This window comes from Nilaparvata lugens, chromosome 13 (genome assembly GCF_014356525.2).
Source record: "Nilaparvata lugens isolate BPH chromosome 13, ASM1435652v1, whole genome shotgun sequence".
NCBI lineage: Eukaryota > Metazoa > Arthropoda > Insecta > Hemiptera > Delphacidae > Nilaparvata > Nilaparvata lugens.
In genome coordinates, this window is record NC_052516.1 from 1 (window position 1) to 64099 (window position 64099).

General features: G+C 34.2%; 1 protein-coding gene across 2 annotated transcripts; it reads left to right on the plus strand.

Moving 5' to 3' along the window:
• Positions 1 to 2459: 2459 nt before the first annotated feature.
• Positions 2460 to 28406, plus strand: LOC120354117 (glycerophosphodiester phosphodiesterase 1-like). Of its 2 annotated transcripts, XM_039440402.1 has the most exons (6): positions 2460 to 2564; positions 8973 to 9065; positions 13363 to 13575; positions 13717 to 13730; positions 17472 to 17618; positions 26643 to 26780. In XM_039440402.1, the coding sequence occupies exons 1-5, from the start codon at positions 2499 to 2501 to the stop codon at positions 17605 to 17607; spliced, it is 522 nt and encodes a 173-aa protein (XP_039296336.1). In that variant the 5' UTR covers positions 2460 to 2498; the 3' UTR covers positions 17608 to 17618; positions 26643 to 26780. The 2 variants fall into 2 exon arrangements, with proteins under 2 accessions (XP_039296336.1, XP_039296335.1); XM_039440401.1 differs by lacking the exon at positions 13717 to 13730 and having other exon boundaries at positions 13363 to 13589; positions 26643 to 28406.
• The last annotated feature ends 35693 nt before the right edge of the window (positions 28407 to 64099 follow it).

The window sequence follows — 64099 nt, forward strand, 5'->3', positions numbered from 1 at the left end:
AAAAAACGCTTAATGTGGTCGGGCCCTTAGTTTATTCATTCCATTATCATTTCTATAGTTGTACATGTTATTTTAAATTCTGCTGTATCTCTAGATATTCCTCTGAATTTTCATATTGCAGTGCAAAAATAAAGGGAGCAAATGCATTGAAATTGATCTATGGCTGACGGCAGACAATATTGCAGTGGTTTCCACGATTACACCCTGGAACGTATGACTAACGGATTTGGACCAATCAAAATCAAAACCTTTCAAGCACTTCAAGAGTTGAAACTTGCATTTCAACCGGAACCACATATCAGTGAGTATGATTTTCAATGCTAGGTGCCGTTGCACAAAAGCCGGTCAAGTTTTAATGTAATAATTTTCCGAGAACCAAATCTGAGAAGCCTTCTTTAAAAAAAAAAAACGTTCTCTGATTGGTTCTCGTGAAATTAATCATTATTAAATTTACCTAAGAGTGGTGCTAAGACTCTTATGAAAGCATCAATAAATCAATCATCTTTATTCACATATACATAAAAATGTACAAGAATGTGTCAATTGAAAAAATAATTTCTTGAAAATATAGCATGTCAGTCGTACAAATCTATTTTTCTTCTCCACCTACTGTCAAAACTACTTACTTTACTCCCTGAAACATGATACTAAAGTGTCACTTTTTCGCTCTCGGTACTAAAAAACAGAAAAACTCCCTAGGGAGTAAAACTCCATTTAAATAACATGGGAAGCATCTCTATTTTAAAAACGTACATTTGGAATAGGTCAGAAGGTCTAAGCTCAGATGAGGAGCATATAGAGTAGTCAGTCAATAACCAACTAAATTCAATACCTCAACCAGACATTTGATCGATATATAAAATTTATGTTTATATGCTGAAATTATTATTACAAACTTCATATCACTAAGTTACTAAAAAAAATGTATATATTTTCTTCTTTTATTCCATGTTATTCAAAATATCAGCCAACGAATATTACTTATTAACTAATCAAATTTGAAACGGGAACTTCATCATAGCTGTAGTTCTGGCTGTCATTGTTGTTACAACTTTAGCCGACAGATAGTGCTGTCGGAGGAGAACTGTGATTACAAGCCAGCTGTTTCTGTTTACTTTTTAGATTATGTTGTAACACATTGTTTGGTCACATACGTTTTTAAAAATTATTTTATTAGCAGTTTTTATAAAAATGTAGGTGGAGGAAAAATGTTGTGTATATCACGAGTGAAAAATGTTTTTTCTCCCTCAGGAAAATTGTTGCCCTCGGCTTCGCCTCGGGCTTCAAACTTTTCCCTCAGGGAGAAAAAACAGCACTTTTCACTCTAGATATACAAATAACTATTTTTTAGTCGCTGACAGAAAAAATACAGCTAAAGTAAGAACTGGAGGTACCAGTGATTGAGGCAGCAGTGTATTGTCTGGTTTGAGTAGATGCGGTAAAAGTCAAAACCTCCAGCTCTCTACTTTCTGGAATTAGCTGTATTCATTAGAAAAATTAGGATAAATTCCAGAGAAATCAGTTTTAGCATGATTACCGTACAAGGCATCGAGGAGCACTTGAATAACCATGTCACAGAACTAGGGCTTTGGAGAGGGAACCGCTCTTCAGTCAAATCAAATCAAAGTTCATTCATCAAAAACAATTACAATACAAATTTGAATACTATAACATTTAATTGACCGAGCGAAGTGAGGTCTAAGATTCAAGTCGACGGTTTGGCATTTCTCTTAATGTTTAAATGTTTATATGTTGCGCATTTACGGCGAAACGCGGTAATAGATTTTCATGAAATTTGACAGGTATGTTCCTTTTTAAATTTGCGCGTCGACGTATATACAAGGTTTTTGGAAATTTTGCATTTCAAGGATAATATAAAAGGAAAAAGGAGCCTCCTTCATACGTCAATATTAGAGTGAAAATCAGACTATAGAATTGTTCATCATAAATCAGCTGTCGAGTTGACTATAAATTGCATGCCATGACGCATGCAATTCAATATCTCAATGTAACTTGGTAAAAAATTAGCAGCTGTGTAGACTATAAATTGCATGCCTCATTGAATGCTATTTTTATGCACTATTAAATAGGATGCAAAGAACTTATAACAGCTCGTCTGGGTCCCTAGATGTCTTCTGGTTTTCTCGAGCTAAATTCCGGAAAGCGTTATATGATAATTAAATCTTGTGTAAGCATGATCTGATCAAATAAATAGTTAGTGTATCAGTTTGGATATGCTTTTGGTTTGGGACGTCGTTATAACTGCGCGAGGTCTACTGTTCACAGAACTACTAGTACACTTAGTATGTATTTTATACAGTGGATTGAAAGTGTTCGGGCTGAGGCAAAGAGCATAAATGACGTGAGAAGCGTGATTTTAGTATCATTTATTGATAAATAATAGCTAAATAACTTGGATATATATAATCGGAAGATTAACTGTATTTTTATTTTTCCAGACAAACTTTTGTTGAAGCGAAAATTCCAACTTTGGATGAATGCATAAAATTTTGTTGGAATCAGACATAAAACTCATCCTTGACGTGAAGGACACTAGTGATGAGGTAAGCTTTATTTATTATAACCAGCAGGTAACCCGTGCTCCGCAAGGATCTTTTTCAAAACTAAAAACTTGTCGTAATGAAATCTTGAAGAATTGAAAATAGGCCTATAACCATCCTCGGTTGATTGAGAATCTATATGCAAAGTTTCAAGTTAATCAGTCGAGTACATCAGTAGTACAGACGTGATGATGCGTCAGGCATAATTTTCCTATCTTGTACGTGTATAAGCCAGTTCTTTCCTTTATTATAGTATTATCGGGGCACCGAGCTTCGCTCGTTATTCTTATTTATTGATAAACAGAACACAATTCTCTAAAATGATCGTGTTTATATTTCACAGCTATATGTCATCTTATGAATTTTGGGGATGCGATATTTTGATTTTTCACATACTCACTCGCTCACTCACTTATCAGAAAAATTTAACCTGTGATGTTCAATGAACGGATTTCTACTACCACGTGTAAAATATTATGAACATCTGAATCTTTCTTAGGTACCAATTCTATCGCAGTGTAAAGTAAGACGCGATAGATATATATGGATTGTAGAGTGAGCAACCTAAGATCTCTAAAAGAGCTTCTGCATGGATAAATTATTCTAAATTTGCTAAAAATCTTACTGCACGCTTTGCAGAACAAATAATCTCTGAATGTTTTTTATACTTGTTGCACCCAAAGCTCAACACAATACACCAGATGAGTATTAATAAGCGAGAAGTAAACACTTTTAGCTATACTACTGGTTACAAGTCTTGCAATATATCTAATACAAAACTGCCTTTGCTCATTTTATTAGCCACCTTATCAACATGCTCGTTCCAAGATAATTTGTCATCCACTGTCAAACCAAGCAAATTGACCACACTTGCGATCTCAATCATGCTATCGCTATCATTTATTGTGATTGCTGGTTCAAAAGGATATTTCTTTTTTAAGTTGAATTGAATAGCTGGCTCTTATAGAATTAACAGATAGTGAGCAGTTATTGAAATACTGTACAACCTCATTAGGTGGATATGTTAGCAACTAACTCCAGCTGTTGAATACTGTTGTTGTAGAATAACAAGGTTGTGTCATCTGCATACAATGTTATATCAAAATTTTTTGCAATGAAAGCTGCCAATCGTTAAGATATAAAACGAAGAGAAGGGGACCCAGAATGGAACCTGAGGTACACCCCTAGTCACGTTTAATCTCCTTGATTCCCAAGTCGGCCATCAGTGCAAACACTCACATACTGCAATCTTTTTGTCATGTAAGAATCAATTAATTTCCCCATGAGACCTCTGATTCCAAGCAGATGCAGTTTTTCCAAGAGATCTTTTATCTACACTATCAAAAGCTTTAGAAAGGTCTAACAGCACCCCCATAGTGAAATTTCCTTTGTCAACCTCTGAATAACTCTTTCAATAAAAGTGACTGCGGCTTGTGATTGTTGACTTATTCTTTATGAACCCATTTGACATTCACTCAATAATTTGAATTTCTGCAGATAGTTTATGAAGGACATAGTCTGGAAGTGAATAATAGGAAAGTGTCTGAGCCGAAGGATATGCAGATGTTCTCAATAGATATTCATTTCCATTGCTCCCGTTCCAAAGTCTAGAGGTAGGCCTACACAACAAATAATACACAACCACCAACTGTGAAAAATAGATCAGCAAGCTTCTTTCTAAGTCCAACAAATGTAACAGAAGTTATGCAAGTGATAAAAAGCTTGAAGCAAAAAAATAGTGTTGGGTATGACAGCATTTCTGTTAAAGTCCTTAAGAAATGTTGTGATGTAATTGCTGAGCCTCTCGTTTTCATTGTGAATAGTGCTTTTCAAGCAGGAGTCTTCCCTGATTCTTTGAAAATCGCCAAGGTAATACCTATATTTAAGAAAGGTGATCAAGAAAATATGATTAATTACAGGCCTATATCTGTTTTGCCAGTCTTATCAAAGATTTTTGAAAAGATTATATATAACAGGATCATAAACTATCTGCAGAAATTCAAATTATTGAGTGAATGTCAAAATGGGTTCATAAAGAATAAGTCAACAATCACAGCCGCAGTCACTATTATTGAAAGAGTTATTCAGGAGGTTGACAAAGGAAATTTCACTATGGGGTGCTGTTAGACCTTTCTAAAGCTTTTGATAGTGTAGATAAAAAGATTCTCTTGGAAAAACTGCATCTGCTTGGAATCAGAGGTCTCATGGGGAAATTAATTGATTCTTACATGACAAAAAGATTGCAGTATGTGAGTGTTTGCACTGATGGCCGACTTGGGAATTCAAGAAGATTAAACGTGACTAGGGGTGTACCTCAGGGTTCCATTCTGGGTCCCCTTCTCTTCGTTTTATATATTAACGATTTGCAGCTTTCAGTTGCAAAAAATTTCGATATAACATTGTATGCAGACGACACAACCTTGTTATTCTACAACAACAGTATTCAACAGCTGGAGTTAGTTGCTAACATATCCACTAATGAGTTGTACAGTATTTCAATAACTGCTCACTATCTGTTAATTCTGATAAGAGCCAGGCTATTCAATTCAACTAAAAAAGAAATATCCCTTTGAACCAGCAATCACAATAAATGATAGCGATAGCATGATTGAGAGCGCAAGTGTGGTCAATTTGCTTGGTTTGACAGTGGATAACAAATTATCTTGGAACGAGCATGTTGATAAGGTGGCTAATAAAATGAGCAAAGGCATTTTTGTATTAAGATATATTGCAAGACTTGTAACCAGTAGTATAGCTAAAAGTGTTTACTTCTCGCTTATTAATACTCATCTGGTGTATTGTGTTGAGCTTTGGGGTGCAACAAGTATAAAAAACATTCAGAGATTATTTGTTCTGCAAAAGCGTGCAGTAAGATTTTTAGCAAATTTAGAAAATAATTATCCATGCAGAAGCACTTTTAGAGATCTTAGGTTGCTCACTCTACCATCCATATATATCTATCGCGTTTTACTTTACACTGCAGATAGAATTGGTACCTTAAGAAAGAATTCAGATGTTCATAAATATTTTACACGTGGTAGTAGAAATCCGTTCATTGAACATCACAGGTTAAAATTTTCTGATAAGAGTCCGATTGTTTATGGCTTGCAACTTTTCAGCAAGCTGCCTAAAAATTGTCAAAGTCAAGTAGGCCTATTTTAAGAGAGATTTGTATGCATTTCTGGTTGACAAGGCATATTATAGTGTTGAAGAGTTTTTAAATGATAGGGTGTTATAATTGTTCAACTGAAATTACAGTATTTTTTGTATGTAAAGTGTAGAAGAATGTTATAATTTATGTGACATGTAATATTTTTGTAAGCTTCTTTTATTCTATTTATTTATTCCATGTATTTTTCAATACCTGTTGACATGGCCAGTTGTAAAATGTTTTGGCTTAATAAAGTTGAATTTGAATTTGAATTTGAATTTAATGTCGTTCCGCGCGTTTTCCCAAGGATAAGACCTAGTGCAATCGAATTATTATATCATAAACCTACTATGCTCCAAATTTCGTTAAAATCGTTAGAGCCGTTTCAAGATCCGTTGAACATAAATAACCAGATATAAAAATAAAGAAATTGCTCGCTTAATATAATAGGATATAGGTGAAGTTTATAGTCATGTTTTATTGAAAGACATTTACAAAACTCTGACAGACAGTGTAGACTTATCCTTAATATTAAACATATTGTGATATTGTTGGCGATAGAACACAGCTTAGCGTTGCTATTTGTTAATTTGTGTGGCGTGTAAACATGTTACCAAATTCAGTTCCTTTACAGATCAGTCTTGGAAAATTATACCTATAAACTGTACTATTAGTATTCATTTTTTTGTTCTTATCAAATCTACTATAGTGAGGTCCACGTTGCCGTGCTACCATTTTCTCCTAATTCGGTTGGATAGCATTGTCTCACCTATTAACCTAAGGAAATTTATCGGCTCCAACGTAATAGATTCTTGATAAATAATGAATGGATCTATCGCCTATGAATGAGAAATCCAATTTTCAGAGCAAATGAACTTATAATCTTCAGATGAATTTTGGCAAAATACTACACAAATACACAAAGAACAATATCTTACAAGCCTAAGCATCTAGTCACTACGAGCTAATTACTTATCCAGATTATAGTTGAAAAACAGTGGCTATTGGCTTGTATACACAAATAACAATATATAGACAAAATAGAACACTATAAACTGTTTAAAACTCAATTTAAAACAATAAATCCACTTAAATAGAAAATTTAGAGAGCACAAAATTACAACACACACCAGCCAGCCATGTTTCAGAGAGAAGAACAGGAAAAGCCAAGCTACAAGGAAGCTTCGTCGTCATAACAAAAACCACATCTCAAAATCAGTGATGACTTCATGACACGTCAACAACAAAATTATAAATTACAAGTTTAGAATTCACATTTTATATTTGTTCTCAATAAAACTTTATTTTGAAACTATTATTTAAATTTTTATATATCATCTCGATTTAAATAAACCATTTATCTATTAATTCTGTCAACCCAGCCTCGGTGACACCATGGAACAATGCAACAATCATTTACGATAATAAATTCTCAGTCAAAAAGTTGTCCGTATCCGTTATAATTACTCTGATATTTACTATAAAGTTTTATAGATCTCGAATTGAAAATTCGATTCCAATCGAGAAAAAATGTAATATTACACAGTGTAGGCTTATCCTTAATGCTAAACCTATTATGATATTGTTGGCGATAGAACAAAGTTTAGCGTTGCTATTTGTTCATTTGTGTGGCGTGTAAACATGTTACCAAATTCAGTTCCTTTACGGATCAGTCTTGGAAAATTATACCTATAAACTGTACTACTAGTATTCATTTATTTGTTCTTATCAAATCTACTATAGTGAGGTCCCACGTTATATAATGGCAGTGGAGAAAGATAGAGAACAACGTTGCCGAACCTCTGTCTTGTCAATGCCTCTATAGACGGTAGCTGATACAGCTTTATTGATGTAATATTAACTGTTCATTCTCATTTAAAATAATCAATATATTTTATCAAGCAAGAATTATATTTTCCAATAATTTTATATGAATTTTATTGATTAAGATTTAAATATTGGGGGACCGAGCTTTGCTGTGGAGTGTAAAAGCATAGAAATTTGTAACGAAAGATTGATTTATAGTTTATATTTATTATTTCCATTTTCCAGTCGTACAATCAGTTTTACAGTATATTTGGAGGCACAACAGGCTTATGCCCAAACTGTCCCTTTTCAAATTTATACTACAGTCCGAATCAAAATCTAGGTTAAGCTATATCACTCATCAAATAACAATTTATTCACACTTCAAAAAAACAACACATCATCAATTACAAATAGATATACTATGAATTCGATTTAGAATGATATACTATTTTTTCTACAATATTTGTTAATATACTATGTACTATTCTACACTAGCAGCATCTAGTTACTATTTTGGACTTTCGAATAAACATCTTTCTAAATAAAAAGAGAAATAAACGAAAAAAAAAGTTTTTCTTGTTGAATTTTTCTTTTTGTGTGATCAGCTGAATGATCCCACACATGCACTCGTTCACTCAATTTTCCATTACGGTATCGACAGACGACCAAATTTCCAGCTGTTTTTCCAAGGACGTATTTATCCTTTTAATGTGCTTCAGCGAGTTATTCCAGGTTTGAGACCTAGTGCAATCGAATTTTCATATCATAAACCTACTTTGTTCCAAATTCGTGAGAATCGTTAGAGCCGTTTTCGAGATCCGGTCCACATACAGATATATAATATATAACATAAAAACATTAAAACATATAAACAGAAATTGCTTGTCTAATAGTATAAAGGATTTCTTTGTTAATTAATAATTCTACATGTTAAAAGACGATCTGGCAACAGAGCAAAGCGAGAAAGAGATAGTGCTATCCGCTTTGTTGAATGATAGACAAGGCTAGCAATACCATTGCTATCAAATACTGCCATGATAACGTGGACCTCACTATAGTATCGATCAGTACTCTCAGATAAAACAATTACTCACAAAACAACTACATTTTAGATTTATCATAAATATGATAAATAATAAATAAAATAATAATGATCATAATATTTTCTGGAAAATAGATCATTTTCAATTCCAAATTATTATAGACTTGCTTGTAATTTCTTTGTCAATTAATTCTTCCATATTATATCATTTTACAATGAAAACAAAAACATCGTTTTTTCAGTAGATAATTATGGAAATTGAACACTCTCAATTTAAATTAAAACAATGAGGAGAACTGCTCATTGTTAAAGCTGTAACATCTATAATAGAATGATTATTGTGATTCTATAATATGATTTGTTTAACATTAAACAAATGAATAATTTAGAAATTGAATTTGTTTTACAGATGGTGCATACTCTGCTTGCAATGTATAAGAGAAATCCTGTACTATATAGAAGGGTGATAGTGTCTGGTTTTGATCCATTATTCATATATAAAGTGAGTAACCTAATTCTATTATTACTGTATTAGTCAATATCAAAAATTAGAGATTCAATTGCTGAATAATCATTCGAATTACACAACTTTCAGAAGAGTACCACAGGCTTACGCCAAAACGGTTCCAATTCTAATTTATACAACAGTCCATATGTAATCCTTTGATTATCATTGGGGATTGAGATTGTCCCTCCCAAGTCAAGAACTGCAGCTGTAAATGTGTCCTTGGACCAACTAAATAGGTTCTTCTCCACTCCGTCGCCACCCTCTTCATTTTCTCACCATTTATTGAACTATGCCATGATAATCAAACCAATCACACACTTCCATGTGAAAAATTCTTCTTTGCTTACATCCTTCCTGAGAAAATCTCCTCAATTATCCTTTCAATTAGGAAAAATAATAAAGGTGTTGATGGCATTCCAATAACGTTCTATAAAATCATATTACCCATTATCCTTCCGGCAATTACACACATTTTCAACTTTTCCCTACAAATGGGAGTTTTTCCTTCACTTTGGAAGCATTATTTAATATGTCCCGTCCCTAAAGTAAGTAGTCCTTGCTCCCCTGAAAACTTCCGTCCTATCAGCATAGTTTGCACTATTTCTAAGGCGCTTGAGAGGGTGGTACATGAGCAGACGACATCATACCTGAATTCATTCAATTTCTTTGATCAAAATCAGTCTGGCTATCGCCCATCGCATAGTACATCTACAGCTCTTTTGAAAATAACAGATGACATTCGTAATGCCATGGACAACCGTAAGTTCTCTCTCCTTGTCACATTTGATTTCACTAAAGCTTTTGATAACGTTTGCCATTCAATTCTGCTACATAAACTTGCAAATCAATGTAATTTTTCTAGTTCATGTCTCTGCTGGTTTGAATCCTACCTAAGCAATAGGTATCAACGTGTGAGAGGAGCTGATGGCAAGACTTCAGAGTGGTTACCTGTTGTAGCAGGCGTTCCTCAGGGAACAATACTTGGTCCCCTCCTCTTCTCTATTTATATGAATAATCTCCCTCGAATTTTTCATGACATATCATACCATATTTATGCTGATGACCTTGTGTGTTACAATCACTTTCCTTCCGACAGTGCTGCTGACTCTATTGCCGCGATGAATGTTAACATTCAGAATTTGATTGTTTGGGCTAATGCGCACTGCTTGAGACTCAATGCAAATAAATGCAAAAGCATCATTATCGCTTATGGTCGGTTGTATAACCAAATAGATTTTAATACACTTCCTCGAGTAATGCTGGCCAATCATGCTCTGCACTTTGAAAGTTGTGTGAAAGTCTTGGGCATACAGCTTGATAAAAACATGAATTGGTCGAATCAGATTGGTGAACTGACAAAGCGAGTGTTTGCCACTATGCATCAATTGAAACGGTTGAAAAATTCCTTCCAACCCACCTTCGTGTTTCACTAGTACCGAGCTTGGTAATTCCCATCATTGATTACTGCAGCATCGTTTATAACGACATTACTGAGGAGCTGAATTTGAAATTACAACGATCGCTCAACTACGCAATTCGGTTATTTTTGATGCGAGAAGAGATGACCACATCACTCCATATTACAGGAGGTTAAATTGGATGAAGTTGAAGGAGAGGAGACAATACTTCATGTTGAGTCTTGTTTATCAGCTGATTGTCAAGGGGAGAGGTCCTCAGTATTTGAAGGAAAGATTCACACTCCTGGCTCATATTCACAGCAGGAACACGAGACAGCATGAATACTTCCTTCAAATACCTCGTCACCGCACAGTTATGTATAATAACTCATTTACGGTCACGGCCTCAAGACTTTGGAACGATCTGCCCAATGATGTTATTTTTGCGGCAACCTTGGGTACGTTCAGGTCCAGGCTTGTTGCTCTGTTGAATGGAATACATAGATATGTTTTTAGCCACAATCTTTTCGTAGATTTTATTGGAAATTTGCAATAATCGTTGTACAGTAACAATATTATTTTGCTTGTTTTGCTGGAGTATTGGAGCGTTTGATTGACACCTACTAATACCTGTAAATCATAATATCCAATGGCATTTTATTCTCGTTTATTGTATGTATTATTATGCATCTTACATTCTTTGTTAATTTTTTTTAGAGTTATATAGAATTATTATCTATGTATTATCATATCTCTTATTATTATGAGAATGTAATAGAATAATTTATGTTATGTAGCTGTGTTATCATTTAAGAATTTGTAATTTTTTTTTTGTAAGAATTTGTAAAACTGTAATTTTGTAACCATGTTACCATAGGCGACAAGCCTAGTAACAATTGTAAAATAAAATCTATCTATCTATCTATCTATCTATCTATCTATCTATCTATCTATCTAGGTAGGCTATCTATCTATCTATCTATCTATCTATTAGTCAATAATCAAAAATGAGAGATTCAATTGCTGAATAATCATTCAGAATCACACAACTTACAGGAAAGTACCACAGGCTTACGCCAAAAACGATACCAATTCTAATTTATACAACAGTCCAAATGTAATTCCTTTGATTTATCATTGGGGATTGAGACTTGTACTTAACCAGCAATCAGGTTCAATAAAGCGTACACAGGGATGTAGTTACATTCTACCTGCCTCAAGTAACTAGAAGTTTTATTAGAATTGTTAAAACCAGCCATAAAATAAATTCTTCAATGCCAGATAATTAACATATCCTTGTAGCGTAATGACTGATTTAAAAGCTGCCAGTTAGCTTTCAAGTCGCTGGTATCCAGTTACTGGACTGACGCCGTGTAAACAGACGTTGCCAGCCACTGGAGAGGTAAGTTGTGGTTGATTTACACGCTGTCAGTGGGTGTTCCAGTGCTGTTGCAATGTATTTAGGGCCGGTTTCCGAGATCAGGATTCAGCTAAGTTCTAGACTTTAAACAGTCAGAAAATTGACTTTTCAAAACGGGGCGTAGTCGTAGTCATAGTCAAAGTCACGTTTAAATTAAATTTCAAAAAACTAGAAAATTGAACACAAAATAAAATGAAGAGAAAATAGTGTAAAGTTTCAGCTATTTTGAATTATTTAGGAATGTCTAATTTCGTCAAGGAAAAACGTTTTCATTTATAGAAATGAGAAAATAGAAACTACGACTACTGTTATAAAAACTGCGACTACGCCCCGTTTTGGAAAGCTAATTTTTTGACTCCAGCTGTTTAAAGTCTAGAACTTAGCTGAATCCTGAGCTCGGAAACCGGCCCCAAGTGTTTTATACAATAAATGAAAATGAAATTTACAAGCAATACTACTAATCACGTGTTTAATGTTCCGGCCGGTGACTGGGACTGGCAGGCGACTGTTGCCGTTTACACAATGCCTGTAGACTGGCGCCACTGAGGTTACGCGGTAGAGGAAGAAGCTGGCGCGCCAGAAAAAAAAATATCTGTTATTTTGGAACTGCCAGCTGCCGGCGCGTCTTGACTTGCTGGCTTCTCCAGTTACTGGCGTGAGCCGTTTTACAGTGCCAGTAGTTGGCATCCAGTGACTGGCTACCTTAATTGGCAAGCCGACTGGCACCGTGTAAATCAGCCTTTACTGATATGTGGAAATCCAGCTTAAATATCGGGGACCGAGCTTCGCTCTCGAGTACAAAAGCATAAACAATTTATTACGAAAGAAGAAATTATAATAATATTCATAGTTCATACAGGAATGTTCTATCTAATCACAGTAAATTGAGATTAATTCGCAGATGAATGCAAAAAATTACCCTCACAAAGGCCCGGTTGCACAAAAGCCGGTTAAATTTTAATCCTGATTAATTTCACGTGAACCAAATTATAGAAGACCATTTCAAGAAATGGCTCTACTGGAGTTAATCAGGATTAAAAATAACCTGGCTTTTTTTGCAACCGGCATCAAGTACCTGATTGAATGATTACAAAAGTTCAACAGCTGAGTCATAATTTTGACACAGTCCCACACACATTAACTCGCTCACTTACTTCCATCATCAACAGACGACGAAATTATTATTATCATCAGCTGCTTTTCCAAGGATGAATAATAATTATCCTTTTAATGTCATTCAGCGAGTTTTCCCAGGAATAAGACCTAGTGCAATCGAATGTCTATATTATAAACTTTCTATGTTCTGAATTTCGGAGAATTTTTAGAGCCGTTTTCGAGATCCGGTGAAATACAAAGATATAAACATCTAAACATGTAAACAGAATTGCTCGTTTAATAGTATTTGATAGGATAAGGTATTTGATGATGATTTATTTTTTAACAAAAAGTCAATAACGTGTTTTTGTAATTTCAGATTCGATCAGCTGATCCGCAAATAGCGTGTTCAATGGCGTGGCGACCAGAGTACTTCACTTCTGTGAGCTTCGACGCAGTGCATGGCAGCAAAAGATGTTCGCAGCTGTTGCACCGCCATTACTTCTCATTAGTGATGGACTACATTTCTGCGTGGCTCTTCAACCACATCCTCTTCTATCTGCTTGGCCTTTCCGTTGTCTTGCTGCATAAGGATGTTTTGTCGGCGTGAGTCAGACATTCACTATTCACCTAAATAAAAATAGAGATAACACTACTTGTTATAGAGAGTTTCGTTTTATAAGGATGTTCTACTGTGTTATTGTTTTATGTTGAGATTCGTTTTATTCATAAGGATGTCCTGTCGGCGTGAGTGAGACATTCACCATTCACCTAAATAAAAATCTGGTGTGGCGCACTCACACAACTTTCCTTGCTCATTGAACTGTAAGCCCCATTCTTAAAGGAGAATAATTTAGGGGAATAACATAATAGTCCAGTCACTATATACATTGGTGCATGAAATTTATATTGTAGTTCTGATTTTTTAATATATTATTTGGGTACATAAGAGAAGTCCAGAACCAATTTCTTCATGCAAAATTTCCTTGTGCTAGATACAGATTGGCCCAAAAACCTCGTATTTTCGGCTCATTTTCCAGTTTTCAGCTATTTCTGCCAAATCCAGTAATCGGACAGAAAAATTTGCTCTCGCCTTTTTTCTAGATTATAAAATTCTGAATAAACTGAGATCATTCGGAACTCTCTATCTCCAATGAGTACTGACTTATAATTGTTCAATAATGAGTAAAACTTGAAAAAAAATCAATTCTGATGAATTTTAGTTTCTATCAACAATATCTTCCGATTATTGCCATTTCGATGTATAATTCAAAAGAATAGAATAGAATATTTGGAAATTAGGTGTTTTTCACAATACAAGGAGCATTGTTCTCAGGTGTACCTGGAAATCTATATGAGATAGAGCGCTCTACCTGATCTCAGATTGTAGAGCACAAAAATACGTCCAGAGGGATTTGTCATAGAATAAAAAATGTTATTCTAAAAAAATTTTAGTAATATAATATTCCCAGGAATAGCTCTGATTAAAGTAGCAGTGCCCAATCAATTTTTTATTCTATGACAAATCCCTCTGGACGTATTTTTGTGCTCTACAATCTGAGATCAGGTAGAGTGCTCTATCTCATATAGATTTCCAGGTACACCTGACAACAATGCTCCTTGTATTGTGAAAAACACCTAATTTTCAGCTTCAACCATCATCACCAAATACATTGTCCTTAAGAAAGAAAGAAAGAAATATTTATTGCCAAAATCATTAAACAAACTTTACAGATGTGAAAAATATAAAAATTTTCATATACAATACATTGCAAAAACTTAAAATTAAAATATTTTCCATTTAAAAATCGATTATAATATTATCATTGGCGTTACCAGCAAAACTAAGTAGTTTGAGCGATGGCAACGAGTAATCAGTCGGCTATAATTAGTGGCTTGAGATTCAGTCGAAAATAGAAAAAATATAATACAGAAAAAAGAAACATATGGAATGTATGAAAAACTAGATAAAAAAATAAAAATTTCAATCCGAAAAGAAGAAGTACTAAGAGTAAAATTACATTGATATTTCGCACAATGGCATAAGTTCATGAGACTATGTTCTATGAGAATCACCCGTTAGATGCACTTCATTTCAGTATTTCCTAGTGGAGAGGCGCGCATAAGGACACCTCAAGGTTCAAAATTTCAAACACTTATAACTTTTGACACAATGCTAAGATTTCATCGTACTACACGTCATTCTTTACGGCTCGTCAAGGCGGTCCCAAATCATGAATCAAAGTCAAATTCGGTTGAAAAATGGAAAGTACACTACTCAACAATAAATTTTTCATTTTTCGACCGAATTTGACTTACGATGCATGATTTTGGACACCCCCTTTTTTATGTTTATTGAGTGGACTAATTTATTCACCATTGAGCTAAATAAAGATGGAGATAACACTTTCTATAGAGAGATTCAAGATAAAAAGTCAGAAAACTGTTTATTCACCATTGAGCTAAATAAAGAAGGAAATAGCACATCCCAATTGATATTCACGTTATAAATTCAGAAAACTATTCACTATTGGCTAAATAAAGCTATAGTGAGGTCTACGCTATAATGGTAGTGGAGAAAGATAGGAGAACAACGTTGCCGATCCTCTGTCTTGTCAATGCCTATGGAGGGTAACTGATACCGGTTTATTGATGTAATATCAACTGTTCGTTCATTCTCGTTTAAAATAATCAATTATATTTTATTGAGCAAGAATTTATATTTTCCAATGGTTCCATAATGAATTTTTCATAATCAAGATTAAATATTTTGTTAATTAACTATATTCTGACATTGTTATAAAACGATCTGGGAACAGATCAAAGCGAGAAAGTGATAGCGCTATCTGCTTTGTTGAATGATAGACAAAGATAGCAATACAATTGGTAATCAAACACTGTCATTATAACGTGGACCTCACTATAGATGATAATCTCCCCATAATACAAGATTTAGAGGTTTTGTTTACCCAAATCATAGACTTAGCCTGCTGGAGTGTGGCCCGTTTTATATGGGTATGAAAATATTTCATTCAATCCCATCTCACATAAGAGAAATTGATGGCTTGCAGGAGTTCAAAAAAACACTCCCAGGAATACCTTATTATATTGTGTCCTTACAGATTAGCAGGCTTCCTTGTTGGTGATGTTTGATTAATGTATGTTATGTGAAATCTGTTGTGTTGAAATATGAAGGATGGTAGATATAGATTAAACTTTGACGTGTCATATACTGCGGGATCGTTGCTCACTTGATGCAGTTTTATAATTGTGACGAACAAGAAAAGTAAAGTAAGATACTTGCTATTGGCTATGATCATCTATTGATCTGCTCTCTTTCAGATAATCATCGGAATTTAATTCCATTGGGCCATAATTTAACACATAAATAATAGGGGCAGTGGCGGCTCGTCCTATGTGTTCAATGGTTCATTGAACCCCCACAATTGAACCTACTCCTATAGAATGATGAATTCTACTCATATAATTATATTTTTATTTTATACTCATGAAATTACATCACAAAATTTTTCATCTATGTAAACTCAATGTCGATGTTTTGCGGCCGGTGCCGGAGTGGCTTGCTTGAAACAGCACCGAATGGCATGACGAGACGGGTGGTGGTGGAAAGCAGTGTTCATTCCCCGATGTGAACCAAAAAGCATGGCTGGGTGAGTTAGTGGAACAGAGGAGGGGAATCGGTTTGCTAGCACGGATTTGGTTCACAATTCTGTCTGAACCACGTTTCCACGAGTTCATCCGAGAGTAGCCGAATCTAGCCGAGGCAAGTGAAGTGTTCGGTAAACCTCGGAATGAATCGTGAGTATTCGTGATACGGATTCAGTAGCAGTGCCATCTTGAACATAACCAATAAATTCAAATTTGGTGGCAGTAAACAAGAAGTAGAAAGCGTGACAGTTTTGAGGTTATACGGTACGGTTTCGGGTATACACTGTATACAGTTGTGATAGATTTCACTGCATTTTTGTTTTATAAATTTGTTTTGCGTGTTGAAGAATATAGACTAGTAATTTCTAGTGTGTTTTGTGTATTCGTGAGTATTTCTAGTATGTTTATTTTGTTTTAGTGAGATTGTGAATATAATTTATTGTGTTAGGTATCATAACAGCATTTTGATGAAGAAATATGAATAAGGTTCAGTATTTGTTAAAGACAAACATTATTAATATTGAGGATAGGTGTAAAATAAAACATGATGGTAGATTAACTCCCAAAGTAAAAATCAAACAAGAAAAATATGAACAGGACAAAAAATCTATATTTGTAGAAGATATGCTTAATCTTTGGGGGTAATTCCTTAAAATTATTATTGATTACCTTTACACTTGATTATGCTCAATACTCTATATCCTCTTGACCTTTCTCCCCAATAGATCATGAGGTTGAACCCCCAAGCTAAAAGATCACGAGCCGCTACTGAATAGGGGTGAAGTATATATTTCATAATTTTTAATTTTTTGTACACAGGAGAACAGTAGCGAGATGGCAGAATAGAGGCATTCGAGTGATGGCCTGGACTGTCAATAACAAAACTGAGAAGGACTATTTCGTCAATGTTCTCCACATACCTTATCTCACCGATACTCTCAGTTATACGCATTAGTTCACTATCAGGTAAGAAATTCTAATAAATATTTAGATTTAATTATTTCTTCATACTTCATTCTTTTAATTTCAATTCATTTAGTATCAAATTACCGGACGTTGAATGTAAGTTTAGTATTTTAGCCGAGATGACTAAAGCCAGTTCAGGGTGGGTGGCCACCTACCGGGAGAACCTTGAATTCCTCATGATTTACTAACCTGAAAAAATACCGTGAATTCCTCATGAATTTTTCCAATTACACATGCATTTTTCATAAATTTCTATTATTGAAAGAATAAGACGTTGATATTGTCAATACCACTTTAATTTATTCGAAAATCAATTCATAATACAGAACCAGGTTTCATGGCAATACCTACCACATCTTCAGCTGAATTTATTTATTTATTTATTTATTTATTTATTCCATTGTCATTACAGATCATAATTATAATAAATATAATATGATTGGGAGAAGACAACAGGCATAGCCCAAAACTGTCTTCTCCCAAATTTTTACAAATACAAGTGTCAAAAAGAATAAGGTTAATATGTTTGTTGTTGTTGGAGGAACAGGAAATTCAATTTTAGGTTATGTGTTGGGGTTGTAAAAGGGAAGCATAAAAATTGTTAGTGGGAATAGGTGGATTTTCCCAATTTTCATTCTCCTTCCCTTTTACAACCCCAAAACATAACCTAAAATTGAATTTCCTGTTCCTCCAACAACAACAAACATATTAGTTCAGCTGAAGATGTGGTAGGTATTGCCATGAAACCTGGTTCTGTATTATGAATTAATTTTCGAATAAATTAAAGTGGTATTGACAATATAACGTCTTATTCTTCCAATTATGGAGAAATATCACAACATCTCATACCATACAATCAAATTATAAAATTTCAATTAATTTAGTAAAGAAGTGTACAGTACCAATAAACTCAAATAAAAAAATACTTGATGGCTAGCAATAATAATTGCAATGTTTTTAAACTACCTAACCTAAAAAAATATCTAAAAACATGGATATTCTTGTCATGTCAAAAATTATCATTATGTTTGTAAATTTAAATATGCTATTCGCATTCGTCATGGAAGATCAAACTGAAAATTTCCATAATAAACACTTTACGAATGTATCTTGTTCCTCAAATACTACGGATACTCTACGTGAAAAAATTTAAATTTTACTATGGAAAACCGGGAATTTTTTATTTTATAGTGTGTGGCCACTCTGCAGTTACACACACAACAAATTTGGTCGTTGTTTTTTACCGTCCTTATGAAATCTACCAGATTAAACGGAACTTGGCAAACACATGGATATCTCTTTGTCAAGTTTTGTTTAATTCAATAGCATTTATAAGGACGGCAAAAAATTGTACGTACAAAAATCGATGTGTGTGTGTGTGACTAGACTAAGGCATTGCACGCCGCTCTTCAGTCTGCTAGCGCTACCCGGTCGTGGGTTCGAATCTCGCCGGTAGACATGGATGTTTGATAATCTCATTCAAATCACTCACGCAGGTTCAGGTTATAAAATCACCTTCTGATTAACATTTGTGTGATATACTACTTGTTTGTCATTAGAGAAAGCTTTATCAAACTACACAGCGTTGCCAAATTGTTTTTAGACTATGTACAAATATGATGAACAGATGAACTACCAAAATATTCAATCTATCATGTAATTTTATGATAAAATCATGGGAAGATATTTTTCCTTGATGAATAAAACATACTTCATATAGAATTGATTATCATTAACAATAATCAAAAGTTTATTTATTTATTTAATCATTCAGAATTACACACTTACAGAAAAGTACCACAGGCTTATAAGCCCAAAACAGTTCCAATTCTAATTTATACAACAGACCAAATGTTGCTAGGTTATGTGTCACTTAACATTCTTCAATTACACACTAAATTTACAATTCAAAACACAAAAATCATGTTTAAATTAAAAATACTTCTAAATTAAATTAAATCAATCACAATTAATAGAAAATTCCAAACTTTGAAAAAACTATAAAATTTTGAGACCGAAAAGACAAACACACTATTTAGACTGATAAAAGTTAATATTATATCAGATGACCCGGATGCATAACAGTTTGTACTTAAAGCAGTCGAAACGGAAAAGTGACTACAAGGCCTTCCTATCATTTCCATTGATTGTCTCGTTGGCGATGTTGTCTTGTTGGTGACCTTTGCTGTGTTGGTGACCTTGTTGTTATCTAATGAAATTACAAGTCCTGTGTTGGTGATGTCCAATCTAGATGAAAATAGTAATTCATGTGTTGGAGCTATGGACTGCTCAATTGATTGAGATTATGGTGGATATTTAATGGGTGGAGTTCAATTCTCCAATGGAAATTGCATTGTTTATTATTAATTAGACTTACGTAATGAGTGAAATTGTTATGTGTTGAAGATATAATTCAAATTAGGTATATTTTCATGAGGCTCACGCCAAAACAAATGTTAGGGTTCCATGTGTGCAGGATATATTTTGTTGAAAATGAAAAATAATTAGTCGGGAAGAAATTATTAAGAACAAAGTAATTGAATTATCCAGGTGAAGCAATCCATCGGCCTTTTGTAGGACGAGGTAGTTTCAAAAGCCATGGCTTTCAAACTGAACCGTTCAAAAGCTTCAGGATATTATAATCGACTAGCTTACCCGGCGAACTTCGTACCGCCAAAAAGTATCATGTCGCACTTGACTTTATTTGGTGAATCATGAAATTTATTTATTTACAATCAATATTTTCATTTACATCTCAATACGGACGTCCTATGTGCTTAAAACTACCGTTTTAATACCAGTAAACAATTTTATCTCAGAGTGATGTGTTTATTACAGCTGGCAAGTTTAGATGCTAAATCATATTATTATCAAAACATAATCTTGAATCATGATGATCTTCCCGTTCTACATTAGCCGCTCAGCCGACAATTTCGAAAACATAGGTCTGTGAAATGGATTAATTTATAATTATTATTAGCCCCCCTATTGAAATTTCTGGTCAGAAACCATCCCCAATATTCACACAACATATTCCCGAAGTTTCATGCCGTTCTGTCAAGTAGTTTTCGAGTCTATAGGGAACAAACTAACTAACACACGAACAGACATTCATTTTTATATATAGAGATTAACACTTGATTAAATGCTGTTCCATCAAACAGGATTAAAAACTCTGAAAAAAATAATACAATTATTGCCTTATTATTCCATCTACCAATTACATCAGTGTCATTTGTAAAATGAATAAATCAAATCGTGAGATTTCCATAAAAGTTGAATTTCTTTACAAGTGATTCGACCAAGACAACGGGATGGTCTGTCTCGTATTTGATGAAGATTGATTTTTAAACTAGATGATTGATTTAAAATAAATTAGTCCTGATGAAAAGTTCAAGGCTTGGGATATAATTAAAATTATTTTTAGGTTTTCCCACGATAGTGACTTCTTCATTTAATTCTAACTTCTTTCAAGTGAGGACGTTGTCTACGATTTGAAATTTCCCCCAGCTATCATTTGATTCTTATCAATGAATCCAACTAAATTAACGTGAATGATTATTACAAATATAGACTGGAAAACTTTTACTACAAGTTTCATTGATGAATACCGCCCGGTTTAGATTCATTCACTTTCACCACGCTTTTGTAATCTAGATGAGTAATCTTATAATTATTATGAGTTATTTGTGTACTTTTATTTATACTCAGTCAATTTCCACATCAAGATTCCGATCGTTATAGAATGTTCAACGCAATCGAGATATGTATCGCAGGATTTCACTTCTAGACTGTGGGAACTTTGATAATGTAATTTCAATATTATCTTCCGGTTGTGAGTAGGAAGCACTTGATTTGTTCCAGCTGTAGAAAGGAAACCCAAGACAGATTTGCTGTCGAACTATGTAAGGGTGAATTGGTTGTTTCCAAACAGGATGGACTAGGTTTGTCATTAATGTTTCATCAATTTATTGTGTCTAATGGAGTTGAATAGATAGGTGTTCTTAACTAGTTTTCTCGTTAATCCTCTTCTAGTTTTAAGTCGAATTTTTCATGAGGTATCAGTATTTCAGTTAATTATGAAAGAAGTGAGTAAAGTTGTTATAATCAATTATTAAATTTATATTTAGTTAATTTTACTATAATTATCAATCTCTTGCTATACCGTATCAAAGTTGATTTTCTTCACCTTCAAATTTAATTTGAATAATTCACAAATTCTATGTTAATTTGAAACTGATTTCCAGCATTATTAGAAAATCTAATAGTGCCTAAAATTTGTTAATTATAATATTATGTAAATTAAATAGAACTAAGTGGACTAGTGGAATTATTATGAAGACTGTAGAGAAGAGATTATTAAGAAGTTACCAGGAATAGTGTTAATCGCAAGACGTTTTGAATTTGAATTTTATCAGAAAAGATTTCTTGAATTTGAATTTTATCAGAAAAGATTTCTTGAACTTGAATAATTACTGGAGGATAATGGTAATCATAAATCAAACTTAATTATACTTTTCATAGTGAATTATTATTATTTATTTATTAGGTTAGCACAAACAATACAATGATCGGAAAAGATGCCCAAAACTTTTTCAATTTCCTAATTTAGTTTCAAATTGTCCAAATATTATAAATATCATTATAAATAATACTCTATTTTCAAATTATTATCATAACTGGTAGATGAATAATCATTGGATAGAATCTGTTCATCAGAATTTTCTTTCACATTTCAATTTGAACTCTCTCTCTCTTCACAATCAGTGAGGAAATATCAGTGCTGCTTTCAATTAAATAATTTAACAATTCGCAAAAAAAGGAAATTGTATCGTACTTTATTTTTGTTTCTACTAGTCCTAAGTAAAGCAACCTTGAATCCTTGGATTGATTTTTAAACTGTTTCCTTCTTAAAATCTTTGTAATTTGACTCTAAGGCTAGGCACACACCAGTTAGTCAAGAAAAGACAAGACACGTTTAGTCACAATACTTCACATAGTTGCTTATGAAGACATGTCTAATTGCAATGACTAATCAGTGTGTGTTGCGTCATAAGCAACTATGTGAAGTATTGTGACTAAACGTGACTAGTCTTGCCTTGACTAACTAGTGTGTGCCCACTCCAAAAATACCCAATTTAAAGGAAATCAAAAACTTATTTTTTCTCATCTAAATATAAAAAGAAAAACAGGCTATTGCCCAAAACTTTTTCAGTTTCCTAATTTAGTTTCAAATTGTCCAAATATTATAAATATAATTATAAATATTATTATCATTATATAATCATTGGATAGAATCTGAACATCAAAATTTTCTTTGACAATTCAATTTGAACTCTCTCTCTCTCTCTCTCTCTCTCTCTCTCTCTTCACAACCAATGAGGAAATATCAGTGCTGCTTACAATTAAATAATTTAACAATTCGCAAAAAAAGGAATTGTTTGTGCGAATCTTTGTAAATGTTATGTTTTTTTTTTTGTTTCTAAAATATTTTGTGGAAATATATTGATGCCGCAATTGAATCCAAATAACATGGTCAAGCTGAACTCTTTCTCATTTTTGAAATTATGTATAACATGGCCAATTATTTTATATACAAAAAATAATTCTAAGAGAGCATTCTTCCCAACTCGAAATCTTTATACAAGTAAATAAATGAGACACAGATGTTGTTAATACCACTTTGTTTCAACAAAGGACCATAGTTTCGGGGCTCCATCTGCCCCATCCTCAGCTAGACTGAAGAAATACCACAATATCTGTTCAAAAACAATCAATTTATTTTATCCAAGTCTCTACAATAGTCATGATGTGTAATCATGAACTCAGTTAATTATTTCATTATTATTTATTATTTATTCATCATTAATTATTTAATTAACTGAGTTGAGTTGTCGAAAACATTCATGATTCTTGAGCTGATATATTAGAGTAAAATTCTGTCAATATTATGTTTACAATTTTGAACCATTCTCATATTAATCTTGAAGTTAGCAGCCAAAACATTGCTTCCGAATAAAAATGTTCTTTCTTCTTCTAAATGTATTAAGGCTGTGCAAAGGCTGAAATTAAACTTTCCACTGGTGATATTTTTCAAAGTTTTTCGATTTGTATACTATCAAGCTATCAAAATTTAAAAGTTTTCCCAGGAAAACATTTTTTTCGATCATTACTTTTTGAGAAATGAGCGCCTAAAGTTTAAATTGTTGTGCCAGAACATTTCAAGTTCGGTGAAAGATAAAGCCATAAGATTTTAAGGATAGATTCTTCATGGTATTGTTGATCTAATAAAACAAAAATTTTCTGAAAATATCAATTTTTGAGAAAGTTATTCAATTTACTAAAAATAACTTTTAGTTGAGTTATTTTCGGTCATTTTTGCTAAATTGAATAACTTTCTCAAAAATTGATATTTTTAGAAAATTTTTGTTTTAATAGATCAACAATACCATGAAGAATCTATCCTTAAAATCTTAAAATCTTTATTCAAACTTGAAATGTTCTGGCACAACAATTTAAGCTTTAGGCGCTCATTTCTCAAAAAGTAATGATCGAAAAAAAAATGTTTTCCTGAGAAAACTTTTCAATTTTGATAGCTTGATAGTATACAAATCGAAAAACTTTGAAAAATATCACCAGTAGAAAGTTTATTTTTAGCCTTTGCACAGCCTTAAACATTATTGAACAGTGCTTTTGAATTAATTTTGTAGAAGATAACCAGCTTTTTGATATCAGTTCCAATTATTTCAATTTAATTACTTTGCCAATCACATCACAATGACCAATCTTCAAATTTGGTCAGTGTTCTCTATTTTCCTTGTTCTTTGACAGGTGATCAATCAATAGAGATACAGACATTATCTTAGTTTTGCTCATCGCTTATAGCTGTGGAAATCTTAATCTTTAAGCCTGTTTTCTAGAGAACGGGATTAATGTGTAAATACTGTATTATGGTTGTTAGATCTTTTATTATTCTATACTAGGAACATGATTATAATTAATCTGTAGTATACAATGATAGTTTGTAATGTTATAATATTTTCAAAAATCTTAATATAATTTATTTTGTATAAAAGCTTGTCTTGAACTGACTTCAAGATCCATTGGAATCAGGAAGTTTAAAAATGTGTCTTCGAAGAGTATTTATTTCAGTTGATATTATACGTGATGTGATAAATAATGTGAGATGATCACTCATCTAATTGTAGATAAACAATCTATTTGTGTTATGATTGATAATACTGTCATAGAGAAACAATAGCGTAAGTAGGTATCCCTTAGTATAGGGAGTTTATGTCGTAACTTTTACTGTTATCTCAAGCTGATTACTGTCGATTATTGTCGATTTTTACTGTTTTGACCGGGTGAGAGTGTATGAACGGCACAGTATGAGAGACTACCAGTGTCTTACAGCTTCAAGGGAAAGAACTACGTGGACTATCGGCTTGAGATAACAGTAAAAGCTACGACATAAACTCCCTATACCATGGGATATCTTCTTATGCTATCTTTTCTCTATGATATTGTTCTATTCTTTCAAAATGTATGAAACGTATAAGAAAATAATTAATAGAAATACTGTAGTATGGTTATAAACAATCATTGCCATCTTATTTGTCTTATGCATTATCAAACAAATTTTTAGAGTTGTTTGTATAGTGTAATTTAATACCAAATCATAACATCCGATTTTTTGAACTAAAAATGTATCATTTTATAATAAGTGAAGCCATAGTTTGATTCAATTTAAGAGCTTTTCAGATTATGTTTAAACTTATACAGTTCAAATGGCCCTGTTAAAAGTCTAGAAATTGTTTCTTCCCGGTTTCAATCAACTTTCTATCAAGTTTTTTCTATTATTAACTAGCTGGTAACCCATGCTCCGCTAGGGTCTAATTAAAAACTTGACAAACTGAAAACTTGACGTGATAAAATCATGATGAATTTAAAATAGGCCTGTAACCATCCTTGATAAATTAAGAATCTTTATGCAAAATTTAATAATTTGAGTTGATCAGTTTAGTAGTTCAGATTTGATGATGCGTCATTCGTGAATTTCCTATCCCCTACGTGTATAAGCCAATTCTTTCCTTTATTATAATAGATGATGAAGTAGCTTTGAAAAAGTAAATTCGTGTGGCTTTTGGAGTCCCTCGCTGGAAGGGAGTCACCTCGCCTGAATATATCATTTCAGCCGTCAATGGGCCTGACGACTTCCATTTTCCAGCCGGGACCGACCGTTTAAATTTGTCTAAGAAAAACAAGTCAAGCAAGCAAGTTGAAAATTATATTGAATCAAAATACAGTAGTTTTATCAGGTCAGGTCTGATATTAAAATTTGTTAATTGTTATGAATATTGAACTTAAATTCTTGAAAGTGAAATGTATTCTTGTGAAGTTGTGAATGTGAATATAAATTATTATAATTTGAATATGATCTGATACAGTTTTCGGTGTTATCATAGAGGAACAATGGCATAAGTAGATATCCCATGGTATAGGGCGTTTATGTCGCAACTTTTACTGTTATCTCAAGCTGATAGTCCACGTAGTTCTTTCCTGTGAAGCTTTATGACGCTGGTAGTCTCTCATATTGTGCCGTTCATACACTCTTACCCGGTCAAAACAGTAAAAATCGACAGTAATCGGCTTGAGATAACAGTAAAAGTTGCGACACAAACGCCCTATACCATGGGATATATACTTACGCTATTGTTTCTCTATGGTGTTATATAGTGATACTTATTAATGATTAAAACAAAAAGATATTGTGAAATATCACGAAATTTCGTCAATTTCTATCATCATTGTAAATAAAAATACAATTTGTCATTCTTTCTCTTGATTCGGTGTGTGTGAGATAATAATATTATTTTAGTAGGTACTTATCATATAGAATATTTATGACCTATTTGGTCGATGTCCGCTTTTTTATGTTACATAATTTAGTAAATTACGTGATATTTGGCAATATTTTTGTGTTTTAATGAAAAGATTGTTGAATAAGTGAACTTATTTGTTTAGGACAAACGTGTGACCCTGCTGCTGGCATTCTGCCTGCTGTTGGGCACTACATCCGCCACCAAGACAACCGAAACAGCCACCAAACCACCAGTTCCCCCTCCACCACCTCCAGAAATACTCTTCATCCACTTCTCACCAGATGTCACCGCTCGGCCTCCGATCAATGACGTCACAGCTATGCCTTCCCAGTATGACGTTACCACTAGTAGGCTGCGATCTGAGGATTATCTGCGCAGACGCGTTGTCTACGAAATTGAGCCGTATTTGGGGACGCTGCAAAATCAGAACCAGTACCAGAGTAGTCCCAACCAGTTGTCGCTGAATAATCCGGATTTTAATGTGCTCGCTAGCAGACCTATCAATTATCAGAGGCCACCTGGACAGTCGCAACCTCAACCTCAGAGACCTCAGTATCAGCAACCTCAGAGACCTCAATATCAACACCTCAGAGACCTCAATATCAACAACCTCAGAGACCTCAATATCAACAACCTCAGAGACCACAATACCAGCAACCTCAACGACCTCAATACCAGCAACCTCAACGACCTCAATACCAGCAACCTCAAAGGCCTCAATATCAGCATCCTCAGAGACCGGCTTACAATCCTCCACGTTTACCTTTTGCATCAGTTTTATCGAGTCCTTTGAATAGCAGGCCACGTGAAGAGGAGGTGATCAGTTGATTCGAATTTAATTGTTTTTGGATTTATACGCAAGACATTGTTTACTACACTTTGATGACTCATCAAAACTATACAATGGGAGGGAAATAAATTGACACTGTTATTAAGTTTGAACAATTTATTCATCGAAACTATACAATCGGAGTGAAATAAATTAACACTGTTATTAAGTTTGAACAATTATTCATCGAAAATATACAATGGGAGGGAAATAAATTGACACTGTTACTAAGTTTGAACAATATTTATTCATAGAAGCTATACAATGGGAGGGAAATAAATTGACACTGCTATTAAATTTGAACAATATTTATTCAGAAGAGTTGCAGTACATTGTTTACACTTCACTGGCTGAACAAGACTGTACAAAGGAAGGGAAACAAATCACCCCAAATTGAAAAATTTATCATGTAGCATTCACAGTTTTTTGAAATTTTGTGTTGAAGTTCTACTTATTTTTGAGTTGACAACAGAAAATTCAAATAACAATTAATCTGAATTAGATACAGCACAATTTGTAGAAAATCACCTGATCATATACAGCACAATGCACAAAAAATGATTTTATTAATCAAATGCAGCACAATATTCAGATGATGTATTTGCTGTTACAAGGAAGGACGTTAGTGACCAAAATTTGACCTAATATTCAGATAATATATGTGTTACCAAGGAAATGTTGACCAAAATTTGATCTTATTGATTGAATAAGTTCTGTTCCGTTGTTTTATTTTTCAATCGACAGTGTCGTTTGTTGTATTGTAGGTCATATAGATTATACTCTTTTGAAGTACTGAATATTAAAGACTGAGTAGTGCATATTGATAAATTACTTTTTGATTTCTCCACTTACGATTTTGGTAGCTAATATGTTTTATTTATCATTGATTTTTCAACAAAATCCTAGGTAGCCTACTTTTCTCCCAATTTTGAAAACTGTATTCACTAGTTGAGGAGCCATTCATTGAGTGGTAGGTTACTTAATAATTATTATTTAAGCAATAAATATAGCTTTTAGAACATACATTTATATATTGTACTGTATGGTTGAATAATCATTAAATTTGGAAATTATCTATTTTGTGTATCTTATTGTTTGTTGAGAAATATGTAGTTATGTAAACAAAAGTTTTTTTTTATATTTTCATAAACTACACGTCAAGAACTGTTAGGCTCAACTCACCTTACGCGACTCAGGTCGAGAAGAGACTCGACTCTAGTCGAGAGGAGACTCGACTCTAGTCGAGAGGAGACTCGACTCTAGTCGAGAGCATGTGTTTTCAAATGGTGACAGTCGCGGAGACTGGAATCGACTGGTCTAAGTGTCACCATTTGGAAACACATGCTCTCGACTATAGTGAGGTCCAGGTTATAATGGCAGTGTAGGAAGATAGGAGAAAAGGGTTGCCAGACCTCAGCCTTGCCACCCAAACAGCTGATACTGGTAAATCTGATGAATTTAACTGTTCATTATTGTTGAAAATAGTTAATCATATTTTATTTGTCAAGAAAATATATTTTTTAAAGATGTAATAATAAATTTTCATGATTGAGATTAAATATTTTGTCAATTAGTTGAACTTCTACATTGTTGATAAACGATGTGGCAACATTGCAAAGCTTGAAAGAGATAGCGCCATCTGCTTTGTTAGATAAAGATAGATAAATGATAGATAAAGATAGCAACACCATTGCAAATCACATACCATTATAACGTGGACCTCACTATAGAGTCGTGTCTCTTCTCGACCTGAGTCGCGTAAGTGTGAATTATTGAGCCTTTCAATTCAATCACAAGGTAGACCTAGATGATTGCATAAAGAATAAAATACTGTATTCATGTTTTTAGAATATTTTGGCCCGGTTGCACAAAAGAAAAGCCTGTTAAACTTTAATCGTGATTAATTTATTTTCAAAAATGCCTTCTCTGATTGATTCCGTGAAATTAATTACGATTAAAGTTTAATCGGCTATCCTGCAACCAGCACTTTAAATTTCAAATTAATATTTTGGGAGTGTCACAGATCTGCTAGATTTCAACTTATCCAAAGTCCGTGAGAAATTACATTTAAAACGGCTCTTACTCGAATACGGAGAGGTCCGATGCTCTATCCTTCACTAATCACTCCCACTACCTAGCAGCATTCTCCTTCTTTTGTGTCTGTGTGAGAGACAACACTCCCCTCCAGCTATTGCTGGCTATGTTCCAAGTCTGCATGTGAAGATGTCTTCAAGCTGCAAAAGAGGGCCATCCGCATTATTACCTTTAGTGGATTTCTGGATCATTTTCGACCTCTCTTCCAATCCACAGGTGTAATGACCATCTACAGTCATTACATTTACTTGTGTGCTGTGTATGTGCGAGCAAATATTGAAAAGTTCAACACAAGGAGTGACTTCCATGGTCAAGACACTAGAAGTCGAGGTCTCATAGATGTGCCATACCGTCGCTTGTCAAAGACTCGTGATGCATTTCCTGCATTGGCCTTGCGGATCTTCAATAGGCTGCCGGGGGATTTGAAGATGTTGAACACAGCAGCATTCAACCTGAGACTCAAGTGTTGGCTTAGGAGAAATCCGTTTTATTCCATTCAGGATTTTTTTCTTAACGACTTGGTAGGCCTTGTCTGACGTGTACTGCCATCTCGATAGTTGAAAATGTGAAAAGTTATATATTTTAAACTCTTGATGCAACCCATCCGGCATTGCTGGTATTGGAGAAGAGGAAGGTAATTCAGGTAAGTCGTTTACTGGTCAGCATGACCAACATGTTACGGAGATGTGTTCATCACAAGAACGTAAAGCAAAATGACACGTCCATCCAATTGTGCGCAGGATGTCCGTCTGTGTCTATGCTACAAACCGTGGAAGGAGAAATGGGTTTCTCCTCTTCATGTTGAAAGTAATATCTCACAGACTTTAGTGTATGAACATAACCTAAAATGCTCTTTTCAATTAAGAAAAGGTTAGGGACGTTGAGTTTTGGCTTTTAAATAGTAATATGTTAATATTATTCTTTTTAATTAGAAGTATAAAATCATCCTTTGTATGAAAAGTATGAAATCAAAAAGTCGAATGTGTTGATAATTAGATAATATAGTGAGGTCCACGTTATAATGACAGTATTTGATCACTTTTGGTTTTGCTATCCTTGTCTATCATTCGACAAAGCCGGTGGTACTATCCTTTTATAGGTCCACAACGATGCCAATTATGTTTTTCACAGTTTATAAATATAATTAATGCAGAGAATCAGCATCGCTATTCTTCTATCTTTATCCACTGCCATTATAACATGGACCTCACTATAATAATATAGTTAACCTAGAATTAATTCATCAACAGTCGTCAGTCTTGTTTGAAACAGATAACAGAGTTTTGAAAACTTGCAAAATATGTACATGACTATTATTTTATAAACCACTATAACTTAATTTTAATTTGTGTTTTTACTGTTGGTTATGGTATTAGTTATAAAATGAAGTAGCAATAATGTAGCATACCTAATAAAAAAATCTTTATTATAACAAGAAAGAAACTGACTTATATGTTGGTAAGTATTTCATTATTTAGGATTTGAATTTTCCTATTGAAATATTATGTTGCTATTTATCCATGATAACAATTAATGTTTATTTTTCAAGGTTGTTGGTCATTAACTTAGTTACATAGGTACAGTATTTCCTAATACATTTAGAGTTAAACAATAAGCAAGTTTCACTGTGAATCAATGAGATTGGTTGGTCAACATTGTTTCATTGTTTATCACTTTATTTTATAATCATGGGTATCACATAAAGTAATACAATAAGAAAGACAACTATATATTTTCAATGTTTTTAATTAAAAACATCAAACTTAAAACTAGAGTAGCATACCATATTTTATTGATTTGACTTATTTTGGCTATTTAGTTTTATTCTGATGATAATTCACTTAGCCTATATTTATTTAATTTATGCTAGGCCTAATTGGAAACTATTTTTCAGATAACAATAGCAATTGCTTTCCTGCGTATCATCATTACTACTGCCTATATCGTACCTATATTTTGAGTTTTCTGTGGAGAACGAATGGCTCAAGTTAATGAAGCTAATGAAATATCAAAAACCTACCAAGTAAGTTTTCTTTTAATATCAACCTATTAAAACTAGATGTAAGTTACTTAAGTTTTGTGAAATGGTTTATTTACTTCTTTATGATTTAACTTCTTCAGCCCTTGCGAGTAATGCCAGGTCTTCGGCAACATTAAAAACAAGAAACTTTATAAAAGCTATAAAATATAAGTTGATGTGTTCCAATAATCTAATGAAATTAATTAACATTTGCAATAAGTAAACGTAGGTAGGCTACTGAGGCACCCATACTTGATTTGCTATGTTTTCATATAGAAAATGAAGTTTTCCTGTACGGTAGCTGTTTTCCTATTATCACAGATAGCTTAGCCCCTTATCCTGTCTCGCTTTCTGTGTTTTATTGGGTGCACTACAAGCTTTTTAGTGAATCTATAGCAATGATTATTTTATTTGATATTTTTCCTATTAACTTATCATTAAGTTAATACAATAATAAAAAAGAACTCTACATAACCTCCTTTATTATAACTCTACTTATATTGTATCATTTTTCATCACCTAGGCTTCTAGAAAGTCGCCTTTGTAAAATACTGGGTGACTCGTCGACTCGGGGTGACTTTGACCCACGTCGCGGAAAAAGATTCAAATCATTTATCTCCGATATCTGTTATCCGAAATCGATGTTTAACATTTATATCCGTAGCCTTGATCATTTCTAGGTTTTACAATCAATATCTTGTCGAATCTCGATATATTACTTGAACTATCGACATAAAATCCAGCTTCTTGCTTCATCTTGTGATTTTGTTGTCTGAAAACTTCGTAGCCTATTAGAAAACTCATTTCTAAAAGACTTATAATATCGGCGAGTACATTTATTTTTGTTTTTCATTATATTTTAATTGTTATACATAGTGATCATTTAGAAAGTCATTTTAGGTTAAAATTATGGTGACTTTGTCCCAGTATAAAAATTGTGTTATTATGCAGGATATATTATGCAAATACAATTCAATGTATGATAAATATAATGTATTCTACCTAATAAAACATAATTATTCACCTTGCTTAAAATTAATATGCTCTCAATATTCATTTTTTGCTTATTCTGTAGCTGGAGCCAACATGCCCCGACGTTACAAAAAATTTTAGGCAGCAGAAACATAAATATTTTTCAATAAATAACTTGTAATTTTTTGAAGTGATTTTCATTTGTTTTTAGTTTAATTATCCATTTTAAAGGTTGACATTTGGTTTTACTTTGTATAAATCTTGAAAATTAACTTTTTTTCATATATTTTTCAAAGTCACCCAACCCCTGGTTGACATTTAGTCCAGGCAATGAATGCTCAAAAAAGGGTATAGAGGGAAATGTTTGGAAGACAATTTTTGACCCCGCAGATCTGTTGAGGTTAATAAGGAGGTAATATTAAAAGTCCCCATCCCTGTGCTAAGGGGGTGGGGGTGGTTTAAAGGTACCATTTTTTGGTTTCTCGCATAAAACTCAAAAACTATGTATCTTAAGGACTTAACTGTTATATAACAAACTAGCCGTCAGGCTCGCTTCGCTCGCCATATCCGTCTAGCCAGGGGGCTCCGCCCCCTGGACCCCCGACTGGATAGTCCAAAAATGAGATCAGCAGGCTCGCTTCGCTCGCCTGCATTTTTCATTTGAGCATTTTTATCATATTTTAGGACAATCCAGTCGGGGGTCCAGACTGAACGTCTGGCTAAACGGATATGGCGAGCGAAGCGAGCCTGACGGCTAGTAATATAATATTCCCAGGATTGAAAGTAGCAGTGCCCAGTCAATTTTTCCGCGATAAATGCATTTAAATCTTCAACTTGGTGCAAACCTAACAAAGTCAATTCAACTTAATGCCAACCTGACAAAATTATTAATTTAGTTGCCAGTTAACAACTGTTTCGAAGAGGTACTCTATCTAGATTATAGTTCTATAGTAACATATGATATGGAAATTTCAATTATAATTAAGAGATTGGGAGAAGAAGAATATACATGCTAAAAGACGAACTTCAAACCCTTAAAAACAACCCTTAGAGTTAAAATATTGCCAAAAGATTTCTTAGTGCGCCTCTAAAGGGCCAACTGAACATACCTACCAAATTTGAACGTTTTTGGTCCGGTAGATTTTTAGTTATGCGAGTGAGTGAGTGAGTCAGTCAGTCAGTGAGTGAGTGCCATTTCGCTTTTATATAATTATATAGATTAAAGCTTACATAATCTCCTACAATATTTATTCTACAACTTTTTTTATATCTCCTCTAGTTTTCGAGATATTCGCTCTTGAAGGTGTGACATTTAAAAAAAACACAATTGCCACAATTTTTTTTACTTTCCTTGCCCTATTACCATAGGTAAGGAAAGTATTGCTTTCCGAAAAATATAAGGTACCCCAATTTCTAAATTTCTATACGTTTCAAGGTCCCCTGAGTCTAAAAAAGTGTTTTTTACTTTCATTGCTATCCGAAAAAAATTAAGGTACCCCAATTTGTAAATTTCTATACGTTTCGAGGTCCCCTGAGTCCAAAAAAGAGGTTTTTGGGTATTGGTCTGTATGTGTGTGTGTAAGAGTGTATGTGCGTCTGTGTACACGATATCTCATCTCCCAATGAACGGAATGACTTGAAATTTGGAACTTAAGGTCCTTCCCCTATAAGGATCCGACACGAACAATTTCGATCAAATGCAATTCAAGATGGCGGCTAAAATGGCGAAAATGTTGTCAAAAACAGGGTTTTTCGCGATTTTCTCGAAAATGGCTCCAACGATTTTGATCAAATTTATACCTAAAATAGTCATTGTTAAGCTTTATCAACTGTCACAAGTCCCATATCTGTAGAAATTTCAGGAGCTCCGCCCCATCTAGGTAAAATTTGATTTTAGATTTCCAATTATCAGGCTTCAAATACAATTTAAACAAAACATTCCAAATGGAAAAGATTGAGCATGAAAATCTCTACAATTAATGTTCAGTAACATTTTCACCTAAAATTTAAAATAAGCTCGAAATTCGAGAAAATGTTATTATTTCAATTGCAAACTGTTGGCAACTGTTGATTCTATTAAATCATTCACTATGAAGAGATAGCAGACCTCGTGAGTCTCCAGCTTTATAGTCCTGTCACCAGCTGGCTTAGATCTTTGCATAGTAGACTTGCGATGCGCGGTAACACTAGCGTCAGGTGATAAATTTTCATAACAGCAAGGAAAGTTGTGTGAGTGCGCCACACCAGATTTTTCTATTTTTGCTCTTATAAATTTTTAAAAATCGATGGGAAAAATCCATGTTGATTATGAGCTTATAGAGCATTAAATTCTCCTCAATTTGATGTATAATTTCACACTTTTACGAATTTCTCTACACCTTTTGCAGCAGCTTTAGTTTTGAGTGTGAAATATCCATTTTTGCAACAATAGACCAATTGACAAAGGAATTTGGAGGGAATGTTTTAAACAACATTTTTGACGTATCAGATTTGTTGAGACTAGTTAGGAGGAGAACATATCAAAAGTCCCCATTATATGATGCATTATTGGAGAGTTATAAGCCCTGAAAGAGCAAAACATTGGATAAAAACCTGTTACTTTAACAATTACACACCTTCAAGAGCGAATATCTGGGGAACTGTTGGGTATATCACAAAATTTCACTAAACAAAAAGTGTAGAGAATGTATCAAGCTTCATTTTTGAATAGTTAGTTATGTCGGTTGAATGCATTGTTTTCAAGATATGAGCGTGGAAGCAAAACGCTGAAAAATGCAACTTTTAAACCTTTTTTAGGTGGTTTGGTTTGAATCATCATGACTGGCTTTCTGATGAACCTATGCGACGCCATTAAGGAATGGCTTACTACTGTATGGTCGACTGGATCTGCACTTCCTGTATTTACTGATCCGGAGACGTGAAAATATGCTTCATCTGTAGACCACAGAATAGTGTCGTGTTGCACAGAGGTTAAGAGTGCGTTGCAAGCATCTGTATGCTTTAACCAGTCGTCTGAAACAACCATAATCTTTTAGGGGTGTAAATGGAGATCGAAGTGTAAAATTCGCCTTGATTTTCTGGACGATATTCCAAGTGAAGATGGATGTTTCCACACAGAGCGCGATAGGGATTGTTCAATGGACGCCCTCACTGCCGCGATATTTTCAGGTACCCCATCTTTTTTAGGTTTCCCAGCTTGTTTTCTAGTAAGTGCAGATCCTTTCGACCATACAGTAGTAAGCCATTTCTTGATGGTTCTAGCATCAGGGACTGTCATGAAGATTCAAACCAAACCGCCTACAAAAAGCATCTGCGTCGCTACCACATTGTCATTGTTTTTAAAGAACGTTCCAACAATAAAGCCTCGATGCTCACCTTACCACTGCATGATGAACATGAATACTTAAAATGACATAGTTTCCGCCATATAACACCACCACTCTTATTCCACTATTCACCTGCGCACTCTTCACTGATTTGAAAGTAGGGAGTCCATTCTGACCAAACTTTTAGGCTTATCAAAACAGGGAATATGTCGGCCATGATAGCTAAGACAACTAAGGCTGCACTCTTTAGTCAGCTAGTGCTCTATACGATACGTGCAAAATGGATGCAACCCTTAGAAATAAAAATCAATATAAATTTCATGTGGATTGAGAGTAGATTAATCTCTAGTATGATGCATTCAATCTTTTTAATTATTATTTCTTCTACTTAACTCGTTCTTCTACTAATACGTTTTTCTTTTTAGAAATAAAAATGCCATTTATGTCTGCCTGTCACCACATAGAAAGCTTTCCGAAAGACACAATTCCTTGGTAAGTAGTTCCTCACTTTACTTGATTATTGTTTTATATGGTGTCCCAAAAAGGATGTTAGGTTTTTAGAATTACTGTGAAGGTAGTGATTTCAATGTTTTAATGTTTCTACACATCCAAGTCTCTATTGTTCAATTAGATTGTCCTATTGTCCAAATTACTCTCACGTTTATTGTCCAATTGAGGATACATCATAATTAAGAGATATATTAGGGTGAAGAGTTCTGACTGAGGCCTATAGCTGAATTATGCCACCTGATTGAACGTCTGGCACTTTGAAGCACTGATATGTTAAAAGTCTGAAGTCACTATGTTAAACGTACATACTGCATCAGAATAAGTGCTTGACTTTCAATTCAGTGGTTTTATTCAGCTTAAGACCTTGGTTACAGCTTTTTTCAATAAAACCTCTCAAATTACCTAGTTAAATAAGATGTTCTCTTGAATTGGATAATTTGACATACTCGGAAATGTAAAAATATCAATGTTGTTACAATTGAACTGTTTAAATTAATTTGCATTTTATATTATTTGTAAAAATATATTGGAATTTACAGTTTCAAGAAGTTTTATCGATCATCTGCATTTCTTCACGTGAATAACAAACGAAGACACGCTACACTACTGCAAATAAGTATTTAACAGATATCAAAGAGAGCGGTGAAAAGAATGAAGTTTTTGATCCTTGAGGTGTCCTTATGCGCGTCTCTCCTCTAGCAAATACTGGAATGAAGTGCATCTAACGGGTGATAATCATAGAACATAGTCTCATGAACTTACATCATCGTGCGAAATATCAATGTGATGACAATTTAGTCGGTGTGCTACATACTATTAACTCGCCTCCTACAGGAGAAAATGCATAATTTACTTTTCCAAATAAAGCATAATTACAATACTAAATTACACTATAATATGATTTCTGATTTTGTCCATTATTTTGATTCCAGGTGAACCTATTGTACTGCATCATAAAAGCGGAAGAAGGAGGTGAAATCAACTTGCCGACTGTTTAGCTGTGGTAAAAGCTATCAAATCCATGAATCCAGGAACCTATTCAATTCTCAAGAACATCTCTGTCATAATGTGGTCGGACCCGTTCACCAAGGAAGGTCGCAGTAATCAAAGCATTCATTTTACTCCTATTATCAAGTAATTGAAAAGCTTTGAGGATCGAAATAATTTCTTGAAATATGTTAACTATTTCATGATTCAATGTGATTTCTTGACTATTGACATTTTAAATTATGGGACATCATGCAATTTTAGGCATTTGCCTGATGCAAATGGTTGAGCATTGCCCATATATTGTGATGAAGAAAAATTTGTTTCAAATCACTTCAATGAATATTAAGATTCAAGCATTCTGATTATACAGATTCAAGCATGGGAAGCGGTAATTTTTGTCTCAAGTTACATATTATACATAATTTACGATTTTTTATTTTTTCCTGTTTTATTATAATGTAAGTTCTGCTGACATTAACATGTGAGGTTTATTGGCTAAAATTACTTCCCACTATTTTACATTAATTTCTTCCAATTTATCGAATTTCAAAGTTTTTCAGCTTCCTCAACAACCTGTCAACTCAAATTTTACTTGAATTTTTATTGCAATCTCTAGGCTTTTAAATTTCTAATAATGTATACAAATAGGTTTGAATGATAAATCATTCTATTCAAAAATTACATATCACTATACTGAGATTTGCTTTGCTTTTACTAGCTTTGCTTTTTCAAACTGGTTGTACTGACATTAGGACAGAAAATTTGTGCATCGCACATTAGCGAAAACTTTTGCATTATAGATAATAGAATAGAATAAATAGAAAGAATGCTTTATTATTCAAGATTACACAATACAATATATATATATATATATATATATATATATATATATATATATATATATATGAAAACTCATACAATTTACAGCTTGATTGAACAATCGCTAGCCGGAAAAATTCAATAATAATTTTTTTTTCAGTCAAACACAAATCTTACAAATGCGTAGAACAAATTATTATCTAAAAATCAAATTTTTTTACAAATGCGTAGAACAATTATTATCTAAAAATCAAATTTTATTAATTCCGAACAAAAGCTCATATATATTTATCAAATAAAATTACCAACACAATGTTCTCCCATGAAAATCATACCTAATGCGATAGTAACAACTCAGATTAAGGAATACAAATAAAAGGAACTTAAACAAATTACAAACATCTTATCTCAAATAAATTAATCATTTCCATCAAATAAGGTATTTTGTCCTGCCTTACCAGTTTGAACCATGAGCCTAAAAATAACCTAGTAACTTACATTGTAATATGCCTGTAATCCCATACCTGAGCTCCGTGACACAGTACAGCCCTTTCGCAAGCTTTAAACCATTTACATTTAGCTGGAAAGTCTACCTTAGCATTATTAAAAATGCCTCTCCATGCCAAGTTCAACCTCAGATTCGCCTCGCCTTCTCAGAGTTATCCTTCACTTGAGCTTCAAAATTCAGTTTTGATGTCAGCACTACTAATACCCAATGAAAATAATATTGTTACTTATACTATTTCATAAAAATAGCTCATTCAGCAATAAATACAAACTTATTTTATTAAATGATTTCTTAATGTTTTGCAGGACAATTTCTGACATTTTACAACATTCTACAGGCACATAGAAGACTGGCTTATGATGGCGAAAGACTTTTGAAGGCGGTTACCTTGATTGGGATCATATCTATTAAACCTTCGAATCCTGCACTCAAGAGTAAATGTGATACCATTCAAATGGAATAAGATTGATTTGAATTGGAATTTGTTATTCCTGTATCATAGTGCATTTTTCTACTAGTTACCCTACGTATTGTACATTATTGTAATAAAGCACTAGCTGTTCCATAGTAGAAGTCTTTGAAATAAAAGGTTTCTTTTTCAAGTTAGTGTCACATTTTATATTTTTTTATCCATTGTATACGGTTTATCCATTTAGTTTTAGAACATTGTATTAACACTACTATTGTTTCAAAAAGAGTCTGAATGTAATTTAGAAGATGATTCTATCGTATGATTCTTCAACGAATCCATCATAACTTACAAAAACTACAGCATTTGTTCTATTTACTTGTCAATAATCGTAGTTGCAGAAGCATTTGTATTTCCAAAACCAAATTTGGTATTTAATTATGAAGTATGAGTAAAGACATATTCGCCTACAAGACATAATTATTATTCGTTGAGCATTGTTCTGATGCTTCACTCCAACTGTACTTCTTCCACTACGAACTACTATACTCGCGTACTTACTAATAATAGTAAAGAGAAATAGAATAACATTTATTATCAGGCCTACATCTTTCTATTGTACTACCATAGAGGATAGAACAGAAAATATTGTTATTTCCTACTACGGTACGGTACTCAAGCTAAATTTCAACCAATAAAATACAGTACAACCCACAATCACGTACAAACATAGAAAAATGCGACTCCAATTAGAACGTATATTTTATTCTATATTCGATATATGGCCATACATAAATTTCCGATTTTCATTGGGCCATAGTGACGAATATGTTGGTCTTGATCGAAATTAGCCTTGTTAATTAAAGCTACTGGATGTTACTTTAGTTTACAACCAAAATTAAAGCATTATCAGCTGGATAAATTAATCGTTGAATAAAATATTAAGGAAATATAGAAAGTAAAATAATTAAGAGAAATAAGGAATGCTTTAAGCTCCGTTCACACCAAAGTTAATAACTTAATCCTTACCGGTATAGATTCTATTAGATTGAAACGGAACTTGACAAATCTTGACTTCACTTATAATGTTCATCATGTGTATGATAAGTTATGTTCAATCTAATAGAATCTATAAGGATTAAGTTAATAACTTTGGTGTAAACGCATCTTTAAGTTACTTCTGACACAGTGTTTGATGAGATGTAGAAATATCGATTACCTATCATAATGAAAACACAAAGGTGCTGTAGTCAACATCATAATGTTGATAGTTGACAATTTTTATGTGTTACCGAGTTGCCGCCTATGCTTACCGTAGTTGACCAAATAGAGTTAGGGCTAAGCCTAACGAAGCGTTTGAAACAAGTCGGCAAGGCAGAAATATCTCCGATTGGCTGATTATCAGGCCAATTCCCGAACGCAAACCCTATCTGCCAATCGGACAGCTTCCTGTCTGTCGTGCCGACTGAAAATATTACTCATGTGGCATGGCCCTTAGTTGTGTTTATTAAGCATAGGATTACTGTACCATATTGTTCGGGTCAAAAACAGGCACTGGTCAACGTCGGGGAAGGGGGATGTATTCCATACGCCCAGACCTCATTTTTTGTTGAGATGATTTTAGAAGATGAAAGAGATTAAAGTTGATCCTTTTTATTGGAGATGATAAATTTATTATATCTCCTGTGAAGTTGATCAAAAACGACGTATTAGATTGAAAAGAGCAATTAACCATATTATTTGAAACCAAAAATGGTTTGGAATCAGTCGAGCGGTCCTTTTCATTAATTAACGTAGATACCGTACTTACAGAAACTGTCATGTAATCATTTTTTGTGGAATTACCTATAAAATCTTTTTCCTGCTCGCCTGAGGACTTGAAAACCCATTTATAATTCAGGAATATAAATTATGGGAAGTTTTGAATTGTAGGCTACACCATTACTACATATTATTTGCACATTTGAAATTTCATTGGATAAAAAGTTAGCGCGAAGTAGCGCTATTGGGTGGACTGGAATGAGCGGGAAGTTTTAAACTAGCGTTTTCTATTTTTCATAGCGACGACAGTTCAATCACTCAGAAACTGTATTCTGCAGATTTCGATCACATATTATGATATCCGGCTCTTGATTTTCTCTGAAATAATATTATAAACAATATTTTGTATTAATAAAAAGTGAAGTACCGTATTGTTATGAAATGATAGCCTAATGCACATGACTTTGCTGATATTTCAGCAAAGATTGTCATTATAGAAAAATAGATTTCAAGATACCACTACAGTAACTTATAGTTGAATGCTGATTATAAACAATTAAATTTTGTGTTTGATTTCACCATTCAACTAAGTTACTGTAATGGTATCTTAAAATCTATTTTTCTATACGGTACCTAATGACAATCTTTGCTGAAATATCAGCAAAGTCATGTGCATTAGGCTATCATTTCATAACAATACGGTAGGCTACCTACTTCACATTATATTAATTCAAAATATATTGTTTTCTAGGTAGAAATTTGATGTAAGCTTACTTTCAACATGAATCTTCCAATATTTGTATCATTTGAATTCAATGTAAACTAAACTTCATTTCTAATTTTTTTTTATTCCATTTCCAATATAAGTCACCGGTTCCATGGAACTTTGGAAATTTAAAATTCTTAGTTTATATTTTTTTATAGAGTTGGACTAAATTTTAGCAATGTGAAATCAAACCTTATTTATTTGAAAACATTTAATCTATTAAAATTTGAGAGAGACAGTTTTGGGTTCAGTCTATTATATATCATGGTATTATATAATTTGCTGTCATTTTTTTTAGATAAATCAATTTATTTACAAAACAAAATGAATATTACAAAAAAGAACCTAATGTACTCAAATGCACCAGTATCAAGTACGGTAATAAAAAGTACTGGTACACCAAGCTTATAATCTTTTTTGAAAGACTATAATGGTCTGCATAATATGAATGCCTGTGCTAAAAAAATAATACAATACTGTAGGACTATTATAAGAAAATAATGGTTTGAGAATACCAGGTCCTAAAAAACCACATCAATACCATTTTGTGTGATATATCGAACATTTAAAAAATCGTTTTCTAAGAAGCCTGAAATCGATTTTCGACACAAGCTTTCTTCTGCTCAATTATTGGCAGAATTGATTCCTGCGCAAATCTACTCTTAATAAAATAAATTGATTCTTCAACAAAATATCCGTGTTGTCGAATTGTGTAAAATCTTTCATGAAATCCCATATGACTTGATATATCTTCTAATTTCACATCACCAGTGCAGTTTTCTAAATCAATTATATTCAGTCCTAAGGACTTGCGCAAGAATATTGAAATATTTTGCACAAATTGGCAATAAAGATATTTAGTCAAGTCTCAACTTGTTTTATTCAGAGTATTGTACATAATGTAAATTTCATGCCCAGATATCATAATAATCCTATACAGCAACTTCTGTTCACATGTTTAGATGTTTATATGTTTGTATTTCACTGGATCTCGAAAACGGCTCTAACGATTCTCACGAAATTCAGAAGATAGTAGGTTTATAATATAAAGATTCGATTGCACTAGGTCTCATCCCTGGGAAAACTCGCTGAAGGACATTAAAAGGATAATTATTATTCATCCTTGGAAAATAGCTGATAATAGTGTTATTTCGTCGTCTGTTGGTGATGGAAGTTAGTGAGTGAGCGAGTTCATGTGTGTGGGACTGTGTCAAAACTATGACTCAGCTGTTGAACTTTTGTAATCATTCAATCAGGTACTTAGTGCCGGTTGCAAAAAAGCCGGGCTATTAGTAGATCCATCTTTTTGAAATGGTCTTCTCTGATTTGGTTCACGTGAAGTTAATTAAAATTTAACCGGCTTTTGTGCAACTAGGCCTTTGTGAGGGAAATTTTTGCATTCCTCTGGGAATTAATCTCAATTTACTGTTATTAGATAGAACATTTCTGTATGAATGTTATTTTCAACAAGAGTATTCTCGGACTATGCTAAACAGAAATTCCAGAGAAAGTTGCAGAATTTGGATTGGTCAGAGGCTATCGATTTTGAGGGTTCCCTGGATGGAAAGTTTGATAAATTTCTCGAGATGTACTGCAAAGCTTTCAATGAATCTTTCCCTATTGTTTACAGGAAAAGAAAGACAAGGAAGAAAAATATTGAATGGGCTTCTCCTCTACTGAAACATGCTTGTGATGACAAAAAAGACCTCCTACTGTTTAAAAAAATGTTTCCAAACAATAAGGCAATCAAAGATAGACTTGCTAACCTGTCTCAACTGATTCGTCATTGATAAATCACTCAAAAAAAGCTCATGCAGAAAAGATGCTAGCCTCTTCAGAAAATAAATCCAAATCAATATGGAATTTAATAAAAAGGGAAACGGTTGCCAATACTACAAAAAAGAAGTACCCAGTAGCAGTAGATGGAGTTAGAATGAATTCAGTGCATGATATTACAAATAAATGTAATGAGTACTTCTTAAATGTCGCAGATAGTCAACCCAGCACTCAGCTATCCTTTAAAGAGCAGCTAGCAAATGTGGAACATGTCAATAATGTATTGGAAAGATTCCCTGTATTTTTGGACCACGACGTATCTTGTGCGGTACAACAAATAAAGAGCAAAATGACAAGCGGATTAGATGATGTACCTTGTAGGATATTAAAGGAATGCTTTGGCCCAATATGTGCACCTATAACAACATTAATAAATTTGTCATTCAGCACAGGAACCTTTCCTCACCAACTGAAACTTGGCAGAGTGATTCCTATCCATAAAAAGGGAGCAATTGAGGAGGTTTGCAACTTCCGACCAATACAAATTACAAGTTGCTTCTCAAAGTTATTAGAAAAACTAGCAGAAAGAACAGTAACAGAGCACCTTAAATCGAATAAAGTTCTTTCTCCATACCAATTTGGATTTCAGCAAGGAAAATCCACCACTGATGCCGTAAATGAGTTCCTGTTTAGAATATATGAGGCTCTAGATGATAATAAAAAGGCGTTAGGATTGTTCATTGACCTTCAAAAAGCCTATGATAGCCTGGATCACAATATCTTAATGGAAAAGATTCACTACTATGGGGTCAGAGGATCAGCATTTGATTGGTTGAGGTCATTCATAACGGAAAGATCACAGGTCGTTGAAATTGAAGCAGAAAATCAGCAAGTAGAAAATTATAGATACAGATCTAAATTTGGAAAGTTGAAGAGAGGAGTGCCGCAGGGAACAATTATTGCCCCGATATTGTTCTCATTATACATCAACGATCTCCCAAGCAATATAGAAGGAGCCAGCAGTGTTATGTTCGCCGACGATGCCGATTTCCTCATTATAGGAGATACTAATCAGGAGTTACAACATCGAGGAGAACAGGTAGTAGATGGCATCCACAATTGGTGTGAAGCAAATGCTCTTAAGGTGAATATCAAGAAGACATGCTACCTCAGCTTCTCCATAACTCATCTCAACACACCAGTCATCTTTGATTTTGGAATTGATCTCCAACAGATCGAACCGGCAAATGTCTGCAACTTCTTGGGAATAAAAATGGATTCTGGATTGAAATGGAATGACCACATTCACAACTAATGAAGAAACTCAGTAAGGCCACATTTGCAATCTCTAGACTGTCAAAAACAATGCACCAGCAAATAGTATTTTCGGCGTACTACGGTTACTTCCAGCCTCTCCTTACCTATGGGTTGCTGTTTTGGGGCACGTCACCAGAAATGATCAGAGTGTTCAGAGCGCAAAAAAGAGTACTTAGAATAATGCTGAAGAAACCACCTAGAACATCATGCAGAGCATTATTCCGAGCAACAGGGATACTCACTTTGCCTTCTCTGTATATTCTCGAATCCGCGGCTTTCGGCCTCAAACACGCATCATCGTGGTCAAGAGGTGCCGACCTCCACAACTACAACACCCGATCGAGAAACTCATACAGGATACAACAACACAGGACGGCGTTTTATGAAAAAAATCCTAGTCACATCAGTAAGAAGATACTCAACTCCCTGCCTCAACACCTTAAACATATGGACAATTCAGTGAATTTGAAAAGTAGACTGAAAGAATGGTTGAAAGAAAAATGCTTCTATAATTTAAATGAACTAATAGCTTTAAACAATGTATAAAATTTTATTATGTAATTGACGATTGCCATACAATTTTATTGTACATGCAGTGATGGAATAAATTCAAAATAATAATCCTATACAGCAACTTCTGCTCACGTTTAGATGTTTATATGTTTGTATTTCACTGGATCTCGAAAACGGCTCTAACGATTCTCACGAAATTCAGAAGATAGTAGGTTTATAATATAAAGATTCGATTGCACTAGGTCTCATCCCTGGGAAAACTCGCTGAAGGACATTAAAAGGATAATTATTATTCATCCTTGGAAAATAGCTGATAATAGTTATTTCGTCGTCTGTTGGTGATGGAAGTTAGTGAGTGAGCGGGTTCATGTGTGTGGGACTGTGTCAAAACTATGACTCAGCTGTTGAACTTTTGTAATCATTCAATCAGGTACTTAGTGCCGGTTGCAAAAAAGCCGGGTTATCAGTAGATCCATCTTTTTGAAATGGTCTTCTCTGATTTGGTTCACATGAAGTTAATCAGGATTAAAATTTAACCGGCTTTTGTGCAACTAGGCCTTTGTGAGGGAAATTTTCGCATTCCTCTGGGAATTAATCTCAATTTACTGTGATTAGATAGAACATTTCTGTATGAATGTTATTTTAATTTCTTCTTTCGTAATAAATTGTTATGCTTTTGTACTCCAGAGCGAAGCTCGGTCCCCGATATTTATAGTACACTACTGATAACCAAACTTGTTTGCAACCTTTTGTATTTCATCTTGCCATGTGTTAAGGCAAACGCACGGAGCAGCAGACAGTCATAGAAAAAAGCAAACGCCTGTGAGCAGACTCAAGGCCGGGACATATATAACCGCACCGAGCCCGCGCCGACGTACGGCCGAGCTAAGCCCACGACACGAGAATGGCGGTGGGAGAGCACACATATCCGGGCGACAGCAGTGTCTCAGTTCTGTAGTGCTACTGCGGTCTGATTTCTGAATGTGTTAAACTAATGTTGATAATAGAACACTATTTAAATCTTGTTACATCTAATTGAATTTATAATTTAAATTTTAAACTAATTACCTGTAGACACAGAAAATGAGAATCATAGTGCTGGTATAAATATTTCAGTGCCTAACAATACATGTATCGTAAATATATATCCAGCAATAAAATTGTTATCTTCTGCCTTCTGCATCTACACGTGATTTGTTTTAAATTTAAAATTCAAGACACAATCACGGGTTCCTTATTTTACACTTTTTGTTGTTTATTTAATTATTTATTATATTATGTCTATTATACCTTTGGCTTAACGTATTTGGTTCTACTTTTACTTCAACTTATTTCTCCGTTCAACCATATTTCTCATCACTTTGATCGTACAAAACTGAATAATTCTGTGTCTCTTCAATAAGTTTTTTACTCTCTATATTAAGGCTGTTCGGTAAACCTTTTTATTTTTATTTAAATTGAATAATCTTTTTCAATATAATTGTTAAGATCATTATAAGAGTGAGAAAAAGTGGCGACTGAAATTTTTGAGTGGTCTAATGAGCGAGTTATGGGTTGTTGAAGTGCTAAACTCTGTTTTCTCTCCAGATCATAAACGGTTTTGAATTTTCCATTGGAGTTTTTTTATACATTCAGTATATCATTGGCTTTGTTCTAATATGCGTTTTTTCGCGATTAATGCCAAAATAAACAAGTTATCGAATTTGCAAAAAATGTTACTTTTTATTTATGAACGAAATGGGGAATAAAATGTTTTAGTTTGGAAAGAATACTTTTTTAAAATTTCAAGAGAAGTTCTAATAATATAGTCGAAACCGTTTATGATCTGGAAAGAAAACGGAATCTGGAAAGTTAGCACTTCTACAACCCATAACTCGCTTATTATACCACTTAAACATTTCAGTTGCCACTTTTTCTCACTCTTATAATGATCTTAACAATTATATTGAAAAAATATTATCCATTTCAAATAATAAATAGTGTACCGAACAGCCTTAAACGAGGCCGCACCTTCACCGTCAAAAAGTAATCTGAACTAGTCGGTGACGGCGCGGGCAACAAACACGGCGACGGTGCTGGCGTGGTGCGGTAGTATGTGTCCCTGTAAAAAGTAACTGACCTGTAATTTGACCTGTAAAAAGGTTTGAAAAATTTGAAACTGATTGATCAATTCTTTCTAAAGTTATTGCAGAGCATACAAACAGACGGACGACTTTGGCCCTCAGTAAGTCAAAAGTGAGAACTCGCTAACGCTCGTTCAATAAAAACCAACAATAATATTTAACATTATATTATTTTTAATGTATTATATCAATTATACATGAGCAAAAAACATTACGGTACATCAACATTAATACCAGTAGGCCTATCACATAAATTTATACAGAACATGGATATTAATGAGTCATACACAGTCGATAAGAACTTCTATTGCTTATTAAGGATATTGGGGTGGCTTATTGGAGTAGGTGATAACGCGCTTAAAGGCAGAGGTGACGAACGATGCAGTCTGTGGTGCTTTGATCAATCGAGAAACTGTAACAGAAAAAAATAAGTGGAAACAACAGAAAGATAATTATGTAAGAAATAAATAATATATATATATATATATTATATATATATAATATATATATATATATATATATATATAAAATGACTATGTGTTAATTGTTACTTTGTTTGTTCCCTATAGACTTAAAAACTACTTGACAGAACGGCATGAAACTTTAGGAATATGTTGTGTGATGAATATTGGGGATGGTTTCTGAATAGAAATTTTGATAGGGGGACTAATAACAATTATTTATAATCCATTCTACAGACCTATGTTTCCAAAATTGTCGACCCAGCGGCTACCGATGAACGGGAAGATGATCATGATTGAAGATAATGTTGTGATAATATGATTTAGCATCTAAAGTTAACAGCTGTAATAGACTTATAAATTGTATACTGGTATTAATACGGTGGTTTGGAGTTGAAGTTTAGTTGATTGGTACCAGCTGAAGATAATGGTTCCTTAGAAGACCTATACAAATAATTATAACTCCCCTATCATTGAGAAACTGGAAAATGTTGGAAAAAATGATTCACCTCATAAAGAGAGTTGTTCATATTGCATTCATTAATTACTGAAGAATGGCAGAATAATTTACAATTTTTTGAATTTAGCTCAGCTTATATTCATCCTAAAATGGAAGATGGAAATAATATGGAATTCTGTGTGATTCATCGTATATCGCGTATTTTCTGGACCATCTACTGACAATCAACAACTATGAACGCATTAAATTCATCTTTGGAACACTGATTTACCTATCTATTTTATTTAATCCAACACTTCAATGATAGATATTACTACTAATTGATTGAGAAGGAATATGTTTTCGGAATAATAAATGCTGCATGACTAAGCACATAGGAAGTCCGTATTGAGATATAAATGAAAATATTGATTGTCAGATAAATTTAATGATTCAAAAAATAAAGTTAAGTGTGACATGCCTGATACCAATTACCTAGTGGAATATTTAACGCTCAACTATAACAATAATCTTACTGAATTAATTTTTCATGATGAGCTGTAAGAATTGAAATAGGCTTATAGGATGCAAGATTAGTATTAAAAATATAAATACGTGTTAGCTTGCTTGCATGATAATCTGTTGGCTAATTTAAGTTTTTTTTGTTTTGCTGTTTACTTGCTTTATTCATCAAAATATGACAAATTCAGAACGAAATAGTCTGACTGCAGACTTTAGTGTAATGGATGGTTTAATGTGGGTTGACGAATTCAAATTTCGAAAAAGCTACGTATCCCAGAAGGGACAAATCTCATATAGATGTACAAATAAGTTGTGTTTGATACCTCCCTCGCGTTCGCTACCTTTCAGCCTGCCGCTCTGCTCTGCTCCCCACGCCACACATCAACCAAATGAGTGGTTGACCCACCCGCCACCAGGGTGCGCCTCAGTCGCCGCCACCCGTTCCTGCGTTTCTATTGGCCGAGCACCGCCGGCCAATAGCAGCGCAGGTGAACTCGGGGACTGTGAATAAAAGGGGGCTACTCAGCTACCCTCGATAGTACTTGCTCACTAGCAGCCTTCCACTGAAGAGCCAGAAGAGACCACCAGCCGAGACCACTACCGAGACCAGGAGCAGAGCAGCGACCAGGCCAATGAGGGAACCACGGCGAGACTAACCGCAACCTGAGGTGTCTTCCTTGTCTACTACCCAGCCGATGCCTAGGAGGAACCGAGCCGGCCGCCGAATCCAGAAGAGGAGGGCCCTACGTCGGTTTCGCCAGGTGGAGGAGAGGCTGAGGCTGTACACCGCCGCGCCAGCTGCGCCCCAAGACTTAGCGCCCCAGCCTAACAACTGGCGCGCGGTTCTGGATGCGCGGGTTGGGTGCCGAACCGACATCGGAGTGTGTGCAGCGGAAGCCTACGACCCTGCCTGCCCGGGGTTTGACTGAAGGCCCCTTCTAAACGAGGAAGTGGTCGAGGAGGTCCTCCCGGCGGAGATTCGGCACGACCTCTGCTAGTAGATCACCCGGTCAGCCCTCTCCGTAGCCGGGTAAACCAGAGTGACTAGCCCAATTGATGAACGAGCCACACCTTCTGCCCTATCAATTATTGGCGCCTGCCAACGTGGGGCCACTCACTGTATGGAGATACAGTAACCCGTTACCACTGTCAAAACTTTTTTTTCAAACAAAATGTCAACCTAAATTTTCAACTAAATGTATGTCTTAAATTTTTCATCTAAATGTATGTCTTGAATTTTTCACACAAAAAATTCAAACTTATTTTCTTTCAACAAAATGTGTCTCTGAATCTTTCAATTCAGAATACCTGTCTGGGAACAGGCAATTTCCCAGTGGCGCCCATAACACCTGAACATGGTGGCGACTAGAACCGGAGCCGGAGACAGTGGAGATACGACCACCGAAGATTCGATGCAGTCAACCAGCCAGCACACTGAGTCTACATTCGCCGGCTGGCCTGCACAGACCACCGGTCAAACCGACAGCAGCACGACGCAGCCGCCCGCTTCCACCAGCGAAACCGGGGCAACGCAGCCACCCGCCTTCACCAGCGAGCCTGCTCGACCAACCACCCTGCAACCCAGCGCGCTGACCGTCAACCTGCCTGCTCCACCGTCAACCTCTAGTCACGCCACTACCGCAACCAGCAACATGGCCAACTTACCGGCTCCAGCCGTCAGCTACACCGGCAACCTCAGCCAGCTGACCAGCATAGCGACCCTGCTACCGTTCTTCCGCGGCAAGCTCCATGAAGACCCCATCACCTTCATGCGACAGTGCACCGAGCTGCTACAGGGTCACCACATTCCCAGCTATACCTGGGTCATGCTTCTAAAAGCGCAACTACAAGACGACGCCGCCGCCTGGTGGAGAGACTACGGAGAATTCGTCACCACCTGGGAACAGTTCCGTGACCGACTTCAGGCCCGTTTCTCGGGAGCCCATAAAATCGCAGCCGCTCACACGGAATTTTATGGCACCACCCACAAACCGAACCAGCCAGTGGAGCGATTCATCCGTCAGAAGCTCCAACTACAGCAGCGCTTAGGAACCACCTGGCTGAAGACGAGGTGATCGCCCTGCTCATCGGTCAGCTGAGTTCCGAGCTTCGCACCCTAGTTCGAGCTGCTCGTCCCACGAACTATGAAGAGCTGATCATGATCGCCAACGACCTGGAAACCGACCTCAACAGTCGACCAAAATATAAGCCGCCTCAACCTACGGCACCCGCAGGGCCACCCCATCGAGAGCCGCCGCCGAGGTTCAACTACAACCAGCTTCCTCAGTGTCATTACTGCCCGGCCAAGCATTTTCATCGCGACTGCCCAGAACTCGCGAAGAAACGGCAGGGAAACGGCGATACTGGAGAGACTCGGACTCCACCCCTCCAGCACGGAAAGTAGGAGTCCACTACACTAACGATGAGGTGCAAGACCCGCAGCGCCAGCCTCGCAGGTCACCACCCCAACTACAAGCGATAACCGTCACCGAACCGGCCAGCCAGTCATTCCTTGGTCACGCCACCGTGGATCCTGCCAGCGTCACCAAGCCATATTAGGTTATGGACAAGATCTACGATGAAAAAAGATTTCTAAAGGCATAAACAAGAAACGGTTTATGTTATGTGCGCTCCTCGAAACACGACCGTCCGCTACCACTGCTCCGACTCGACTCCTGTCGGTGATAGTACTGTTGTAGTTTAAACAAAGAAACCTGTGCCTTTGTTATTCTGAGTAGAACCGGGCGCAGTTAATTGATACAAATAATTGAAAATTATAGTCTGATCGAATGTTTACTTACATGATTAAAGCTATAATGGCTGTCACAAATATCAGCTTGATGTGAACAGCTCAGATTTGTGAGCTAAGTGGCCGTTCTCCAGGTTTTCACTAAATCTCTCCCAAGTTCTTATCACGAGATATCAGTAGGTGCATTACCTCTCCAAAGATAGCTGCGCTTGTTCGTAATCATCTGAAACCATTTCTTCAATTATTTTGTGGATTCAATCTGTAATAATAAAAGTATGATTAATATTATAATCCCAGCATTCAATATTTTAAAATATATATATTATTATCCTATTATTTGCTGCCAGCAGTAGGAACATGCTCATATGCAAATGATAGGCTGGCAATGTATGATTTTCTTCACATTTCACGATTCAAGTTTACATTTTTGAGCTAGAAAAACATCAATTTCTCTATATCTCTTTTAGAATGCTCTTAAAAACACATTAAATATCAATATTAAACTTGCGAACATAAAATATTAATTATTTTGATGTTGCATACAAAATATTCTATGAGTTGATAAGCATAATAGCTAGACATGTTAAAATTGTTATAGTTAATCTATCAAAGATAAAATTATGGTAGTTTTAGTCTTATCTAAGTGAAAATTGGTACAAAATTATAATAAATAAACGTAGGCTCAAGTAGACGAAGTACACCTAATATGAATGTGATGTTTTTGAACCTGCTTTGTGCTTAGGCAATAAGTTAGTTTATGCTAGTCGGTATTCATAAATATATTCAGTGGAGTCACTTGAGCAAGACGTCAACAGTTTAGTGGGAGTGGCAGGTGCATGTTTGATAAGAATGATAACTTAAGGTTGTGCATCACGCTTTTCAAAACTTTTTATGGTAACATTTTTCAAAGAGGCTATTCCGATTTGGATACCATCGGTCTCACTAAATGAAGCACATTACAAGGGAAAACTCAATTCTTCAAAAAGTTTCTTGCTTGGGTATCGTCTTGGTTTACCCAGTGCTGCCCTTATAAGATGCTTTTGTAGTGTGAAGACTTTATTAAAGTGACAATCATATATATGCACCACCCCAAGCTTCAATCGCATATTGAAACAGCGAGTGGGCATACGCAAAATAAATTGATCTTTTTACATCCAGGTCTTTCAATTGATTTACTTTGTAGAAACTATAAATAAGAAATTTAAGTTTAGAAGATAGTTAATTCATATGAGTATCCCATTTCAAATATATATCCACCATCACTCCCAAATATTTTATAGAATTAACTTTTTCAATTTGTTGGCACAAACAGTTCAACCCATCATTCAAGCAGTGAGGATCAGAGTGCATTTTCAAATGCAATGAGTCCTCAGGTTGACCTGCTAGTGTCGGAGAAAAGGTGATATACTTTGTTTTTTTCAAGTTAACAGTTAGAATATGATTATCCATCCAATTCTTCGTAATTTTTAAACCCTCATTAGCAGATTGGTATACTTGGTGCCAGGATTCACCCGAAAAAACTAAGGCTGTATCATCAGCAAATGAAATTTGGGTACAATGTGGTATTTTTAATTTTAGAGCATCGTTCAAGTAGATCAAAAATAATACCGGGGACAGAACTGTACCCTGCGGTAGACCAAAACTAGATGATTGATCTGTAACTGATGTACCATTCAAGTTTAATGTTTGTTTTCTGTCCTGAAGGTAGCTTTTCAGAAGTTCATTACATAAGCCTCTTATCCCACAATTATTTAATTTCTTCAATAAAATGCTATGAGGGACGGTATCAAACGCTTTTGCTAGATCTAAGAATACAGCCAATGTTTTTTGTTTAGAGTTGAAGTTTTCATCTATCAATTTAGTTAGGAGGATAACTGCATCAGTTGTAGACTTTCCATGCTGAAAACCAAATTGATTTTTCTCTAGGAAATTATTGATGTCTAGGTAATTTAACATTCTTTTTTTAATAATCTTTTCCATAATTTTAGAGAAGCCATTCAAAATACTAATGGGTCGATAATTTTCTGGATTTGCCTTATCACCACTCTTGTACAATGCAATAATTTTTGCAGATTTAAACGCCCTCGGAAAATAACCCACTGAAAAACATCTATTTATGATATGTTCTAATGGGAGAACAATATGTTCACTTATTAATTTGACACAATGAGTACTGATACCATCTACCCCTGGAGAAGCACCATTTTTCAGTTCTCCGATTACTTCTAAAATTTCGTTTACACAAGTTGGGCTCAGGAACATGCTATCTACTGGAGGTGCATTTAATGATTGTGGTATTTCAATATTGTTTACAGAGTCCAATAATTTTTTTGCATGTTCAACTCCTACATTCACAAAATAATTATTTAAAATTTTTGGATCAATTTTAGGCTCTTGATATACTCTCTCTTTTCCCATCAATTCAGAAATACACTCCCATCTTTTCTTGGAATTGTTTTTATACTCTGCAAATTTGTTGTTGTAATAATCATTCTTTGCTTTCCTTATTAATGAGTTCAAAATATTCCTGTAATTTATGTAGTCTTGTTTAAGTTTAATATTGAACGGTTGTTTATTCAGTTTAATATGCATTTTATCCCTTTTACGAATGGCTGAAATCAAACTAGGAGTAATCCATTTTTTCAAGGGTCTGTTTTTGTGTGAATAATTAAGAGTTTCTGTGCATTTATTAATAATTTCATTTATCTTGATGGTAAATTTATCAACTAAGGTGTCAATATCATCGGTAAAATTGTCATAAATCTCATCCCAACCCTGAGTTTCAAGATCTAATTTTAGTTTATCAAAATTAATTCTAGTTACTGTCTTACTGGGGATAGTTTTAGAATTGGAAACATGGTCTTTTTGTCTGATATGGAAAACAATACTATAATGATCCGTGATATTTGATTGTAAAATCGCACCTAGCACATCCACAGACTTTTTTGATCCACTTTTAAAAAAGATGTGATCTATACAGCTGTTAACTTGCCCATTGACATTATTGAAAGATCTCGTATATTTATTTACTTATGATTTGAATCCATTTAATTGCAATACACTTAGGTACTCATTAGTCAGATAATTTAGATTGTTTTCATCCATTATATTAATATTTATATCTCCCATTACAATGACCGATAAATCCTTACTAATATTCTGCAGATACAAATCTAAACTTAGCAAAAAGGCATTTATTTCTAAAGAAGGAGATCTATAAAGTGCAATCAACTGATAATATGAATTATTGAAACAAAATTTGATTATAATTGAGTTTACGTTGTCTAGTTCTACATAAATATCCTGAAAATCAATATCTTTGCTCACAAATACACATAAACCATCACTTCTTGTGAATCTATTATTTCTATTTACAACAGAATAACCCTCTATATTGAAAACAAATTCAGAGTCTTCACTAATCCATGTTTCGGATAATATTATAATTTCAAATTTAGTTTCACAATTGTTTAAGTAATAGATGAATTCATCAAAATTATTTTTGATAGACCTAATATTCATATGAATTATATTCACGTGATAAGAGTTGGCAGTTCTACAGCTTAAAAAATCCTCTATTAGCACTGTATCATAACTATCACAAATAAATTGATTTTCATTAAGGTCCCTGTTCCTCAAACGGCATAGGGAATCAAATAAGGTACAAAAATAGGAGTCCTCAATAGGAGTCGTTGACACTGGATTTATAGAGAGTTCAAATCCTCCTTACAACTTATTATAATTGCCGGCTGGTTGGAGTCTTTGCGGACAAAGACCTTGCCTTTTTTCGACCACACGTATTTGTAGCCCTTTTGTAAGGCGACACCTCGTACCTGATGGAGTAGTTGAAGAAGGGGCGCTGGCAGCGGTGGCAAGTGTTGATAAGCAAATACTTTGCCATCAGGAAGCGATTTATTTATAGATCTTGTCGGAAGACCACAATTTGATTTGTCCTTGTATGTCATTTTTTTGAAATCGGCTAGCCAAGACTCTTTGTCCTGTCTACGGACGAATTTCACTACTATTGGTTTAATATTGTTTTTAGCTTTATTGTTGTTGGGGAGCCTGTGTGCGATGCTCAAGTCCTTTGAAGTTAGCTGGCTACTAATCGCAGCTGATATACAATTGAAAATCTCGTAGATTGACTCATTCGAATTCTTAATCTCACTGAATTCTTGTTTGATTGGAGATAGCTCCGCCTGAATCATTTCTCTAACAATTTTACCGATAGCTTCAAGGTCAGCTTGGGTTAGCGATAGCGAAAGTGAAGCACTGCTACTCTTACCGTCCGAAGCTTGTTGAGATATCTTATCGGTGGTTGATAAGACCGTTGACGTTGTCGAACTTGTACCGGTATTAACTGACTTGCAATTTTTACAATTCCACATCGATTTTGTTTCAGCCGACATTTTTCGGAAAGTAGATTCTTTTAAATTTTGACACTCGAAGTGATAATCAATTTTACAACGACAGCACAATAGCACATCACGATCAGACACTTCGCAATTGCATTCACTGCACAACATGAGGATTCATTATTCAAGATAGTTGCTCATTGTAGACCACTATTTCAACCTTTGTGGCCTCATTTTGACTCTGCCTGCAATGTTTATCCTGGAATCAGCCTTAATGGTGGAATGGAAACCACAAATGTTCACAATAAATGAAGAAACTCATCACTATAAAAAGATCTACAAGCAAAATTGATCCATGTAGTGGAAGTGACTTCAACCTTGGCCAGGAATAGGCCTGAATTATTGAGCAAAAGAATATTGAACAAGGTTGCAGCTACTGTACGAAGCATAGAAAGAGGACAAGTTGAAGAAGACCCTGAAAAGTTAGCGGGTAGACAGACCCACACCATGACCACCACTCTGTCGACAAGGCTTATTCTGCACAGTGAGGCTTAGACGCTTCACACGCATTCGGTTCGGTTCGTTACCGAAAACGAATGAGGCTTTCATACATGTCAGGTTTTAATTCATACGGTTCTAATTAGGTATTTTCTTCTCAAAAACAGCTGTGTTTGGATTTTCACAGGTCACAGGTCATCATATTTAAATATAACAGCTGGTGTTAAATTGTAAGATGTTATTTCTTGAACAACAAAAATTTAGGGCCGGTTTCCGAGCTCGGGATTTAGCCAAGTTATAGACTTTGACTGGCTTTAAACTCTGGAGTCAGATTCAAAATAAGATGTAGTCAATTGGTTTTCTGAGTCAGAGCGTTAACGTAGTCGAGGACTCAAATAGACCCTGGAGTTTAGACATCACGTTAGACCCTGGAGTTTATAATTTCGCTTTCTGAGTGAAGGGCTTATAAGTCCAGGACTTGAATTAGATTCTCGCCTCTTTCCAAGTCAAGGATTTATCAAAAATCGTCCAGGACTTAAAACAGCGTGATTTTAAACCCTCGACTGGGGTAGGGTATAAATTCAAGTTCTAGACTTAGGGCCGGTTTCCGAGCTCGGGATCTATAAGTTCTGGACTTACAGAGTCTAGGACTAAAATAAGCTCTCGGGTCTAAATTGACTTTCTGAGTCACGATTTTATCTTCTAAACTCCGGAGTCTATCAAGTTCTCGACTTATTTGAGTCCAGGACTTTAACGCAGTAAACATCAGGGAAATTCACAATATTTTGCTGTTGTATTGTTGGCATTATAGCAAAACGGAAACAGCTGATTGCAGCGGGATAATTCAAATGAGCATGCTCTCCAAACTATTTTGTGAAAATACGTTTCGATTTCTTTGTAGGCCTATTCAAAGCAAAACCTTTGAAAGGTGAATGAATAAACATTTCATTTTACGTTATGCTATTATTGATCATTGATCCTAACCAGTGATTATGAATGAAAATTTAATTAGGCTACTGAGTTTGAAAACGTATTTGTTTTGAAAAAAAAACTGTATTCCATGACAATTATTTGGCTTTTTATCTTCTCCAAAACAATAACTGAATTGTGTTTGCTCAGTTAAGTCTAGAACTTGAATTTATACCCTACCCCAGTCGAGGGTTTAAAATCACGCTGTTTTAAGTCCAGGACTTAAAAGCCCTTCACTCAGAAAGCGAAATTACATACTCCAGGGTCTAACGTGATCTCTAAACTACACAGTCTATTTAAGTCCTCGACTACGTTAACGCTCTGACTCGGAAAGCCAATTTTCTGACTCCAGAGTTTAAAGCCAGTTAAAGTCTAGAACTTAGCTAAATCCCGAGCTTGGAAACCGACCCTAAAAGTTAATTAAAAATTGTGAATTATTTGAATAGTTTCTTTTTGATTATGTTAATTTTGGATGTTTAGAGATAATTTTTTTAAATTGAAAATTTGTTCCTTGTTTTGACACATGGTATTATATAAACTTAATCTCTTCTCTCCATTGATGAAATCATATAATATTCGTGGAAAAAAATTCTCCCTGAGTTTTAATTTATATCTTTCATATTTTTTTGGCAAACTATTCATTGAGAAAAAAATGTTCCTGTGAACTAACAGAATTGAATTGACCATATGATTTTGACTTGGGAAATTTTGAAACAGATAATCACGATATCAGGTTAAAATAAAAACAAAAAAGGCCAGCGTGTGTAGAAGACTTTGTTTCTTCCTGTTTCCCTAGCAACAAATTCGAATATGATAAAACCTATTTGTGTCGAGGGGGCGTTCGGTGCTATGCGGTTGCTATTCTGTACCGAATTCAAACCGAATCATCGCTTCACACTTATAGGAATTCGCCAAAAACGAAACGAACCGAACCGAACCGAAAGTGTGTGAAAGTAGCCTCTCGCTAGCAACGAATTGAAACCTGATGGAATCTATTGGAGTCAAGTGTCAAATAGGCGTTCGGTTCTATGCGGTTTCTATTCGGTACTGAATTCAAACCGTATTACCGTTTCACACTTATCGGGATTTGCCGAAAACGAAACGAACCGAATGAGTGTAAAACTAGCCTGACGACCACAATGCAGCAGCGTTTCCAGAGGGATGAAAACAAGTATAAAGTGATCAAGAAAGTATTGCCTGTCTCATTACATATTTGATTTCTCAGAATATCAATTCTAAGTAAATTAAATCGATTTTTTAAAATTAACATATTCAAGTTGTTTTTGATAGTATCCAAATCGAAACAGTACAAAAATGTCACCTGTGAAATGTTTTCCAAGTGGGTGGCGCACAATATTTATAAAACTTTGTGGCTTGGACACACACACAGCGATCTGCAGACAGGAATCAGAGAGGTCTTAGCAGGTTATAGACATGAATATCTAAAATATAGATGAAGGCCACTCTGACCGCTTCCCGCAGATTGTTCTCTGTGTGTCCCAGCCCATACTGATTTGGAGCAAAAGCAAAAGTTCCATTTCATGGTGAATTGTTTACTTACTTGGTCAAAAATAATTATTGCAACAACCGTATCAGTTACTGAATCACATCTTGAACGTTTCATTAGGATGCAGTTGATCAGTTTGGCACTGTAAAATATAAATAATAAGTTCAAGTTAATTTATAAGGAAAACTTTTGTATAATATTAAATTTAACATTAGCATGAAAAAAGTTGGCGATCAAATGAAAACTACTCATTCAAAGGGGGTAAATAAATACAGTGATACTTAAGTACAGCTGATTATACGAGTCACACTAGCAAACAAGGAATCTTCCTTCTGCAGGTATTTTTGCCTCACCTACTGTACTCATGCATGTGAGCATAAATTTAATCTTAATTTATTAATACTATTATCATAAATAAGGATATCATTTTGTTATAATTTCTAATTAAATAGATTAACATTTCCTTAATTTTTATGTTTGTATCTTGTTTTTGGCAAATAAATTCATTCATTCAAGTAGGCTTATAGTTAGGTCAATGCTATAATGCCAGTAGAAAAGATAGGACAACTGTGTTGCCGATTTCCTGTATTGCCACTGGCTCCTATAATAGTGAATAGTTGATTCAGAATAACATATCTGATGTAACCTAATATTAAATGTGCATTCTATTTAATAATAATAATAAATAATATTTTATTCGTCAAGAAAATATATTATTCAATTAGTAATTCATAAATTTTCATGATTTAAATTAAATCTTTTTGTAAGGTCTAATTAATTAGGTATATTTTTACATTGTAAAAAAACAATCATGTGAAGCAACATGAGGATAAAGCAAAACTTATTTCAATTTCCAAAGCAATTTGATTTGTCAAATGATAGACAAGAATAGCAACACCAATGTTTATCAAATGCTGCCATTAGGTGGACCTCATAGTACCAGAGTTATTATATTTATATTGAGTTAATATAAAGCAAAAATACCAGCGGCTTGAGTTAACAGTGAAATTTACAACATAAGAGCCCTATACTAAACCATTAAATTAAACACCATGAGATGTTTTTTATGCTATTGTTTCTCTATGATGCTACAAATTACAGTAGTCTGAGTACCATATATAAATTAGCTTCAAACAACCAATCCAATCAGCTCTAGGGCTTCAGTGAGTCTGGTTGAATTTCATTCAGTTTATAATTTGGTTAATGGAAAACTTTTTATAAAATACTGAAAAAATTTATTTTCTAAAACAATCCACATTTGGCTAAACCACTCTTAAGCTTAATCTTGAATCATTTCTCTAAATGGATTTTCCAACAAGTAGCCTGACTGCAGTAGGCCTACATGTAAATCACTTATGTTAGCAAATCCTTTTTTATTTAATTTATTGAATAAATGATGCAGTAACCTAACTACAGTATTTAAAAGAAGATGAAATTCATAAATATCTCACAATAAGGAATTAGGTCTAAATATATTTAGCCTATTCAGTACCCCTACTTCTAATATTATTCAAGTATTCTAATGATAGAACAAATAAATTAATAAAAGTTGCTAGCCTATTATTAATAAATTAAATTTGCTATTTTAAAATAATATTTTCAATCTTAGTAACTTAGTCCACATTAAACTTACCTCAGGATGAGAATTATTGAGAAACCAAATTCTGTCACAATGTAATAGATATCACTAAGCAAAAAGTATATTTTTGTATTATCCCAATCCTAATTATAATTACATTTGAATACATTACATAAATAAAGATTAGCCTGTAAAACAATACTCTATCAGAAGCTGTTTCTGTTGCAAAATGCAAATGTACGTTACACTTACCTTAATTATTATTATTATTATTATTATTATGCATAACATAACCTATAAACTTGATGCTATTATATTGAAGACATATTAAATTTTCTAAAAAATAATAGATATGTACGTATTATTATTTTATTATAAAATATTATATTATCTGGAAAATATTAAATTACTTCTACTTATTTTTTGGAACAATCGCAAATCATTTGAATAGTCTATAATTGAAAAAGAACGACAAACCAGGTCCAAAAGTCCATATCATTCTAGAAAATAAGTCAGACTTGAACCATTTCTCAATGACAAACACATTACAAGTATTCCCACTTTGGCACCGATATTTTGAGTTCCAGATATTTCCAATTCCGCCATCTGCCAAACAAGTAATTTGAGTTCCAGATACTCCCAATTCCGCCTAGCAACATATTTCGAGTTCCGGATATTTCCAATTCCGCTGTCTGACAAATATTCGGAGTTCCACCCAGCAACAGTTTTCAAGCATAGGACATTTAACATTGATATTTTGAGTTCCAGATATTCCCAATTCCGCGGCCCCGCCTGAATTGGGAATATCTGGAACTCAAAATATCTTGCAGCTGGCCGGAATTGGAAATATATGGAACTCCGAATATGTTGACAGGCGGAACTCCGAATATCGTGCAGGCCGGCGGAACTCAAAATATCTTGTCAGCTGGTGGAATTGGAAATATATCGAACTCACAGTATCGATCGTTATTAGCGAGACTGTGAAAATGTGTGATGAAACAAATTTATCGCAAAACAAATATGAAGGGTTCTATAGTGAGGTCCACGTTATAATGACTATTAGATCAACTTTGGTTTTGCTATCCTTGTCTATCATTCGACAAAGCCGGTGGTATTATCCTTTTCTAGGTCCACAACGATGCCAATTATGTTTATGACACTGTAGAAATATAATTAATTAATGCAGAGAATCGGCATCGCTATTCTTCTATCTTTATCCACTGCCATTATAACGTGGACCTCACTATAATAATATAGTTAACCTAGAATTAATTCATCAACAGTCGTCAGTCTTGTTTGAAACAGATAACAGAGTTTTGAAAACTTGCAAAATTTTTACATGACTATTATTTTATAAACCACTATAACTTAATTTTAATTTGTGTTTTTACTGTTGGTTATGGTATTAGTTATAAAATGAAGTAGCAATAATTTAGCATACCTAATAAAAAAATCTTTATTATAACAAGAAAGAAACTGACTTATATGTTGGTAAGTATTTCATTATTTAGGATTTGAATTTTCCTATTGAAATATTATGTTGCTATTTATCCATGATAACAATTAATGTTTATTTTTCAAGGTTGTTGGTCATTAACTTAGTTACATTGGTACAGTATTTCCTAATACATTTAGAGTTAAACAATAAGCAAGTTTCACTGTGAAGTGTGAATCAATGAGATTGGTTGGTCAACATTGTTTCATTGTTTATCACTTTATTTTATAATCATGGGTATCACATAAAGTAATACAATAAGAAAGACAACTTGAGCCACAAATGGCGACCATGTGCTCTCCTAAAATTTAAAAATTGTAGATATATGTTATTTGTTGCAACACGTGCTCTGAACATATTGTATTTAGGAATATGAACGCTCGAAGAGCTAGAATAATAAGAAGAACCGTTTCTCAAAACTATTGAGAATGCATTTGAATAGCTTACCTAGCCAGATGACTGGGGTTATTATTCTTTTCAAAGTAGTTTGAGACAAAATCATTCTGTCATAGAGAATTGCTAACAATATATGATAACAGTAATGTCAGTCACAGACACGTTTACAATAGAAACCACATGGCCCACTGTGCTTTGTGTCAACCCTTGTATATATCTATAGCATAAGTTGATGGCAGGTAAATGAAGATTGTGAATAGCAATATAGATATATAGGTAGGAGAGAAGTAGATATAGTTATGTAGTTTTCAATGTAACCACGTGGTTAGCACATGCTACAATTTTACCACGTGGTCAGCATATGAATTTTATTGAAGCAATTATTTGATGATCAGTTATTTGAATGGTGATCACATAAACGATAAACATGATATATGAGTACATGTATTTATAAATTAGGTCATGAAGTAGATTAGGCTATATGTATAAAGTATTCAACAAATAATGTTGTACAATAAATTATAATTTAATAATTATTATAAGCTAATTAAGTTAGTTGAATCCGAATTCATAGGCTAAGGACAAATTTGTAAATAGAATAAATTAGTATATTTGATTGAAACATGTTGACAATGAGTATAAGAAACCTGCTTAATTAATTAAGTAGTAATTAGTTGGTATCTTATTAATTTGATTTATTCAACTCAATTGTAATGATGTACTGTATGACATTGTATTTTGTTCATTTCATGTATTTATTATTGAAGTATTTGCCATATCAGATTTATAAGATTGATCACTGTATTAATCAAATTTGATGAGAATGTATTCAAAATGTCAGTATCCAAACTTCAGAGTTTAAATATGGATAAAATATATGATATCATTTGTTTTAATAATGAAGGGGAGCCATAGTTTAAAATGATATAACATAATAAACATTATAGTAAATTTAAATTGATATTTGAATTCAATTTGTAAGCAGAATATTAGCTGAAGAGTTTGAGTGTAGGCGGAGCTAGAGGGCGAAGGGTGATGAGGGGTGGAAAATCGTGGTGCTAGTATATATGCAGGCAGACCCTGTCTTGCAAGTTAGTTGCAGTTAGTGGCATTTGAGTGGCAGTTAGTTGCAGTTAGTTGCTGGGAGTTGCTGTGAGTTGCTGTTAGTTGTAGGAGTGAGTTTTTGGTCTCAGACTTCAATTATCCTATAGGGAATTGACTGAGCCAGGTAAAGATTTTATTTAGAATTTTCAATTTCTCTCATTTAAAATCCACACCACCCCACCCTAAAAAGCCCAAATCAGTATATCAAATTTCATAGCATTATAGTAAAGAGCAAACTTAATTATTACTTCTCTTTAAACTCATATCTGAAGACACAATCTTAATTAATTTCTTGAAGCTTATAGTTGAAATTCACTTCTAAGCACAAATAATAGTTTTTTAAAGCAAGGCTCCCCTAATCATATTCATTCATTAAAATTTATCAATTCTCTTATTTTTGACTATAATCATATTTTTTACTAGAGTTGTTCAATACTTTGATTTTATATCTTATTTTTCAAGTAACCTGATAAAAGTAATAAGAACTGTTTGTTAACTTTTGGTGTATAAAATTAAACTTGAACTGTAGTGCTTTCGAAAACATAATCATCTTGTATTTATTTCTAATCATTACTATATTTTTGATCAATTTTTTTATAAATTCATATAAATTTAAAGTTCAACAATAAATTCATAATTAACCTTTGTTTTGCCTTTCACTTCGTACATTCCCTTACACACGACCCTGATCTATCTCTTTTTATCTTTTTCTTCTATACTACTATTAGTTCAGTGAGTGAAGTTACAGTAAAGTTATTATCAATTATATTTATCAATTCATAGTAATTGATT

What these genes read in the sequence shown, in the direction of transcription:
- LOC120354117 (XM_039440401.1), top strand. Translation starts at nt 2,499, where the DNA reads ATGCATAAAATTTTGTTGGAATCAGACATAAAACTCATCCTTGACGTG. An exon ending in ATCCATTATTCATATATAAA is followed by an intron (nt 9,066 to 13,362) that starts GTGAGTAACCTA and finishes TTGTAATTTCAG; the next exon opens with ATTCGATCAGCTGATCCGCA. An exon ending in CATAAGGATGTTTTGTCGGC is followed by an intron (nt 13,590 to 17,471) that starts GTGAGTCAGACA and finishes TTTTGTACACAG; the next exon opens with GAGAACAGTAGCGAGATGGC.